General features: G+C 38.0%; 4 protein-coding genes and 1 long non-coding RNA gene across 7 annotated transcripts; 3 read left to right on the top strand and 2 right to left on the bottom strand.

The window, feature by feature from the left end:
• Positions 1-9793: 9793 nt before the first annotated feature.
• On the bottom strand, positions 9794-19449 carry rasip1 (Ras interacting protein 1). Of its 2 annotated transcripts, none has more exons than XM_056763346.1 (16): positions 19153-19449; positions 17980-18101; positions 17109-17560; positions 16645-16905; positions 16257-16486; positions 15947-16105; positions 15274-15478; positions 13562-13860; positions 13041-13202; positions 12444-12484; positions 11976-12130; positions 11521-11633; positions 11110-11398; positions 10796-10959; positions 10544-10685; positions 9794-10452 (listed from the first exon to the last, which is right to left on the bottom strand). In XM_056763346.1, exons 2-16 carry the CDS (start codon positions 18099-18101, stop codon positions 10274-10276), a joined length of 2973 nt encoding a protein of 990 aa, XP_056619324.1. In that variant the 5' UTR covers positions 19153-19449; the 3' UTR covers positions 9794-10273. The 2 variants fall into 2 exon arrangements, with proteins under 2 accessions (XP_056619324.1, XP_056619325.1); XM_056763347.1 differs by having other exon boundaries at positions 11976-12094.
• Positions 19450-20129: 680 nt separating this feature from the next.
• Positions 20130-21652, bottom strand: LOC130433532 (uncharacterized). The gene is made up of 3 exons (XR_008908594.1): positions 21454-21652; positions 21097-21203; positions 20130-20759 (listed from the first exon to the last, which is right to left on the bottom strand). It is a non-coding gene; the product is annotated as an uncharacterized LOC130433532 (long non-coding RNA).
• A 133-nt stretch (positions 21653-21785) lies between these two features.
• LOC130433526 (cytochrome c oxidase subunit 6B1) lies at positions 21786-24753 on the top strand. The gene is made up of 4 exons (XM_056763449.1): positions 21786-21871; positions 22451-22577; positions 23623-23723; positions 24481-24753. The coding sequence occupies exons 2-4, from the start codon at positions 22472-22474 to the stop codon at positions 24532-24534; spliced, it is 261 nt and encodes an 86-aa protein (XP_056619427.1). The 5' UTR covers positions 21786-21871; positions 22451-22471; the 3' UTR covers positions 24535-24753.
• A 1370-nt stretch (positions 24754-26123) lies between these two features.
• On the top strand, positions 26124-32917 carry slc2a3b (solute carrier family 2 member 3b). Of its 2 annotated transcripts, XM_056763385.1 has the most exons (12): positions 26124-26326; positions 26736-26870; positions 28252-28353; positions 28437-28597; positions 28679-28919; positions 29161-29323; positions 29436-29623; positions 29777-29881; positions 30636-30737; positions 30877-30948; positions 31041-31241; positions 31565-32917. In XM_056763385.1, the coding sequence occupies exons 2-12, from the start codon at positions 26844-26846 to the stop codon at positions 31826-31828; spliced, it is 1626 nt and encodes a 541-aa protein (XP_056619363.1). In that variant the 5' UTR covers positions 26124-26326; positions 26736-26843; the 3' UTR covers positions 31829-32917. The 2 variants fall into 2 exon arrangements, with proteins under 2 accessions (XP_056619363.1, XP_056619362.1); XM_056763384.1 differs by lacking the exon at positions 26124-26326 and having other exon boundaries at positions 26580-26870.
• A 993-nt stretch (positions 32918-33910) lies between these two features.
• ephb6 (eph receptor B6) lies at positions 33911-68522 on the top strand. Its single transcript, XM_056763345.1, has 19 exons — positions 33911-34039; positions 43736-43800; positions 44579-44851; positions 48993-49156; positions 49416-49711; positions 59877-60032; positions 60591-60862; positions 61501-61582; positions 62395-62519; positions 63069-63231; positions 63844-63958; positions 64092-64147; positions 64585-64701; positions 64817-65064; positions 65185-65403; positions 65624-65773; positions 66060-66244; positions 66315-66470; positions 66567-68522. Exons 1-19 carry the CDS (start codon positions 33976-33978, stop codon positions 66670-66672), a joined length of 3012 nt encoding a protein of 1003 aa, XP_056619323.1. The 5' UTR covers positions 33911-33975; the 3' UTR covers positions 66673-68522.
• The last annotated feature ends 403 nt before the right edge of the window (positions 68523-68925 follow it).

Raw genomic sequence — 68925 nt, 5'->3', positions numbered from 1 at the left:
AATCTCATCAGTGGTACATTTACCACAGTCTTCAAAAAGGCCCGTATTATCCCGCTACTGAAGAAACCCACTCTTAATCCTGCACTGTTAAGAGACAGTGGAGTGGTGCTACAATGGTTCAGGTCTTACCCCACAGGTAGGTCATTTAGAGTATCCTGGAGAGGTGAGGTCTCTGAGACCCAACATCTCGACACAGGGGTTCCTCAGGGCTCGGTGCTTGGTCCGTTGCTATTTTCTATAAGCATGACATCCCTAAGCTCTATCATTCGGAAAAATTGTTTTTCCTATCACTGCTATGCGGATGATACACAACTTCACCTGTCATTTCAGCCTGATGATCCGACGGTTTCTGCACACATTTCAGCATGCCTAGCCGACATTTCGCTCTGGATGAACGACCATCATCTGCAGCTGAACCTTGCAAAAAACAGAATTGCTGAGCTCATCAACCATCACATCTTCCAGAACAGCCAGAAACCTGGGATAGGTGATTAGCTAAACCTTACTGATCATGTTGCCAGCACCACCCAGTCCTGTAGATTGGTCCTCTACAATATTAGGAAAAGAATGCAGCGGCAAGAGTGGTTTTCAATTAACCAAAGAGAGCGCACGTAATTGCTCTATTCATTAAGTTACATTGGCTCCCTATAGTCGCTCTAATCAAATTCAAGACTCTCCTCCTAGCCTTCAAGACCCCCGTTGATTTGGCACCCCCTTATCTTCACTCTCTACTGCAGACTTATATACCTGCCAGATCCCTACGCTCTGCAAACGAACGACATCTTGTGGTGCCATCCCAAAAAGGTAAAAAATCTCTCTCACGTACCTTCTCGGGATCGGTTCCACATTTATGGAATGATCTGCCCGCTGCTACAAGATCAGCAGATAATGTAGTTATCTTTAAGAATCGTCTGAAAACACATCTCTTCCGTAAACACCTGACTGATCAGTCCTGACTTCTACTCTTTTCTGCGCTGTAAACTGTGGTAGGCTATATGGGACCAGTTTTCCTTCATTGCACTTATGCTTTTTGTTGGCCTTATGTAGTTCCAATAACTTCCATTGTTTCCCTCATGTGTAAGTTGTTTTAGATAAAAGCGTCTGGTAAATGACTAAATGGAAATGTAAGTGTCCTTACTGGACTGTTATGGACCTATTGTTTGCCCCTTCATGTTTTGCCAGCTGTAATCTATGATCTGATGCCCACCGTCAGGGTGGTGATGACTCTTTGCCTGCGAAGGATGTATATCATTCTTATAAAGTGACCGAAAGAGTTAAACATACAAGTAAATAAGTAAATACACACCTTACTATTTTAGCTGCCCTAGAAAAACAATATAATTACCTAAAGGTCAGTTTCACGTAACAGGAAGTCACAGTTTACCGTATGAACAATCAGTTTCACATTCCGAAGAAACAATCCCACTCCATCTTACTCATTCACTTTCTCTCCCTATTCCAGTCTCATAAATGTGCCATATGTCATAATGACTGCTCTAAATTTATGCATCTGTATGTAACTGGTCTATATTTATTTGTGTGTTTACATGACCAATTAACTTCCTACGGTCAGGAGATCAATGAAGCACAACTGCCTCGTGCTAAAAACTCTGGTGTCTATCATTTACTAATACCACCTACTCAGCGCCTTTTTATCACTCGCTCCATTAAACTCTTTCATACACACACCCGCACATTCAATCGTTTTATCCTTGTATAGGTATGAAAGGAATGTGAGGAATGACAGAGTCATCGATTGAGGGAATTTCCCTGAAGGACAGCAGACATGTAACTAAGAAAAAACATAAAGGGGGTGGATGGAGAAATGATGGATGAGAGGAAGGGCATGGGGTTAGGAGTACTATAATCCAAGGAAAAAGAGTTAAATCTTTGATGAAATTCCATTGTACAGTAGGGCAACATTACTCAAACGCCTATGAATAGATCAGTCACACCAACCTAAGCATGACTCAACTTGAACTAATCCCAGATCAGTGACAACACATTCTGTATGTCCGTCACCAAAGCTGCGAAAGATCTGAGATCAGAGACGTTACCTGTTGGCTTTCACTGTAAACTCTCAAACCCACAGCAGGTGACTAGTGGTTCACATATGACCCTGAATTCACCCGGGAATTACATTAATGAATTTACAAAACATGGACAAGTACAAGAATGAGAGCGACAACAACAAAAAAGAGGGATTGAATTACAAGACCGCCGGGGTTGATGTTCGCCTGTTTCCTGATGTTACGTCATCATCTGAACTGTGCCGGGCCTTAGGCAAGCTCATGCCATATGCCTCCCACCCAGAACACACACAGTTTTGACAGAAGAGCCATTAGTCTTTCTATATTTGGGCCTAATGTGCATAGATCAGTTCTGAGACAAATCTGGGAAAGGACAGAAACTCCAACACCGGCTGCTGTGTAACTATGGTTTATCTAATGTGAGAAAGAATGAGTAAGAAACAGACGTCAATTTCCATGCCCTTTTTAGATAATGTTATATTGTTAAACAGAACGGGAGGAATGAGCGTCTATGTCATCTCCTGTTTAGATTGAAAGGATGAAAGCGAGAATAAAAGATGTCTAATGTTTTCTTTACCCTAGCAGCAACTGATGTGGAGAGAAAGCTGTCATCTGGCTCTGGTTCAAGCCACGCCCATTCAATGATTTACAAACGGCACGTTGTAATTTACTTGAATGAGAAAGCATCACTGAATTTAAAATGTCAAAGGGATTTCCAAGATATCACACCGAGATGTTGAATTTACACACACCTACAGCATGCCTCCATTCACAAAGGGCCCTATTGAAGAGATTTAAGAAAAATGATAAAACAATGCTATAAAATGAAAAATACACACACCCGTATTGTTTGCGTGTATTAGCTCACACAGTGATTACAGTATACGAAGTACATCCGCTTTACTGCTTATGGGATCATTGTAATTTCAAGTAGGGTTTAAAAAGAAAACATTGTGAAATGTTATGACTGTAATAAAGTTAAGATTGTTTTGTTTTGTTTTTCCCTGCTATCACCTGAGTGACTGGTGCCACCTATCATTTTACCTTTGCCTTTCACTGTCATCTACACATTAACTTCAATAAAAAGATAAAAACTAAATTACAATAAAAAAACATTTTTAGCTAGTTATTTAAATATCATTCAAATATTTGTATCAGTTATTTACTCACCCTCCTATGATTCAAACCCCCAATGGTTATAATTGTTTAAGAAACACAGATTTTTAAAAAGATATGTTCTGCTTTTTCTGCTTAGAATGTGAGATGTGCATATCTCATGCCTGAACTGTGTCATTGATGCCAGATCTTCAACATATCTAAGTCAACAAGTAACGTGAAGAGGTGTTCACAATCCACTCCTTTGTAAACAGAGAACACAAAACAACACACAAAGAAATCGGTGTTTTGATGACAAAGAACAAAGAAGGTCATCAACAACATGACAGTAAGTGAATAAACAACAAAAAATGTCCTTTCTTCGCTATATCTAACAGTTGACAGCTAACATGCCTCTCCCCTGTACTTATAATTGGTCAAATCATGAAGTCTTACTGAACAGAAGAAAATTCTTCATTACTTATATTATCATAATTATACGTATTTTAGAAAATATAAAAAACATTATTTATAATGTTAATCATTTATATTTAGCTTTTTGTAAATCTTTCGCTACAGTATATTTGTTTTTTTATTTGTATTTATATAACTTTATTTAATTGAGAACTACATACATTATTTTCTTATATAAACATTATTTGCACTACTTGTACGTACCCCAGCGGCAAATGCTTTGGCAGTACAAGTGTACAGTTTTTGTAATGCCATACTTAAAAGCATGCTTAACTTGTGAATTGTAAACTTGAGTCTAAAGAGAAGAGAGAGGCAAAGCGTCTGAGACAGTGAGTGATGCCATGAGTTTCAAACATAGTGAAGAGGTTAAGTACCTATTATGGGATTGTGGAGGCGTAATAAGGGTTGATGGAGTAGACACAGGGTTGCCACCAAAGCCGAAGCCAAGAGATCCCCATACTCTCTCCAGAGGGAGAGCTAGAGAGAGAAAAAGGGAGAGAGCTCCCCTTCTGTACCCTTTCTCCCCTCTCTGACACTAATATGGAAAAAAACATGTTTTGAGTGAATACGAATGCAAATATTATTCTTCCTGACTATTACCGCTGCAAGCACCTCTGAGCGGGCAGCCAAAGCGCTGGACAAAAAGCCCAAAGACTTTCTCAGCGCCTTCAAAGCGAGCCTACATAAAATAAACACAGCCATCAGATTACAGCCGCTAACATGGCTCAGTGTTAGGCTGAGCCTGGGCTCGCGACTGCCCGGTAAGTGTGGGGTCCGCTCAGTCAACATGATGACGCAGAATGGAACAAAAGCGCGACAGAAAAAGCAGGTCTGTAGGAACACAGCCCCAACCCGCAGCACCGCTGACCCTGCTGCCCAGACCCGAGAGAAAGACGGAGGGATGTGAGAGAGACGATGCAGGACAGCAAAGAGGGGTCGAGTGAAAGACTCGGGGTGTGGTGTGCGTTTTGGACGATACCCCTAAACCCAAGACCAGAGCAGAGACTCCCAGGGAAGGCCAAACTAAAAGAGAGCAAATATAAAATCAAGGGAGGGGCGAGGAAAGGTGGGGAGAGAAAAGCAGAGCAAAGGTTAGGGTGGAGTGAGACAAACTAGATGAGAGATGGAGGGAGAGGGAGGAAAAGGTAGGGAGGAGAGCAAGAGGTAAAAGGGAATCTGAACGGGCATCGATATTTAGAATTTAAAGAGCAGACAGCGCACGAAAAAGAGAGACGGACAAACTGAATGTGAGCGAGTACATGTGTGTGCGTAACCTCCGCCACCAGTGGATAACCTCTCTTTATGACATCACAGGGCTCTTCTAATATGGTGGGTAGCGATGACGCAACCAGCCTGGCAACAGGAGAAAGTGAATCTGTCCCAGAGGAGAGCTTGGGTGTTTCACTCGTCCCGAGTCTAACCTCAAACCTACACATGCGGACACAGGAGCACAGATCCTCTCTCTCTTTTTCCCATGCACGCACACAAACTGACCACGCAAACACACTCCGTTCCACATTTCCCTAATACACACAGAGGCTAGGAAGGATTTGGTGCTCTAAGAATGTAAATTCAAACTGACACAGTTAACTCCCCCTCCGCTCGTGGATAGAAATACACAGGCAAATATGCATGGATAGATTCTCTTTCTCACACACACATATACTTTGAACTAGCAGGGTAGGAAACTCAGGGCAGCTCAACCTCATTGACCGCACTGGCTGTAGACAGCACTACTGCGCAAACACGTCTCCATTTATACATTTGTCTTATGCTGCTAACATAATATAAAATAGTTTAGTGCATACTCTGTATTAGACATTTTGACTACTACAGTAAGATAAATGGCTTTATACAATTTTTCGTTCTGTTGAACACAAATTAAGATATTTAGAAGAATGTAGGAAAGCAAAAGTTCTAGGATACTTTTGACCACGATTGCAATTTTTTTCTACTATGGTAGTCAATGGCCAAGAACTGTTTGGTTACAAGCATTCTTCCAAATATCCTTCTCTGTGTTCAACAGAACAAAGAAATTTATACAGATTTGGAACAACTCGATGGGGAGTAAATGATGACAGAATTGTTATTATGGGGTGAAGTGTTCCTTTAAATCTGTAGCACATCTTTTAATCTCTTAACAAAATTAGTGCAAGGTATAATCTAATGTCAAATATAAACTCACAGGTCATGATAAATGCAATAGTTTAAATAAAAAAAAGTTTTATTATTAAAATATTATCCAAGACTTTCTCCATCATCATATTTATACATTCATGCTTTTTAAATCATTTCTGGTTAAAAAAAGGCACAATTATAAAACTTGGACTTTGGTGCAAAGACCAGCAATACTGGCCATCAGCACATGTCGGATAGTGTCCCCACCTGAAAGTTTTAAGGGCTATCAATAGATTTAAAAAATAAATGAATTAACTGCGATTAATCGCACATGTATAGAGAATTTAAACATACACTTTTTCTTTTGTTTAACATGTCTATTTATTTTATTAAAAACTATTCTATACTAATAAACTAATTACGAACAGCTTTTATATTTTTAAATATACTTTTACATTCTAATAATTTCCAATTCTAAATTAATGTAGAAACAACACATTTCTTTGACAGCATCATTGTTTTAATGAAAGCCAACATTATATTATTGTTGGCTTTGCAACTGATGTCTTTATTAAATAACATATTATTTTCTACCAATCAAACCCATTATAATAAGCGTGTCGTTCCTATCGGTCTAACAGGTAGGAAATATACAGAAAATAAATAAAGTTCCCCCAGCACAATTGTTTGTAATCAGTGCCCACAGGCAGCGCAATACACGTGAATTTGTTGACTAAACAGAAACCGCTATTACATAATGTCACTTAAACTGTGCATGTATTAAAGCAATCTTTTGGCTCCTGCGGGGTATACTACTGGGCAATACTAATAGCTCAAACTAGATTCTGAGGTAGCAGCTGGTTGTTAGGCGTTAGTTAATAGTGTGCTAGCTACATAGCAGCTAACAGGCTAACGTTGGCTACAAAGCACTTTTGCAGTCCCCCAAAACATAACGCATGGACGTAAATGTGTTTAGTAACCAAAGAGAATAATTTTCTAGTTATATTTTCGGAAAAACACTTAGCGACAGGCGTTGTGCTTTGTGCAATAAAAGCAATCACTAACTTACACTCAACTCGCTATGGGAATAGTAACATAAGAACACATTTACGTATAAGACTTTCAAATCCAGTAGCAGGACGGCTAAGTTAGGCCTTAAACTGTTTTGCGACACGTTGCCTCTTGCTACTCGCGCCACCGAGTGTAAATCAGTCAGATATTGATCCGTGTTCAGGCTCGTCTCCGTTCACTTTCTCTTTTGATGTCTCTAACATGGTGATGGTTTGGAGACTTGCGATTAGATCTAGAACTAAAAAAAATTGTTTTATTGTTAGCTGTTGGCTAACTTCACCGAGGCTATGAGTAAAACGTGACGTATTCCGTAAAGAAGGTGATGGTGTGGACCTACCCGCACACCAAAGTTACAACTGTGATATCAGCCGAAAGAGGGCGGCTTCTGTAGAAGCGGCAGTAAAATTCGTCCAGTTAAGAGTTGTCCTACCACTAAAATAATTTCAGAGAGATTATTTTAAAGTCGCAAACTCCGTAGTGTCGCTTTAATACTGGTGCGCTTTCTGACTAATTCTGACGCAGCCTTTAGCCCATGTGTCAGACGGGACCTGTCGCGTTGAGTCAATCCATCCTGGACGTGTCAATACTGCCATTTCAAATCACGCCTGAACAGTTTCAAGGCATTTATATGAATAAAAGTGTGATTAAGATGAAAGAAAAAACGGATGTTAAGTTCATGGCGTTAAATATTTGTAACGCGTTAATCTGAAAAAAATAATCACATGCGTTATAACGTTGACAAGCCCTTGTTTTACATTTACGCATTTGGCAGATGCTTTTATCCAAAATGACTTACATTAAATTATACTATACATTAACTTGTTTCTATATGCAATCCTTGGGATCGTACCCCATGACCTTGGCATTGATAGCCCCATGCTCTAACCACTGAGTTACAGGAGAGCATGTAGACATTTTAATTAGTTTACCAACAAGTCTTTTACCGGCATTACCAGAAAAATTCACACTGCTTGAAAAATCAACTACGTTTTGATGGTGAACATGCATGCCAGCACTGGTCCAACTGGATTCAGTTTCACTGTTATGTTTTGTTGCCCTTGAACAGTAGATAAGATATTGCACACTGTCATATTACAGTGGCTGAGCAGCTGTTTGTCTGAAGGATCAGGTGATTTGGGTCATAGCCTGGAAAGCCCCATTGTGTAATAAAGACAGACCTCCAGAAGGCCAAAATCAACACGTGAGAACATTAAAAGAAGTTGCTATTTACAATGCTCAAAAATAGGCCGAATCCTGCTTTGTTTAAATCTAATAATGTCAACGTTTCTGTGAAAGTCTTTGACAACTTCATGGGGTCCTTACCAATAAGTGTCCTTACGAACTGTGATAAACATAAACACACCAATACACACAAAACATGTGCGTACAATTAGACAAGCTTTTATATGCAGGAAAAGACCCAGTTTGAGTTTGGTTCTCCAGAGTGAACACACACATACAGAGACCCTCCCGTTCTCTCCTAACTGACTCAGCAGTTTTGCAGGAAACCTGTGCGCTTTGAAGAGTCAAGAATCTATCATTACACGAGAGATGGAGTAAAAGAAAGGAAAGAGAGAATAAGTGCACCATTGTATGTTCCGTCACCCCTCCGCCTCCGAAAAATAATTGTGTCGTCCTAATTACAGAGAGGAACTTGTACAGGTGCGGGAAGCTGCACCTGGAGGAATGGGTGTAGTGCACTGGCCCAGTGAGCAATATACAGACACACACGTAAAGGGGAAGACAGTGACACAGAATCAGAATGGGAAGATTGACGCAGACAACGCCACTGACCCCTAACTGTATGACCACTTGCCTGAAAAACATCTTTAACACAAATAATCGTCAATTTATTCCATGATGAATACATGACCAGTTCAAAATAGCCCGTGGACAGTCTCGCTCACAAACCACACAGATTTGCAAATCAGAAGTCGTATAGTAACCTAATTGATTAAAGTTAGACCGCAGAGAGGCAGAACGTGACTCACACCAATATGCCACCGTCTTGAGACTATGACACGGCGCGGATGGAGGTTTCGAGACAAATTGGGACTGGTGCCACTGACTGGACGAATTGAAAATCCGGAGTGATGTAAACAGCTCTCACGGGATCGCATTCTTACCGTAAAAATGCCGCAATTGACCGGAAGGGACGGGGATCTGGCACACAGTGAGACACAATGTGGAAAGGATAACAAGCTCTTGCAATAAATGTGGATTAAAGACGTGATATGACGTCAGCGCGAGTCTTGGGAATTTTCTTTCTTATCCTGAAAACCTGTTTGTTTGAACGTCATTCCGTCAGGGAAGGTTTTGTTAATCAGAATTATGAAATACAACATACAGTAGCCTGTGGACTGTGCTTTATCCGTCACAACACTGGAGTTTTCTTACTTAAACGTCTGTGGTAAAAGACAACAACAAGGAAAGTCAATATACACTAGCACTGTTACAAAGAAGTACCATGGCAAACCACAGATTATACAATGTTGTTATTATAACAAACTGTAAAAAAACAGCCTCCTATTAAATAATTCTAACTTTCAAAGACAAAGAAATTCCGTATTTCTCTATTGTGAAAGCACATGTTTATTTATCGTATTTTTGTAGCTAGGCTAAGGTTATTAGTTAAGACTATAGGCCTAACGTTACCATGTTAAATGTTGTTCAAGGTAAGCTATTTTTTGAGGGTACACTTTTACTGCCACTGCCTATTGTAAGTCTTATACTACAGTTTTAAACTCAAAACACTTGACAGAAATCCTCAACAAATTTCAGGACATTGTTGTACTTTACCTTGCTAGTGATTTTGGCAATTGATCAGTGTCGTTTCTCACTTATCGTTGAGTCACTGCGATCACGCCACCCAGCGGTGATTAATAAAACAGCATGCGGACGCTGCTTGACTTGTTTTCATACTGTTTACAGTTATCTTTCTGTCATTATTTAAAAATTAAATCTAATATTGAGATAACATTATTAAAAAATCATGACAGTACATGTAGGTTTTATGTATTTATTACAGACATGTGAAAAGTCATTATGTGTAAAGTAGGTTGATACAACTGATTCCTGATCATAAGATTAAACTGTTTACAGTAGTGTTATATTTAGATACATTTCAATCTGTGAATTAATGAAACGCCTTCTTTACCAGCACAAAAAAAACATTTTTTTTCATTGCAACCAGGCAATGAATCTCAACTTTCATCATTTTTGTTTTATAGAATTGCTTAACTCTTTATTTGAGAATATCTTTTTAAAGGCCATCAAAACACACTTCTGTTTTTCTCTCACTTCCCAAGCAATTTTAAAATGATAATGTAATCAATATAATGCATTCAAATCTAACTCATGTGCTTGTCAGACAAATGCAGTTCTAGTATTTCTGCATGAACTGGCTCTAATGTAGCTTACATGTATTACAAACAGATAATTTCTCTAATTTGTATTGGTGTCATCATTTCACAACTGGATGGAAGTTAAAGCCGAGTCCGCTGATTAGCCGGTAGTTCATCCTGGTTGAGCCCCCACAGGAACGTTCGCAGACGTGTCACTTCCTTTTGTAACTCAGTTCCCGGGATTGGCTGGGTGAGGTCCAGGCGAGGTGTCTCATTAGGCAGAATAAGAGGAGGATGGTCCAAGAAACTCTCAAAAATATCTTGAATAACATTATGAACAAAAAATCGCTGATGTTAAGAACAGGAAGAGATTTTTTTATGATGAAAAAACAAGCAGTCAGTATTACTCACCACCACTTAATTCAGTACCAGGAGGTGGAGCCCAAGAAGATGGTGAGGCTCTCGCTGGTCCAAGCTTATAATGATTGAGAAGATGGTGAAGCTGAGCAGGACTCAGCAAGGAATGTTCTTCCTGTAAACTGGACCATGACGACTAGCAGACAAAGTGAAAGATGTTTATTGAAATTTAATTTATGACTTAATTATGGATTTATGTATCTTTACAGTCAAAAGGTCAAGTCTTCAAAGAGGTCAAACTCTCACCTGAATGAGACGGGTTTTGGGTATGCACAGGAAGTTGACAGTAACTGATAGCTTCTTTAAAAACTCAGAAGCAATGTCTCCAAGGCCTGCACCTTGAAGCCAGTCTAAAACCAGGTCCAGATTAGTTCGAATTTGAACAGCCCGTGACCACGAGAACAGACTATCTGCACGAGCAAAGACAAACAAATAATTTTCAACAACACCAAACATCAACTTTTTGCCATCGTGTCCTGTTTGAGTCAGAATGGTCAACTGTTGTCATCACGGCTCCAAACAAGCACAAACAGTGTTTATGAAAGACTGTTCATTCTCACCTCTCTCCAAAAGTGTGTTGAGAAGAGACGTGTTTGTGAAGAAGAAGAGGTAGCCAAATGTTTGAGAAGTGAGAGGCGGAGAGAGGCAAGCTTCTCGTGAAAGCTGCAGAGAGCACCGATACACTTCCACCAGTCCTGCTACGGTGGGAGGTAAAGTGGAGACATCTTCTTCCTCGTCTCCCTCTCCTCCACCACCTGCTCTGTCTTTCGCTTCTGCTTTTCCTCTCTTTTTCTCTTCGGTGGAGAATGGGTTAGTGTCTAACAATGCTGGGAGCAGAGAGTATAAAGTCTGGAAAAGAGATACGACGGGAAGATATCCAAATATTGTGTTGTTTGCAACAAATACGTACGAATATATACAGTATGAAGGATTTATGCATATTCATGTAAGAGTGATGCATATTTCCTCACCTTGGTCAGATGGTAAACACACTGCTGAAACGTGTGCATAATGACATCATCTAGCTGTGCAAGCGCTTCTGAACAGGTGTCCATGTCAGCTGAGAGAACAGGGTCACCTGGGGCTACAGGTTGCAAAACATAACTGTTTGTTTTCGTCATAAGAATATGCTAAACAATAAATGATAAATAAGTTGACATAATGACGACAGTGTGGAATCCATGAACTGAACTACTTGTATTCGAGATATCTGCTCCGAAATGTAATTTTTTGCTGAAAATAACGTTGAAGGAATGTTTGCTTAGACTAGAAGGTTCACCAAAAGGGACACGATGGCATAGTAAGCAATGAGATGAAACTGATTTAGGTGAACATAAGACACAACACGTCTAAAACAGAAGATTGCAACGATGCATGTGCTTTTTATTTTGAGAAAACATACTGTAATTGCTGATATCATTCTCACCTTCAAATTCCCATTCTTTTTCCATGGCTTCAACTTTGACCTGAAAGAAGTTGAGAAGCTCAGTGGCATTGGACATCCAGAACATGAGGGGTTGAAGGTCAGAGGAGAGCTTTTGGGTACTTGGTGGAGGAAGTTCAACCTCAGCATCTGCTGAGCTGAGAACACATAAAAACTGTTGAACCTCAGCATGGCGTAGTACGTACAGATTGAAACATCGAGTCTTTATCATGGGATCAAATGTAAAATTGGACTCAAATGGATACAAGTCACAGCTAAAAACTTCAGAACCTTTTCTGCATGTTCCAGACAAGTATTTTTTTTTTTTTACATAAAATGTAAAATTGCAATGATACAAGCTCAATGCAGGGCAAGGGGAGAGGATTTGTTGTTTACAGCCCATAACATCACTTAGCAACAGATTTACAACAGCGTATACAGATGAAGATGAGAGGTAGTGCAGGTTCTTACTTTTGTGTTGGATGTTTGTCACCAAACTCTTTAATTTTGTCCTGAAAGATGAATAATGGAAGAGAGAGAGAGAGATTAAAGCAGACTCGGATGAATGCATGGGCGGGAGTGTTTGGCTGATGTGTCCGGACAATGACAGCACATTTTCCAAACGGGTGGAAATGACATCAGTCAACCTCTGTTTACAAACTACGGCAAAATTCCAGTGAAAGCCCATCTGTGTCTGCAGCTGTGGCTCCTCAACCACAACTTCACAGCACACAGAGAGAAAGAGAAATTCCATCTTAAAGCACTCTTGCACAACCTCGACATCCAGCGCACAAACACTCTCAGCAGATTAACTCTATTACATAGTAAGTGTTTGTTGCGTTTCTGGTCTAAGTGCAATAACCGACCAACGGGAGCCAAAGAAAGCAAAAAAGGTTTCACATACAGTCATGGGTTGTTCAAAGCCATGTCATGTTCAATATTGCGTTTACCCTGCAATGGCTGTCACAACACTGTTATATAACAGCGCAAGCTAATGCTTTACAGACTGTGGTTTTATGCTTTATAATATCATGATGTTTTGTGTCATTTAGACTTTCGGCTACTCACCCAAACAATCCCTTTGATCTGATTGGCTGCCTTTAATAGCAGCTGCGGTATTAATTCAGGATCCAGATGTTTAGACGCATAGTCGATCATGAGCGAGAGAAGATAGGCAGGTGCTAAAGCCCCACCCCCTGAATCTGGGCTGGAGTTCTTTGAGATAATTTCCTAAAAGAAGAACAAAGGTAAACGAATTATATAAATAAACGAGAAGAATCCACTGCAGATTTAAACCTACCGCAGTATTTGTTTCACAACAGTTTAGCGGTTATAACATTTTCCCTAAATGATGTTCCATTGCAGCATTTACGAAGTATGTGCCACTTGCAAGCTATAATATAAACATTCAGACATGAAAGATTTTTTGGCATCTGTGGTTAAACTTCGGTTGCTCTCAGATTTTTTAAATTGCTGCAGACTACTGTTTGGTAGCTGCAGTATGTCATTGTGATAAAATTCCCTCTGTCTCTGTTTACATGCACTTGTGTTTGTTTACGCCAGATATATCAGATTATATCAGTGTTTACCTGCAGCAGGGCATCCGCATGTTTGGCCTGGAATTTCAGGAGTGATTCTGTGGACCCCAGATACAGCCGGAGCATTTCCTGTCTATCTGTCACGTTGCCAGGGCCGTAGGAAGGCGACATGTCACCTTGCCATGGTGGGGGTAAAGCCAGAGGCACGGCGGGGGTCACTCGGGGGTCGCGATAAAGAAAGAGGAAGTGGCTGCCAAGACCCAGCAAGTCTCCTGGCTTCAGGACTGATTCCCTGTAAAGTGGCGCTCCGTTTAGAGTGACTGGTCCTCCTCTGAATGGACGTACCAATGCTAGAAAAGATTGGGAAGTATAAGTGTAGTTATGATGCCAATGCTGTACTTCAGAAATTGGCATTTCATGCAATATTGAAAGGTTTAAATACCCATGTTAAAGTTTTTAAAGTTTCTAAAGCATAGTTTTCCATAGTAATATAAGTTAATTAGTGAATAAGTGTCACATCCATAACAGTACATATATTCCTAATAAATGGGAACATGAAAATTTAAATATAGTAACTATTTTATGTCCTCCTACATTTTATGTCCTTTTCCATGTATAATCTTGCTTCTGGTTTGTTCATTTCTATTCACAGAAATGCTACAAAGTATGTTGTCTCTCAAAAACTGTTCTTTTTTGTCACATCTATAACGCATGAATAATTTAAAATAAAAAAACTTGTGCATAGGCTGATATTTTTCTGATGTCTTGAATCTATCAATATTACTAATACATTGGTTCATATATTCGATTTTAAATTTAAGTTTTGACTGAAAATGTCACCATCAAAATGCTGGAATTGCACAAAACAAAACATGAACACATAAGTCATGTTATTTGGTTTTGGACGAATTTGATAAGAAATGTTTGAATACATATTGATCCTATATGAATTCAAACATGAATTTATGAACTCACATTAATAATCTTTGCCTGCTTTTGTGTCTGAGCAAATATGATTACAGTCTGGCGTTTTGTTAAAATCTCTTTTAAAACATTAGAGGAGACACCTTTTAAGATTTTAGAATAAAGAAATCAGGCAGGACACTCCACGAGCCCTCCATCTAATTCTATTGCTGTCGGGAATAAACAATTTAAATATTAAAAAGATTTCATTTGTATTTTATTTCCTTACCATAATCCAGCCAAACTAAAAACCATTCTGTCATGAATTGGATAGTTCGCCCAGAAATAAAAATCTTGTTCTCATTTACTCACCCTCAAATTGTTCCAAATCTTTTTTTGTTCTGATAAACAGAGAAAGATATTAGAAGAATGCTTACAACCAAACAGTTCTTGGGCACCATTGACTACCATAATAGGAAAAATAACTTCTGTTGAACACAAAAGGAGATATTTTGAAGAATGTAGAACAGGAAACAGTTCTGGGGCGCTTGTAACTACCATTGTATCTTTTCCTACTATGGTAGTCAATATGGTCCAAGAACTGTTTGGATACAAGCATTCTTCCAAAAATCCTTCTTTGTGTTCAACCAAAAAAAGACATTTATACCGGCTTGGAACACCTAGAGAGTGAGTAACTCATTACAGAATTTTCATTTTTGGGTGAACTAAACCTTTAACGATGTACCACATTCTCAATGCACTTGAAATTCAGTGAAAAGGAATATCAGCACACTGTAAAACATCTGTTTTGTGCTGTTGAAGTTTATTTTTTTTACATTGTGGTCGTATGGTCAGGGTACCTTGACCGCGGGGTTGCCCAGGGACAGCTGCGTCTCTCCTGATCATGAGGTGTCGGACTAGCAGGTCAGGAGCCGAGAGGAAAGTGTCCACTTTTAGAGGCCTCTTCCCCTTCCTCTCTCTCTCCCTGTCCATCTCACGCTCACGGAATGTTGGCTTCCGCCCAAAAACATGTGTGTGACCCGCCATGATGTACAGCACAAAGTCCTGAAGAAATAACAGCGAAACAAGCAAGACAGTGAGGCGTGTAGAGTAAGAACGAGGGGGTGATAGAGAGACATAAAAAGACAAAGAAGAAAATGGAGAGAGAGTGAGCAAGAGTGGAAAAAAGCTGTTATCATCGTCATTGTGGTCTTTTACTACAATCTGTGGGATCTCCTATCTTAAGTTGCAGAAATACATGGATGATAAGGAATGAAGAGTGTTACAGTTTTCAACAATGCACGCTTGTGTGAGGTCATTGTTCAAAGATGTAGATGTAGACACAGCATGTTTGTGTTGCTATTGTCCGGCCCGCGTGTGTTTATAGAGCCTCTGTATGGCTGTTTTGTGCCGCGCATTCAATGGCTATTCCACTCAAAGGTATGAAAGCGGTGATGGAATGTTGCGATTAGAGGAATATAGGTATGATGTCATGAGGTAGCTGTAAGATAAGTGAGATGATGCATGTCTAGCCTTGCTCTGGTCATAGCCTTGCAGTAACAGGAAGTATGGACGATCCGTTGGCGGAAGGATCAGACTTTGCGACATCACTTCCAGGTCACAGGTGTCCATCTCTTCCTCTGCTGCACGAGTGCATCTGTCTGCCTCGCCGCCACCTCTTGAACCAGGGGTCTTAAAAGTGAGGGATATATATGGTTATTGCGTGGCTTTATTTAAATTGCATGCTAACCCATTCTTGAACTAACTCATGCTAGCACACTCCAATACTTGAATTAAAGCATCTGCCAAATGTATAAATGCATGCATCCTTTTTAATTTTTACCTCTCCTGGCTCAGTTGCTATCATGCTCACTATGTTCTTCCTGTCCTGTTCATTGTTTGGGACCTTGCTAGTACGCCTGGGGTCATTGGCAGAGTTGATGCCCTGGCGACGTCTCAGACTCAGGTTCATATCACTAATGCTCCTTCTAAGTTCACTGTTCCGTCCCCGGTGACCTCTTTCTTCCTCTGGACCGCCTCCAGATGCCATGCGACTCCGCCTCCATCGTACTCCTGTTGCCATCAGAATTATTTCCCACTAATTAAATTTCACTTCTAAATACAAAATTATATTACATTACAAAATTACAATTACATTCATGCGGGCCAGCAGGTGCCCCGGGTCACCATGTTGAAGACCACTGTTTAGGTGTTCTGCAAGTCATTCTAACCTTGATAACTCTCCCCATCTCTCTCTCGCTCTTTCTCCTTTTCTTTCTCCTCCCTCTCATATTCATCAAGGCGGGAGATCTCAAACCGTCGCTCGAAACCATCCTTGGGTCTCCACATGTCCACTAGCTGTAAGGGGCATTCCCAGGCGGCCACGCCTCTTCTGCACTCTGTTTGCCATTTAATGGCTCCATCTGGCTGGTGAATGGGCTTTCCAATGACATCACATAACAGGAATTCCTCGGGGTAATATTTCTGAAGAGCTGACCAGGTGAACAGGAAGTTGATATGTTTAGAATGGAATGATATAATGAGCGGGTAAAGTCTAATTTCCTACATCTAATCTGTGATGTCTTAAGGCTCTACAATTTGATGCTTTGTCTTTCATAAATTTGGGGTTGATTTTAGTGCAAAATTACGTATGATTTATACAATTCTTGCTCTATCACTACAACTACTGACATACCTGTGTCTTCACACTCGTTCTCTCTCTCCCTCTCAGTGTAGCGGGTGATGACCTGCTGAATGAGCTGGCGAGCGGTGGAGTGCATATTCGCGAGCAAGCTCCGATAGTTTGCCCCGCTGGACAGGGCATCTCCATAGATCTTGACCAGGCCAGGGGCATTTGACGAAGCAGGAGGCAGGTAGTGATGTGATGAGGGCGTGGCAGAATGCGCCCATACCTCCCTCTCACGTTCTCCAATGCCGCGGTCTCTGTCGCTGTTGGACCGACCTCTCAGGAAGAGGTGGGAGATCCGCTTGGCACGAGATTGCTGATTGGCTGGACGAGGCCGTAGAAAGGCTGGAGATTGGGATGGAGAGGGCGGGGCAAGAGAAGGGGTGGAGTGAGAGAGGGAGGAGGAAGGGGCTGATGATGGAGCTTCGTGCAGTGAGGCAGCATCTGAACTGGTTGTGGACCTAATGAAAATGAAAAAAAAGGTAGTATACAATACACAAATCATGCTAATCATAATCTCAGTTAGTCAAAAGCACAGCAAAACAGTAACCAAGTGTCAAAAAGTGACTATAAGTCACTTCTAAAATATAGAAGCTGTCACGGAAGTATAGGTAAAGCCCTATAGAGACTGTATTTAGAGGGATAGTTCACCCGAAGACTTATTTGACCTTCTTTCTTCTGCAGAACACAAAAGAAGATATTTTGAAGAACGTTGATAACCAAACAACACTGGCCCCAATTGACTTCCATTGTATGGACACAAAACCACATTTCACAAAAGGTCTTCATTTTAAAGACATGAGGGTGAATAAATCACATAATTTTTATTTTTGGGTGAACCATCCCTTTAATAAAGCAAAGCAAAGTTCACAACACTAACTTGACTGATGCCGCACTGGGCCAACGGGCTCCCAGCTTCGCAAAGTGTTTTCGTGGAGAATTGATCCACAAGCCCACTGGGAAATGGAGCTTCCTAAATCGGGGACTACCAGACTCCTCCATCTGAGAAGGAAAGAAAGAGGGTGGAGAGGATTGAATGAGACAGGTAGGAATGTGGAGACTGGAAAGTTTAAACGACCAAAAAAATTGTCAAAGGAAAACCAAAAATTTAAATGTCCTACAAAAACAGACGGAGAAAGAACGGAAAGAAAAGGAGAATGTTGACATAAGGTAACAATATTAGGCATCTTGCAACACTTTGAAGAAAGTTTCTTCTTTTGTGTCATTTAAAGTTTTATAATTTCCAAAATCAGTTGAGTGAATGACACTCTATGACCTCAGCAGACAAACGGCAGGAAAAGCTTTTGTAGTTCAACAATCGGGACATGCAATGTCATACATTCTTCAATAAACCAAAGGTCTATGAGTAACGCAGTATTAACGCAGCAAGCCAAAGTTGACAGGGCAGGAAGTGAACAGCTACGGCTCGTAGAATCAGATTTATTTTACAGCCATGTCTACATCTCTAATGAATAACAGAGGTTTGGCACTGTCGCTCCTGAGCTAGGCAAACTTGTGGAAGTCAAGTAAGAGTCAAGTGGCTTCGCCAAGAGGCCACAACGAGGATATCAACCGTCACAAAACTATCGCTCCTGAAGTTCAGACGTGTAGCCAAACCACATTCTATGAATATCATTTTTGTACTTTCATTAGAAATCTTGAAGGTTGGTTATATGTAATAACATACATTTTTGTCCTCCACCCTGACTGTGGGCTTCACCTCCGTGCATCCTCTCAGGCTGATGGGGAAAACCCATGAACAGACCCCCTAAGGGTCTTCAGCCCTCATTCCTCAAAAGTGCTAGAAGTTCACTCCAGGCTTATTTTACCAGTGTACTCTGCACTATTTATTGTCTCTTTGACCATAATTGATTTCTTCACATTCTACAAAGTAAATGGTGGATGTAGAATAACCAAGAAACAAAATTTACAACATTCGGTTGGGGAAATGCTCTCGATATATTGCTGACTACAGCTCAAAAGGTCCAAATCTGACAATTTGAGTTTGGTGAAATGGCTTTTCTCAGAACCAGATGATTTGAATGTGACTTACCCACTGTGATTGGCTTTGGCTTATCCCGGGATAAATCTTCTGAACTGCTGTTGTTGTTTGTAAAAAGTATTCAGATAATATTGAAAAAATACTAGTGGATGTCCAACGTATGTCACCTTATTCCAGAACGATTAGGCTTAAATAGTCCATTTTCTGACGTTACATGACCAGATGTTTAGTTTCACCTACTTTCTCATTTTTTAACCAAAATTGTCTCCCTGTTCTCCAGGAGGGTCTTAGCGTGTATTCTTGACTTCCATTTCTCTCTCTTTCTCCTTCTCGCTTTTTCAGTGCCTATTGATAGAGAAGCAGGGCCCATTGTTCTAAATGACAGAATTTCCTTCCTTCACATTGGACAACACCTATATCCTGAGAGAGCATGAGAGAGAGGGATTATGAAGCATACACACAGTTCTATTAATGTATGAGTGACACATAACTATTCTGTAAAGTTTAATATTCTAAGGCAAACTTTTGAGCTGAGCCAATCGTACAATCACATCAGAGAAATGCAGTACATAATTTATTATTTCCTATCACTTTTTTATCAATTTATGATTTGGGTACAGTGGAAAAAATGTAAGCAGTATATATGTTTATTACCCAAAGAATAGAACTAGCACTTATATCAGCATCTTTTATCCTTATTACTTAGTTCTTCGATTTTTGTTGTGGGGTTTTTGCAGAGAGGAAGCAGGAGAGCTGGGACAGGATGTCAAAGTCAGAGAGGCACATGTAACCTCTGACCTTGTCAACAACAGAATGATGGTGTCAAGGAAGATGAACTGAGTATATCTGTCTATGTGTATGTGTGTATATCTTTAGAGCTTTTGTGTCTTTGTTTTTTTTATTAGATTTTATGTTGTAAATGTTAACATTACACACCAATAGAACCATGTTCTGACTCTAAAAGAGAAAGAGAGAGAGATAAAACCCTGATAAAAACACCTATCTCTAAATAACTTACAAGATTTAAATAAATTATAAAGCTTTTACTTCTTATTTAAAAAAAGAAAAACATTGAATTTAAAGGGATTTGTGCTTCACATTATGACAAAAGCAAACCACATCTGCAATTATGCTTCAAAACAGTGTAATGGCTTCATGGTCACAATTCTATCAAGAACCTTGGCAAAATGGGGAGATTTTTCTATTGTCTTAATATTGAGATTATTCAAATAACTATAGACTTATATCAACCCACACCCTGACCCTAAAAGAAAACATTTTGTAGTTTTTGGTGAAAAATGTATATTTACTATACCATTTTTACAAATGAGGTCATTCCTAATGTGCCCAAAAGAAAGGATTTAGCTCAGTATTAGCTTTGAGCTCAGTTGGACTGTAAAACAGGAAGCACTGACAGCAGACTGTGAATGCTCCTGTGCGTCATTCAAACTTGTTCGTCCATGTTTGTTTTTAGCATGTTAGTGAAAGCTCTTCCTGGCTCTTGCTCAGAGGTAACGTGGATGAAATGAATAAGTGTGCATTCAGTGTGCCTTGGTAAACTTCTGAAAGTTCAATCTCTGTATATCTCAGACTTCAGCTCCAACTGTTGCTTTATGTCTAACTGGGGAAGACATGAAGGTTTGGTAGTCAGCAGTGCCCTGCAAAGGCAAAGGACAGTCATTGCACTATATGCTTAGTCCAACTCCAAGTTTTGGTTCTATCCAAAAGAATTACATCAACCACCTATCAAAATAGTTTAGTATGTTCTTATTGTAATGACTGTGGTATACAGGAATAATACTACAAATTATTAAAAAATTAACTGAGACATGAAGTTTGGATTATTGTCATCCTATTGTCATACAGGTGTAGCAAAAATAAAACAATAGATTGTCTATTAACAATAGAGGAAACAAAAGATGCAAAATAGTGAATTACCTGCTTCAGACAATGGATGCTTTGCAAAAACATTATTGCAAAAAAGTGAAAACATACCTTTGTGTATGTTATGTATTAAGATTCCTCTTAATGCATAGGCTTTCCCATTGCTCTTGATAGCCAGAACTGTGGGTGGAGGACCATAGAGACATGGAACCTGACGTCTGTTAACAATGTGGAAACCCTACTTAGTGAAGTTTATTTATAGTTTAAGCACATACTGTACATCATTTCATGTTTCATATTTTGCTTTCTAGTGATTAGTCCGCCTTCTATACTGGTAAATGTCAATATTTTTTTTTTTAATTAATACCCCATTACCAGGGGGAAAAAAGTACATACTTCAGCAAAAACAGCATGTCACAAGATAAGAAAGTCAAAGTCTAACATGTCAAGACAAGCACAAAAACTTACCAAAAGAGCACTTACGTGCAATTGTTTAAAACAAACAACTACAATGTATTATTTTTAAATATTATGATTATAAAAATGTTTTAGTCCTCGCAGCACACTCAACACTAATACGTTTGTCAGTGTAAAAATGTAAACAAGGGGTGAATGTATAGCGGAAGCTGGTTAAGAGTAATGTCTTCCCTCCTCAGAAAATGAAGAGAATATAAAAGATAATACACAATAAACACAATAGGACAGCATATACACATGTACTGTATGAAAAAAATGATTTTAGCATTGCATTTGCAAGCGCATTTCTAAACCCCTCCTCTCTTCATCCGGTTGCTCAGCCCACAATAATTTCTCTTCCCATGATTCCGTGCGCTCTGGACTGAAGACTTCCGAGGACGTTAGTGCGTTACCATAAGGGCACAGTTAGGTAGGCCAGGCCTTAGCTTTAATATTTGTATAGCTCAAGTTGTTGTGAAATTGTTTGTCTGTTGTATGGTTTATTTGAACGTTTAATGTGTACTCTAATGTGAAATGTACCCGGTAACAGTGTTTATGTTACGATAGAAGGTTCATTTAAACTGGTTAGCTACCGAGCTAGCAAACAAGCTATGTTAACCGGCTACATCAAGGTTATGTTACTAAATCCGACATGACATTCATATTAAACATAAAATAACGTTGTTTTTCACGAACACGCATCACTAAAACCTAAATTTACCGGAAGTTTAACAAATATCGCATTTTGGGAGATAACAGTTAACGTTAGCATTTTCAGTTTAACATTATTTGGTACTCGTATGATGAGGAAGGTTCTGACCGGCATCAAGCCCAAACTAATGAGACTGTGAGAGATTTGTGTTACTTTGAGGGCTCTGTTTTATTTTGATGGTTAACTTTAACTGTAATGTCAAAGACACCCGTGGCAGTAATAGCACGACTGCGTTATTATAGTGCTCGTTAGACGTCTCTGTTTTTGATGTGTTATTGTTTAATCTATGATGTGCAGACCCATTACAAAGGACTGAAGATGGCTGATGTTATTGAGGAGAAGATCAAGAACTACAAAACGGCTCCATTTGATGCCCGTTTTCCAAATACCAACCAGACACGAAACTGTTTCCAGAATTACGTTGGTAAGTAAAGTGAAAGTAAGATATATGACCATATCTTAACACAGAATTGTGACAACGATTAAACTTGTATAATCCCTAAAGTAGTTTTGTTAGGCTGCTTATCCATAGGCAAATATAATGAGATGTAGAGCCGTGTGAGTGTTTTATATGGAGGACAGGACAAAATATGTTCAGCAGATGTTTTTCAAGAAAAAGGGAAAAATGTATATACAGATTCACAATAAAGTTCCCTTGAAAGAAGACCCTAGGTTTGCTTGAAGGTCAAAACAGCAGTGTAGCAGGGTTGTATTTGTAGTTAATGTCGGGTGCTCTGTGGCAAGAAACCCTCTGCATCAATGATGCCTGTGTCATACTGTAGTTTTTGTTTTGTTTCTAAAACCCTATTTGCATGGGATTAGAATTTACAGGGGAACTCTAGTCATTTGTGTTAATTGCAGAGGTTGTCTGCGATCTAAATCTTGTGTGAATCAGCCATGTCTGTAATTTGTAAAGTTAAAATTCCCTCGCAAATAACCTATCATTTTTTGGCATACATCAAGGTCCTGTGATAATATTAGTGCTGTGCGAATCGGCATCTCTGTGATTTGGCAGGCTCATATATAATTTTCAAAGTTTTATCCACCGGTTGCGGATAATGGAGGCTGTGTGGAAGTGTTTTGATATTATTTCGGGTGCTGGGTCATATCCATACCTGCCAACACAGTCGTTTTGGCTGGGAGTCTCCAGTTTTGTTATTTCTCATCGAAACTCTCGTAACATTTGAGACCCGCTATCGTGGTGATCTGTCCGGTTTGCGATCGTGGGTCTCAAATGCTGATAGGTACGATCATATATTTACTAAACGCTATACACACTATACGCTAAGCCTTGCCATCATATCCGGGAAAGAAGTCTGTAAATTTGAGAAATCACAGGCTTCCCTTATCCTGTGCGAATGTGCCACCCGAAATACAAATGTGTGGAGGTAATTTCTAATTCCCATGAAGTCCCAAAATAATACTAATCCTGTACGAATAGGTTTTAAATCACTGTTTCTCTTTCTCAGACTTTCACAGGTGTAATAAGGCTCTGTCAAGCAAAGGGCAGGAAATCACTCCCTGTGAATGGTATCAAAGAGTCTACAAGAGTCTGTGCCCTATGAGCTGGGTAAGACTGTTGTTGTCATGTATTTGTCTGAGACGTATTTAATCGTTAAAATTGCAACATGCAATCTTTAATGCACATGTCCGTTACCTGTAAGACCATCCAAATGGAAGTGCATCTGGTATTTTATAGAGCCTTACTAGAACAAATCACAAATTTACTTTGTCTGTGATGCGCATTCCCGTTTCCTGTTGACTATAAATGCAGGCATTAGCTCATCCGTCCATAACTGTAAGCAAACATTAGGACTCATCAACATCCTCTCAGATGACAATGGGCCTCTATAGTGGCCCCTGGATCTTTAAAAATGAGCAAAAGTTACTTTTTACTCTCTGATTCTGTCTTTAGTTAAATGTGTCATCCGAGCTGGGGACAATTTGTGCTTGAATTACATTGCGGACTATGCCCAATGTTTTTTTATTGCACATTCTTTTTTATTGTCACCCAAGCAGCATGTTGCCAGACGCAAGTATCACATTTCTGACCTGAAATCTGTCATTAAAGATGTTCTCATTGATGGTGTCACAAAACCTGATCTTTAGATGTTTAGTAACCTAGTAATCCAAAATGTATTTTCATTTGTGCAATTTATTATGTATAACAATTTTGACCAGCAGAGGTCTTCAACTGTATCCCAATGACTTCTCTTTAAATTCCAATTTAGACACAATCATCTAATCTTGTCATCTTATGATGAATAGAAAGGTGAAGGTTTGTTGGAATATGTCTAACATGTATTTTCTCCGCTCCTTTTTTTCAGGTTGAGAAATGGGATACACAGATTGAGGAAGGAAGCTTTGCTGGAAAGATCTAAATGATCGCTGTAATCCACAACCCATGAACCCTCTGTTTTGTAGAGTACCACATAATATATTATTCCGTCTTGATGTCTTAGTTATTGGTCTGCAGTCTGAAGAATAAAAGGTCATTCAGAGTGGCATATGACCTCCTAAACTTTGAGGTCATAACATGTTCTGTGTCACTCTACATCTAACATTTTTGCAGTGTGCAAAATAAAGACTCTCAATTTCAACTAATGTTGTTTTTTTGGTGTATGATTAAAACATATGCTGGTTTTACGGCCGTTTATCAGGTAAACTCTACTAGAATTCAAGGACATGTACTTTTTTCTTTTTCTTTGTGGAGAACAGCAGCTATAGGGTTGTTTATGCGTGTGAGGTTTAATGTTTTTTGGGGGGGGGGTAGATGTGCCTCGATGAGTGACCTCACAGTGGCCAATTGATTATGCTGTTGACCATAGTGCTTTACAGACAGCAGATGGCAGTAAAGTAAAATCAGTAGGATTACAGTAGGGGAAAGGCAGTTGCCCAATGGAACCTATACGTTTATTTTCTATATCATTTATCTTATGCAAAACCTGAGTGAGAAAGTTCAGATTTTTTTGTTCGGGTCATTCAACATTCTGCAGTAAAGTGTCTCAACCAAAGGAACTGTGATAATCAGGATGTGTATGGATTAAAGCGCAGTTGTTGTCATTGACGATGTAGTGACACTAATCTGATGTGCAGAAAGACTTCGTTTTGTTACTCTAACATAGTTACGTTTAAACACCTATTGAAGTACTGCTAACCAAAACAGAAAAAAATAAACTACAAAATTTCTATAAATAAGTATTATCAGTTTGGTTGAACACTGTTACACTTATGAGTGGCATTCTGTGAAAGTATGTGGTAATTCCCAGTTTTTTATTCTTGTAAGAAGTGAAATGGTTACGCAATTGCCAAAAGTAAGACTCCAAAAAGGCAGATAGCTCATCTTTGTCTCAGAATGTGTTTTGTTCATCTGAGTTCCTGTTGCCTGTGTGCATGAGTTTAAATAAAGCAAGAACACAAACGCAGTTATAAAACCAATTTCAATATATGATATGAACCATGGTCAGATTGTGATGCACTTACAAATATCGTCTGCCTGTGCTCATCATGTTTCATATATCCAAATCAGTTGGGCCTATTTGTGATTATAGATGTGTCCATTAAGCTTGTGATTTAGTTTGTAATACACCATTCACACATGTTTGTGACATTTTTGTTTTATCAGTAGATCTCAAGAACCAGCAAACCCCGCAAATAGTCCAAGGTCGAAAGAGAGGGCTACTTGTTTACAAACAAAAAGACGTCAGACTCTCACAGAAACACTCACATGACAACAATAACACATTCCAATGTATCAAAGAGGGGACTCGGCCTTTGGATGCCGCTAAATCCGGTGGGATGCAGAGTGAGAGGAACAATGCACGATTCTTTGATCCTATCTTCTATGGTGAAGAACGCCAAACAAGTTTACAAAGAATCTTTAATGTGTCTCATTTCGCAACGGTTTGATACTCGGGCAACAATCACGAGAGAGTTCTAGCGAATGCCTAAAATGAACTTCTCTTTACGCATCCTGTGATGCAGATTTCGCTGAAATTAGAGAGAAATACAATGTGACGAAAGACAAGTGGAACGTGCTTTTGCTCGTGTCCCAATCTCTTATAAAACAACGAATGAGGAGGTCCGAGTTTTAATATAAGTTTTCACCACACATTAAGGGATCATATAAGTGCTGCACGTCTGCTCGAAAAAGCGCAGTCTGTCACCCTGAACGTAAATATATATTTTTATTGGACAATTTATAGCTACATATATATTAATAATGTGTTAAATATATGCAATAATGAATAAACATATAGCTGTAGATAATCATTCTCTATAATAATTAAAACGTTGTTTTGTTTAATAAAATATTATATTAATAAGTTATTAGGAGAGCAATACGAAGCTGAACAAGCTTGATTGACAGATATTGAGAGGGAGGGTCTTACAGCGATGGAGCTCTGTCACTTGTGTGTTGACTTCCACGTTCACTCTGCAGTTTGCTTTGCAAAATATTGATGCTTAACTGACATCTCAACCAGACAGACATCCGTTGCAGGAAATTCACATTTTGTGGTTGTTTTTTTCTGAAGAAGTAAGTGTCTTTTCATCAGAATATAGCTTTTCATCCTTTTTATAGACATTTCCAAATTTGGATTGGCGAATTTTGTTCGAACTGAAGAAGAGGAAGAGCAAAGGACAGCTGGCAGAGATCGCAACTTAAGTTGCTTTTGCAACATAAAGCAAGATGGAAAAGATGAAAGACGGTAATAAGGTATGTATCTTTTCCATTTTATACAAAGCAAGTGATGACCTTTAACTTGCTCTCATATTAAAAAAGGCTTACATTCTGTACCAAGAGATGCATGAAATTACAACACGGACATTCTCAAGTTTATTTTCTATAACACTTACTTATAGAAAGACAGTTGTGGGTCTTGTTTCAAACATGTTTGGGCAACTGGTTTTCATACAAATAGCATTGAATTGATCTGTTTTTACTTGTGGTGGTTATTACGGTGTTACTAAAAAATATAGGTTAAATACTGAAGCTTAAGGCCAATGTGTGCACACCTGAAGTTATATATAAAAAATGTTTTTAATTGTTTTGCATTAACACACTCAGCATCTGTCTATCTTAACTTGTGTCTGTTTATGCCATTAAAGTTCAATTGAGTTAATTCGATACTGAAATGCGCATGAAGTTGAGAGAAGCGAATGTTTAGAACAGGGTTCATGTCCAAACTTGAGCATAATATGAAAAGCATCCTAACCAGTTGTTACTTGTTTGGGGAATTGACTAAATAAAATTCCCAATTCAAGTGTGCCAAATATGTTATATACATTTATATTATGAAGATTAAAAAAACACTACATGTGAATTAAATACATTACTGTGGTTATTGAACATGTGTTGAATGACAAATGTCACAGCTGGGGGTAAAATACAGTGATGGATCAATGTTAAAAATATTTTTCATATTTCAAACATTTTAGTCCACACACACATCCATATACTTGGCCACTCCTCTACCCATCAGTATCTGTGTCTTGTGTGCGTACGTGAATATTTGTGGGTTTGTTTTTTTACAACATCCGACCTGTCTATACACGCAGAACTTCAAAGTGATGTGTGGCTTTTGTATTTACTTTGCCAAATGTTAAATGTTAGAGAGAACTGACCTAAAATGTGGTTTTCTGTTTAACCTTTCTCGATACGTTTCCTAGTATAGCAAAGATTTACCTAATTAACCCACAACTAACAATAAGTTTAACCAACTTTTTGGTAGTTTAACACAAAACCCAGGAGAGGAACGGATAATATGATGCAAGCAATCAGACAGTTTCAATACTTCTTTTGGGGAAAATATACACCGGGAAAAACACCATTGTGAAATATTTTGTTAATATGAAACATACTGCATAAAAGAAGAGGAAATGTGTCTGATTGTGTAATCCTCATTACATACGACAGACGGTATGTTTTAACATGTTGTGTGTTCCATCGCTAGAAATCAACCTTGTGACATTGTTAGCATCATGCTCTGTTACAGAAACACTGTAACTCATTTGTGTACTGTGTACTTAAAATAGTTTCACTGATATTTCTGCATGTCTCAGTATTGCTATGTATGTGTGTTTCTTCCTGTTTTTAGGGGAAGCAGGTTACGTGTTTCCTAGTGTACTGTGTGTCAACAGCTGTCATCGGCTCGCTGCAGTTTGGTTACAACACAGGAGTCATCAATGCACCTGATGAGGTAGGCTAAATGCTTTATGCAGAAGAAACACAATAACTTTTTAACACTTCATCTAATATTTACGTTTGTCTTTCTCTCCCTAGAAAGTAAAGAACTTCTTCAGAAACGTGACTCTGGTTCGTACCGGAGAGCCCATGCATGCCTCTACCGTCACAACAGTGTGGAGTATTGCCGTGTCTATCTTTAGCGTCGGAGGCATGGTCGGCTCTCTCTGTGTTGGTGCTCTGGTTAACAAGCTTGGGAGGTGAGAAAATCTTTGTTATTTGAAGAACAGAAAAAAGAAGTCAATTTAAATTTTATTCGTTTTATTTTCATCTCTTTACAGGCGGAAGTCCATGCTGGTGTCCAACATCCTGGCTGTGATTGGTGGAGGGCTGATGGGATTTTCCAACATGTGCAACTCCCATGAGATGATGATATTGGGCCGTCTGGTGATCGGTGTGTTCTGTGGTCTGTGTACAGGGTTGACGCCTATGTACGTGGGTGAAATTGCTCCAACAGCACTGCGAGGGGCCTTTGGTACCCTTCACCAGCTTGGGGTGGTCATCGGCATCTTGGTGGCACAGGTTGGTTTAAAATATCATTTGTAATCTGTATTTTAGTTCAATTCGAGAAATGCATGAATCACTTTCTTTAGTGGTGTTACACTGTGTTATGTACAGTATAATGCTTTCAGTTCATTTGACATTATAAAATGTAAATTTATGTTCCATGTGACATTTAAATAAATGTTGTCAATTGTGTAAAACACAAAACACTCATACTTAAGTTGTTGTTAATAAGTATTTTTTGTGTATTATACTGTAGATCTTTGGTTTGGAGTCATTGCTGGGGTCTCAGGATATGTGGCCATTGCTGCTGGCTTTGACCACCTTACCGGCAGTGCTACAAAGTGTTCTGCTGATTTTCTGTCCAGAAAGCCCTCGCTACCTGCTTATCAATTTGAATAAAGAGGAAGAGGCCCGCCAGGGTGAGCCCTTATTGGTTTGCTAAGCAATGATTTCTAGAAAGATAACAAAAAAAAAGAAAAAGCACCTACGTTTAGTTTTTTAAACTGACCACTCTTTCTTGGTCTTTCTCAGTGCTGACACATCTATGTGGGCATTCAGATGTGGAGGATGATATTCGGGAGATGAAGGAAGAGGCCATGAAGATGGCCATGGAGAAGAAGGTGTCGATTCCAGAGCTGTTTCGCAACGCCGCCTACCGACAACCCATCATCATTGCCATAATCCTGCAGCTATCCCAGCAGCTGTCCGGTATCAACGCTGTGAGTCTTACAATTCACATTTCCCACAATTCCCCACGCCAGTGGCTAAAAAACATGAACTCTGATTTACACACTGCTTCATGTGTCATTCATCAGAGTTCATAAACATCCATGAATAATCTAAATACTGATGTGTTTTGTGTCTTTTTTCAGGTGTTTTATTATTCAACAGCAATCTTTAGGAGTGCAGGTATCACTGGGCCTGTCTTTGTCACTATTGGGGCAGGAGCAGTCAACACTGTCTTCACCGTAGTATCTGTGAGTGTCAAACTGCTTTCTTATGTAGATTTTAAATAATAGTTTACCCAGATATTTAAAACCTCAATTGTTCAGAAACCATATCATTTTCTTTCTTTATCTGGATATATAAGTGGATAACAATGACAATGAATGATAACCAGGAGCTGTCAACCTTGATGTGAGGCTGTCACCCAAAAATGAACATTCTGTCATTTTTCTCATTTCAAACCTATATTACTGTCATAAGCTTCAAAAAAAGGAAAGAGGCGAACATTTAATTAAAGTTTGTAATAAAATAAACAAACAAAAACACGGAAGTAAAAGGCCAGCAGCCACCTCATGGTTGACTGCCGGTCACAATAACATAAATACAAACTTGAACATGTCCGGGTCCCGTCCTCTCTCGCCGGCAGTCCCTTTGATCCGTCCTTTTATGCTCCCGAACTCCTCCGTGGGAGATGCGGGACCGGTGCGCGCACAGCTGATTTCCACTATCACTCAAGCCACCGGCCCCGCCCCACGGCTCCCGTCCCGCCTTCCTCGCTACAATGACTTTCTTTCTTCTGAACACAAAAGAAGATATTTTGAACAATGTTGGTAAACGAACAGCAGCGGTACCCATTCACTTCTATTGTAAAGACACAAAACCAATGCAACCAATGAGTATCACTGTTGTTAAATAAAACTGATCCATGCTACTCAGATGTCATATTCTAAGTTCATATTGAAAGATATACAATTGTTTTGATATTCCTGTTAATTAAATCACCAGCTCTTTCTGGTGGAGCGAGCGGGTAGAAGAACCCTTCATATGATTGGACTGGCTGGAATGGCCTTCTGCGCTCTTCTCATGACCATCTCTCTTGGACTAGTGGTAGGTTTGGTGGTACTTTTCATTTGCCAGTCTTCTACACATTGTAAATGCTTCAAGATACATATGATATATTCCATAAATAGGGCTGCATTTCAAACTACAGATCTTTTTAATAAAACAGTTATATATTGCTTATTAGAACCCTGCTAGACCAGCGGTGGAGGGCGGACTGTTTCCGAATAGCACCGCCATACCAACATTACCTGAAGGAGTAAGTGTTCAATCTGACTGAAGCACAACTTACATTGAAGTGAGTGCTCCTTTACTTAACCGTTTCTCTGAATTTCCTCAAATGACTTACAGGGAACATCATTAGTCAGCATTTTGGCCATTGCAGCAGTGTTTGGATTTGTGGCTAGTTTTGAAATGGGACCTGGACCAATCCCATGGTTCATAGTTGCAGAGTTATTTGCCCAGGGTCCACGTCCGGCAGCCATCGCTGTGGCTGGATGCTCCAACTGGACTGCCAACTTCCTTGTTGGACTTCTGTTCCCACAACTATTGGTAGGACCTTGTTTCACAGAAACAGCACCAGAGAACACAACACCTTCCTCACTTAAAATAAAATATAGTACTCTGTTTTCTTAAATACGAATTGCAAATGGAGACTTAGTTTCTTCTTTCTCAGATTTGTCTTTTTTAAAGAATTCAATGTCTAATCGTTTGCCCAATATATAGTCATATCTGTTATGAATGTCAATATAAACTTTTTTTTCCTTCTTTTTTTTATTAATTATACTCTATCATATTGTAAATAATTGTCTCAATTGTGTCTGTTTTTGAACCTAGCATCTGACCAATACAATTTTCCTCTGCTTGCTTTGCAGGAACTGTGTGGTCCGTATGTGTTCATCATATTTTTCGTTCTCCTCATCTTTTTCTTCATCTTCACCTACTTCCGAGTTCCTGAGACCAAGGGACGGACCTTTGAAGACATTGCCAGTGGATTTGTCAATACTGCAGGTCCAAATGCTGTGAACTATTCCTCTCCAGAGGGTGTATTACCTCTACCTGTATCCCCATCATCAGAGAAGATCCAGATGACTGAATTGAGTGGACAGGAGACAGTAAAAAGTGGGATAAATCTATAGAAATTCCTAGGTGAAATAAACATGTATGACACTGTTAATGGTCGAACATGACTTACAGCAGTTAATTTCAAAACCGAGACAGTGGATTAAAGCCCATATTTGCAGATGAAATAGCACAGAGTAGGAACATTGGGTACAGTATATGGTATTTACTATGTGATGATGTTTCAGGGGTTGAAATTGATCTCATTTCTGCTCATTATTACTGTATCTGTTTGATAAATTATAGATTGATATTTGCACTGTTTTTAAACTGATATATATATATTTTTTAAATTAATGTTACATACAAGCATTACAGATAGCAGCCATAAATCAAATTACCCCAATAAATATTTTCCTATCAGCGTTTTAGAATTCAGAAAGACGACGAGCTCAAGAGATCCTCAACAAATTGAGGTTCTTTCACTTGGATTTTGTCATTCCAGTTTATGTAGTTAATAAGTGTTGCAGACGTCCAGTTGAATGAAGTATGTGTTTAAATGGTATTGTTCATCTCTAAAATAATTCGCATGATATGCTATCATTCAGCATCATTGAAAAAACACTACTGATGCAGGAACACATGACAGCCCAGTGATCGAATGCATTTATAATAAGTATTTAACATGTTCATCCTCATTAGTTTGCTTATCAGGGTGGTTAAGATCATCAGTTTTTATGTTTGCTACTGATTATAATACTGTACTGTATTACTACATTATGTTACAGTGTTTTCTTGTATGTATTTAACATATTTATACTGTATATCTTTGTTATATTTAGAGCTTTCGTGATTTTGTTACCCATTTCAGAAGTGCTTAACATGTATTAAAAACCATGACCTGAATGTATGTGTAATGATGAAATGAGCATTTCCTTTTAATTTTTGGGAGAGAGAATGATTGATAAAGAACACATCCATTCCATTAGTCATAATGTGATGTCACATCATGTGTTTGTGACTGTGTGCATCATAGGACCTCTGTGGATATGTTGATATAACTCTGACTTCAGTATCAAAACTTCCTGAGATTTATGGTCTACCCAATACATCATCCAACAATTATTGCTTTGAAATAAATTCACAATAATGTGTTTTCAAATTTTCTTACTATTCCCATTATTCTCACCGTTTATTTTATTTCTGGTGATCGTTTTTAACATGAAGAGTTAATTTGCAAAAATAATAATTCCAAGCAATATCAATCAAAATGCAGCTCGGTGGTTTTGATAAAGTAGAAATAACTAAAATAAACATGATTTTTGAAAATTCATAAAGACATAGTTTGTTTATAACCGTGAATGATTTAAAAAAAATGTTTGTGAAATTAGTTTCATTCTTTCCTAATATTGTGCAATTTCTGTGTACATATTATCATATGATGTTATAACCATTACACTAAATCTTATTCAAAACGTGACATTGTATTTTGTTTTGCAGTGGTTAGTCACTTTGCATCCAGCAGATGGCAGAATTTTCAAAGCGATAGTTGCAACTGGAACACTTTGGAGAATGGCAGCCTCCACATGCTGTCTATCTTGGAAGACCATTGCATGTGTGTGTGGTTGAGAGAGATATATATATTATAAATAGGCGGTGACCAAGGCCAAGGGAAAAACATTCAAAGTATGTTTATACAAAACAAACTACTGCTGAAATGGAGAGCAAAAATGAAATCACAGAAGCAATCTTCCAAGCTTCTTTTACTGAGTGATGCATATTTCCAATCTGACTTGCTTTGCCTTTTTGGAACGCCAAACCAGAGCATTCAGAGTGTGACTTTGACTGTAAGAAAGTCTGTCTCCTGCATGTCTAGACACTTTTTTGGCAAAGTAGCCAAACTCGTTCTATGCTTTCCATCACGTTGCCCCTTTCTAGTGTCTCGAATGCACTATGAATCCACCTCTCTCTCATTCCCTCTCTCTCATTTACTCTTATTCTTTTCGTTCTGTGCTCACTGACTTTCAGTCGTAATCATCATCATAAATAAATACTCCTCCCCCCTTAATCTGAGATAAAAAAGAGCAGACAGACTCCTCCTCCCTTCTCTCTCTCTCTCTCTCTCTCTCTCTCTCTCTCTCTCTCTCTCGCTCTCTCGCTCTCTTTCTCTCTCGTCCTGTCTCCTGTATTCTTCCTTTCTGGACTTCTCTTCTATGTTGCTCTGATGGATATGTCGAGGATCTTTCTGTTTCTTTCTCTTGTGGTCCAGCAGAGTTCAGCTGAAGAAGGTATGAAACTTCATTCTGTCACCTGTGTGTGTGTGTGCGTGTGTGTATATCTGTGTTTGGATGGTTCTCTGTTGGTTCATTCCGTCCCGTTCAGTTTGGCATTGTGTTGCCTCATTAGTATATGTCAACATGAAAGTCTGATGGTTCTTATATTTCCATACTCTACACAATGAGTTTGCACGTCTGTTTGTGTTTATGATATGGTTATTATACCATCTTCTTAACATCCGCACACACGTGAAAGTGGTGCAAGTGTGTGTACTCGTATCAGAGGCAGGGGACTTGAACAGTCCCTCATACTGTATAATTAGCGCATGTGTTTATGAGTTGTTACTGTGAATTCAAGAGCTCTCTATGGATCCTGCCAAGCTGAGTTTACTCCTAACAAAAGAGCCAGCGGAAGGATGAATAATTTGTTGTGTAACCTTTGTCTCTCTCTGACCCAAGCGACCCCCCCACCCAACTCTCTGCTCCCTTTTTCTGATATTATAACTGTTATAATGGCCCTCCTCCCCAAGGGCCATTCAGCCCCGCAACAATACAGACACCCCGCTCACTTCACTGTACATCTTTCTATCCTTTCATCGCTTCTTTTCACTTTCTCTCGCTCTCATGTTTCATTTTTCTATTAGTCAAGTGGAGCTTTCAGTCAAATGTGTTGCAGACATCAGACAAGAGCAGTTTAAAAGACCAGATTGATGAAGTTGGCATCTCATAGTGAGCTCTTGTGAAAAATCTAAGCTATGTGACTCATTTTGTGTGTGTGTGTGTGTGTGTGTGAGAGAGAGAGAGAGAGAGAGAGAGAGAGAGATTTTGAATGCCAGAGTCTGTTGGGAACATGGTTTCTCACAGAAGCTTGTATGTGCTACAGTTATTTACTTATTCATTCAACTCTGATCCAGATCTGCCATTGTGCATCTGCATTTCTCTTTTTATAAAACAACTTGTGTATTTGTGCGCACGAATGATCAACACTGTCAAAATGTTTCATGCAAAAACCAAAGCAATTGTGGAAATGTTCACTGCTTGCATTCACGTCAAAAGTGTTATTTCATTTTACTGAATTGATCTGACTTCCATTTATTTCCGTCTTTTGGGAATGTTTATAATATGAGATTATGCACTGGGGCTATAAAGGATAAGCAATATAAAATATGGAAGGATCAATGGATTATGTAGGTGTGTGTGGTTTTCTAAATCTGTACATAAAGTACATTTTGGTTTAAGGCTAGCAAGGTAAAAAGTGTGCGTGTAGGTGGCACATAAAACTTCCTACATCTAAAAAGATGTGTTTACTAAAACACAGAACAGCCGCTTCCTGCAGAAAAAGACTATAACCTGTCCGAGTGCTTTGTGCTTTTTATCCCTTACATAGCACTTATATTAAAATAACCATATAATCATTCAAGGCAAGTATAATAGTTCCCTCAAGCCCATAACTCTAAACTAATTTGACAAACACTTTTTCCTGCTTTCCCATAGCACAACCTCATACCTTTCATCACATTTAATAGTCCAAGAATCATTCCCCTTGTGGCCATTAGGTCTAAACGAAAGCAGCAAACATCTATCTGGCCGACTATAGTAAAAGCTCTGCACCCTTCATCACCTTTAATGAACACAACAGTCATTCACTTACTTTACATGCCATTTCACATAGTGCTCTGAGTTTAGTGTTTGTGTCAGCTTGCAAGTGAAGGCATGTTCTCATCAGATATTATAAACAGTCTGTTTAATTAACAATTTGTTGCTTATTTTATCATCTTGGACTTTGGACAGCTTTGGACAATATTATTGTTTAGAGGTTGAATTGGAGTCTCAAATGTTTCATTTGAGTTCAAACTTGGACCTTATATTGCAATTTTTGAATAAGAGTATAGAAAATACTGTATATGTAAAAAATAAAGTGTACTGTAAATTTAATTTGGATTCTTAATCATCGAGCTTTTTAGTAATATTGATTTGCATTTGCAGACAAATCTGAGCTCAGTTTGTGACATTGCTGAGATCTGATCTTAAACATATTGAGACAGACAGATTTCTGGGGGGGTTTTCCCACCTTAAAAAAAATATTCTCAACTCAGTGTTCTTCATGAAGGGAAAACCCAGCTGTTGGGTTGAATCAACCCAGAAAATGTTTATATTTGACTCAGCAATTAAAACACATTGGCCCTTAGTTTAAGATGGACAGGGTTTAGCGTAAGGCAGGACTCGCGCTTAGTTAAATTAGGATTTTTTATTACTTTTATAAAATTGTCCTAGTAAAAATGACACTGACATATTTTAAGATGTTTTAGGGTGAGGTATATTAAGTTAAGACATTCAAACATTCATTTTAGTCTGAGACTGGCCTTAAGCTTTGTCTGGGAAACCGGGCAATTCATACTTAAGCACAAGTTTCCATTTAATCTCATTTTAAAATCACTGATGTCTAGGTAGGAGAAATAATAATAAAGTATCTAATTAATAAATAGATATTAAAGTGACCTAATCTGGGATTTTTCTTATGGGTACCAACACCTAAACTTTTCAGTACTGATGCGATAATAAAATATTCACAATTAATTTAATACAAAATGAGACAATATTTGTAGTGATCATGTGATCTCAATATGGCAGCCCCCATGAGTGGATCTGCTCCGTGCAAATTTTAGTTTAAAGCATTTTTAAAAACGTGCACCTTTAACTTCCACTTTATTTAGTTGTCATTAATATTACAAATGAGATGAATACAATGAAGTATTTTTAATACATATGTGATAAAAAAACATAAATTAGGCATCATTGCTTTACTGTAGAGACCATTCAGACGCGCTCAAAACACAATTCTTCCCCAGAAAGACACACAGTCCTCTGGCCTGAAGACAACACCATAAGGTCAAACCCTGAGGTCCGTTAAAAAAAATCTACTGTTCTCTCCATTAGTGGTAATAAGGCACCACTTGACTCTTCACGGTTGTTGTGTGTAAATGTGTGTGTGTATGAGGAAAGAGGGCGAGTGTGAACACACACAGCAGGGTGTTCTATACCTGAAAGAAACAGAATGGTTTAAAAGCCCCACGTTCTGTAAAAAGCAGCTTTAACACCCACACCCGTGTAAAAAGTGGGAGATGTGAGGAAGGTGAGGAGGACGGAGAGGTGCTATAAGAGAGGCGGAGAGCAAGGTTTATGTCATCATGTCTCACACAGGGCCATGAAAAGGTCCCTCAAGACAGCACAGCTTGGGCATCACTGGGTTATTTTTTCTCTCGTCTGTTTCATGCCTGGGTCTTATCAGGTTGGATTTATGTGTGTGTATTAATTGTGGCTGCATGTGGGAATACATGTTATTTTTTGGTGAGGTTCCTGGTGTCACTGAGTTTGAGTGCCTGGATGAGAGATCTGCACCCAGACAGGCCCAAACAGTTGCCCCAGGCGAAACTCCCTCATTTGGTTCTCTCCTCCATCTCCAGCTGCCAGTCAGACACTACTAAACTATCAATCCTCAACGTCAAAAAAAAAAATACTTTTAACTTGTTTCGTAAAAAGCACCCTTAAATTATTGCTGCTGTCCTTCTGAAACCTTGTATCTCCATATCTTGTGATTTCAATTTTTTGCCATAAGTCATTATTATTAGTCACCCTTTATGTTTGTCACTGGGCTTTGCAAATATTTTTTGGCCGTTGTAAGTGCATGGTGTGCAATCCTACTGACATTGTTAAGGAGGATTAGAAATAAGCAGAAAAAGAGAAACAGGGTTGCCCAGGTCAAGCCACCGATGAGTTCAAGCAGAAAAATACAGCATACCCCTAGAGTCCAGGTCCAGAGCTCCCGGCTAGAGGAAAATAAGAGAGCTGCTAGTGCCCTGGTGTGTCAAAGCCGTGTTTTGTGGGCGGAGGCAGACCATAGAAACGTTTCAATTCAAGCTAAACCCATAATGAGGTGTTCTGATAACATTCACTGACGTGCGTGAGTTTAAATCTGGATTGTGCTAATCCCTGTCTCTCTCTTCCCATCCCTCTCTGTGGTTTGGAGGTAATGAGGGAGGGATGTGTCCTAGGGTAAATGTCTGTACACAGAGACATCTGGAGCATGTTAAAGAGATGCTGCACACACAAAAACACAAAGTGCAAATTTTGTATGTAATTACACACGTTTGCAATATCACAGCCATTGACTTTGACCGTGCTGGACTTCTTTTGTGTGGAAGAGTTTGTCAATACACGTGTTTGTATACATGTGTATTAAGGCTGAAACAGCGAATCAATATTAATCAATAAAGACAAAAATGTACAACGAGGTTACAGAAAGGGCAAGCAAAGTACTTCTTCGCTGTAAAAAAACGATAATTTTCCTGTTTTTTTGTATTTTTGAAATACAGTAAAAAATAATTACAGGGTTGTAAAATTACATTAAATATTTTTGTGCCCCAGCTGTTTTTAAACAGTAATTTTTTAAGGATTTATTTTACATACTTTTTTAGTCAAGAATTTCGAGTGGTCAGGCAGGTGTTCAGGGGCCAGATTCACAAAACATTCTTAAGAAGAAATTTGTTCTTAACTGCCATATTTTTCTAAGTAGCAATGTTTTGTATTCCCAAAATATTTTCTTAAGTCAGTACTTACATTCAAGATTGATTTACAAAGCATTTCATTTTTTTCTCATGTAAAAATGAAGACATTTATAAGAAAATATTTGAGAACTTCTTTAGAAGGAACATTCTTACAAACTCTGAACTCTTCAGAACAGTTTTGAGATTCCATCCCAAGGTTTTTTAGATTTTACTCTTATGGCCAATGAGAGAACTTCATCTTGGGACCCCAGCTAGTCCAAACAGCAAGTAAATAAATGTCGCTTTGCATGTCAGTCAATGCTGGTAACAGAAAATAACGTTTTTCAGTCAGGCAAAGCAAATAAGAAAACTATTTTATATTACTGAAACACTAATTAAATATTCCCATATCATTAATTCATAGGAAGGAAAATTATAGGAAATCTTAGTACAGTAGCATTTCGCGCATGTGGTGGTCTGAATGTATGTGCTTTAAAGTGATAATTCACCCAAAAATGAAAATTCTGTCATCATTTACTTCCTTTCTTCTGCAGAACACAGAGGATGATATTTTGGTAGTGTGGGTAATCAAACAACGGCAGTATAGACCCACACATTCACTTCTACTGTATACAGGCACAAAACCAAGTCAATGGGTACCTGCAGTTTTCTGCAGAATAGAGTCAGTCATACAGGTTTGAAATGACACAAGTGCGTGTGTAAATGACAGAATTTTTATTTTTGGGTGAACTATCTCTCCAAAAAACGTTCTGAATTCTTCATAAAATGCGTATTTTTGATCGCACCTTGTGTGTGTGCAAGAGTGAGAGGTACTTCTGCAAAGGTTTTGAAATGGCCTCACACTTCAGTACAGCAGGAGTAACATTGTAAAGAGTTGTTTTCAAGCCGGAAGGACTAATCATGCATGAACTGTGGCAAGGTCGCTTTTACACGTGACAACCAAGAAAGGCACAAAAGCAGACCTTTTCCCTATAAAGGACAAAAAAGCATTAGTCTTTCATAACCAAACACACACCCCAGAACAAAAGTGTCAGCACTCGAATGAACTAAAACACCACTGCTAATGTAGGACACCCACACATCATGTTAATACCATGAACTGAAAAAGAATAATAATGAGTGAAATCCATTATTAATATGCCTGCTTCTCACAATGCTTAGAGAATTTGAGACAAAGGGACTTTAAAAGAAACATTGGATTAAAATCAATGCCTCTTATCTTTCCTGTCACCATATCTATCATTTTTAGTGCCCCCTTGTCACAGCTTTTCAAACAAACATTGTCTCTCTCTCCCGCTCTCTCTCACATCAATAATGTAACTAAATGTATCTGTGTGTTTAAGTCCTGACAGGACTCTTCTGTCACTTTCCTGTTTAATAATAAACACAAAAAGAGGGGGGACACGGTGAGAGTAAAGGGGACTGCGTGTGTGTACGACACTGAAATGAGAATGATAGATCAGTGGAGTGCATTACTTTTGCACTTACTGACTTGGTTTGGCCCACACAGCAGTTTTTACTTCCATCAGTGTGCAAACAGTCCCATCTTTCCTGGATCACAATGGTGCCGTTGAGTGCAACGCGGCACTTCATACGTGTCCACGTTCGGGGTCACCGGCTACCTGAGATTCTATTTACGAGTTGAGGTCATACAGTTTTAATTACGGTGAAGAAACTTGGATAAGTGGAATTTAGAGGCACATTGTGTTGAATGTTAGCATGGTCATGGTTTGGTCCAGGGCTGCAGGTCATCACAGCTGATAGTCTTGAAGAGTGTGTTATTGCTAAAAACAAACTTTGCAAAAAAGTTAAAACAAAACAAGATATTTTGAAGAATGTGGGCAACCAAACAACAGAAGTGCCCATTACTATTGTATAGACACAAAACCAATGCAATTCTACCACCACTGTTTTGTTACCAACATTCTTCAAAATATCTTATTTTGTGTTCTGCAGAAGCAACAAAGCAAAACAGGTTTAAAATGAAAAGAGGGTGACTAAATAATGACAGAATTTTCATTTTTCTATACATTAACCAAAGTTAACAAATATAAATTATTTTAAAGTGATGCCCAACAAAATTATTAAATACCATAAATACCAGCAAGATTGGAGTAAATACAGACAAGAGAATTAAATTAAACTGTTGTTTTGTTCCTGCATAATATCAGGCCTCTGGGAACACAATTGACTGAATAGAAGACCACAACTGCTATATTAGGAAATAATAGAGATCATGTTAATCCACTGCTGAAAATAATTTCAGTATATTGATCAAATAATCCCTATATGAACCATGGCCTGTAAAACTGCTTTAAATTGAGGACATTACAATTTTTATTCAGATTTTTAAATTCTCTCAAGAAAAGTAAAGGAACATGCAGTGTATTGGAGCTCTGGGCACAGTTGGACTCAAAGTCTGAATCAGCTCTCTATTGCTTTCCAGACAGAGAGACCATATTTTACCAACTGAGGCACCTCAAGCTGTCCTCATGCTGTTATCTGTGTTTGTGTGAACATGGAAAAACTTTAGAGCTTTAAATTAATTTAGACCTAAAAAACTGATTCTCTGAAGAATAATCTGCAGTCATCAGAGGAATAGTTTATTGGACGTTATACATGTTAGATATTGTACAGCTTTATGTGGATATTAAAAATACTTTATTACTGTATACATTTTAAATGGCAAAGTTTATTGTTTAACATGTGTGACCCAGTCTGTGAAAACAAGCCTAATTCTGAGATAACGGGCATCAAAGTTTGATTTCAATCAATATTCAAGCAATAAGGTCACTATTAATGTACCTGATTTTTCTGTTTTCCTTACTGAGTCAATTTTCAAGATTTCAGTGAATACATGATGATATGCAAAATGTTCTTTACATTATGTAGTGTGATGTTAAAACAGTAACTCACAAAATCTACTGTGTCAAATTTCTTAAAAAAATCAACATTGTTTGCCAAATTCAAAATAATATTTTATATCTTCTAATAGATATATTAGACATGGCTAATGTCATGCTACTACCACTTGAGTGCTGATATTCACAGTATTTTTAACAAACTGTTTTACAAGAGATTTATATCATAGTGGGGTATTGTTTCACTGATCCAGTATTTTAAATGAAGATCTCATTCAAGTCTTGTGTGTGTATTTGACTTACACTACTGCATACAAGGAGTGGGATTTATATAATAAAAATACTGTCCAATGTAATGAGGTCAGAAGGTAGATAGACTCCCTGCAGAGAGAATATTAAATACAGTGTATGAATGTGGGTGTGTGCACACTGAAATGTGTGTCAAAGAAAAATGATATCTACAGAGAAATATTATTGAGAAAGAGAAAGATATTGTTTTTTAGTGTATGCATGTGTTTCTTTAAAGGAAAATAATTGAAGATCCTAATGTATTCTGCCAAATGGCTCCCTCAGTTTTCCTCAGAGTTTACATTGCCACAGCAGCTGGTAAAGGGCACGAGGACTCAGGTCGGCATAAAGTATTTCATTTTGAGATATGAATTTCTAATCATAAACACCAAATTTAGTCAGCAAATTGCAAATTGCAACTTTCATTAATTGTGTTTAAAAGAATCCCTAAAATTGTCCTAAATAAAATGCTGTGTAAAGCCAGTGAGCTACAACATGCTGATGTGCTAACTACTTAATGAACAGGAACACCATAAACAAGCTTGAATCAGCATGGAGTGCACAGTATTGTATTTAGGAACACTGTCTTCTAAATATTAAAGCTGTCCCCTTTTACAAAAAATAGAGACTTTTTGCTTGCTTGCTTTTTCAAGTTCAAGTTTTATTCGAGACATCTGCGATACAGACACATGCCCTCTATCCTGTCTGAAGCCTAAACTATGTCTTATATTAAGAGAATAATCCTTTAAAGCAGAACACTGCCAAACACGCAGTTATTAAAGTGTCCTCTTTTCACATTGCTGTCTCCCAAAGGCAAAACCACTAAAGCTCTCACAAATCCCAACCCTGCAAACTCCAGGACATCAATGTCTTCAGGAGGAAAAGAAGCAATGGATGAGAACCAAACAGAGAGAAACAAACAGGAGGGCAAATGATGGATTGGTGGAGAGATTTGCAGGGTCCCCATCTGTGAACATAATCTAAAAAAATCTGTTTACGCACAACACAAGAGAGAGAGAGAGAGATTTAGGCTGAGCCACAGAATAATATCAGTTTCATGGTTTTAAAGGCAAATACTGAAGGGAGGGGGGTGCAGAATTAAAAACACTCATCCTCAGTGTAAGTGCCAGCTGAGATTGTGTGTATGTGATTTCTGTCTTCTGTGTGCTATATGAATGCTCTTATGTCGTGTTTGCTCGGATTGCTTTGAGTAATTTAAGAGACTTTAAATTCTTTAGATGAGGCTTTGGCTCTTTCCGTGCAGCCCGGAAAGAGACACGGTACAAACTCTTGTGTGGAGTAATATATGGCATTTACGATAGATAAAACCTTTTAGCAACATGTAAACCGTACGGTTCTTTTTCCATTGTATATAATAAACAGTTTGTTGGATGAATGTCAGTGAAAGCATGATGTAATAAGAAAGGACAATCTGACTGTTTGATTCTGGTCATTTCAACCTTTAACGCATACTATATTTTGACATACATTATGCCTGAGGTGAGCATTTGTCATGTGGCAAAGTGACAGATGCATCCCAGTGCTATGTGTTTAGCAATGTTCTTGAGGACAACAATTTTGGTAAATAACTCATTCTGGGCGTAATGTGTGCTCTCCAAAAGCCTGTGCGCCTTTGAAAATGCTTCTATTCCCATTTCTCATTAAAATATTACGATAAAAATGTAAATCTGAATTGAATGATTTATAATAATTCGAGGATTACAATTTTGTTATTGATTTTATATTTTTTTATATTTTTTATATTTTCATGTATTTTTATTCAAATATTACTAAATGTAAAAATAAATGATCAATTATGAATTACTCACATAAATATAATTAAAACAAAATAATAATACATATTCAAATGTAATTTTAATGTCACATTTAAAAATGGTCTCAGGCTTTGAACACCGTGTATCTAATATAATACCGAATATAAATAATGATAAAAATAACCAACACTCTTACTCTTCTCTCTTCGTCTTTCTCAGTTATGCTGCTGGATACTACAGAGTCCACTGCTGAACTAGGCTGGACTACGTATCCTGATACAGGGGTAAGATTCAGTTGTAGATTTGTGTAATAAAGGCTTGGATTCACTACACTTCAAATACATCTGACAATGAGAAAACAAACGTTAGATCATCCTGATACGATGGACTACAGGTTTGTCTTGTTTAGCGAGTTAGGGATTCGACTGGTTTGTGGACTTCCTGTTTTGACCCCAACTCTTCAAAGGACCGAAAATGGAGCATATTAAACCATCCCTCTCGCAATTCCATCATCCTTTCATGTGTGTATTTCATGTCAGTTCAACCATACTAAATCTGCCATCTCTATTGCCCCGAGCAGCTCGAAGCCGCTGAACTATTGAGAATTACTGAACTCAGTTTTCTTTTTCCTGTCCTTGCTCCACTTCATCTCCCCTGCACCTACTGTAGTCTCTTTATCATTTTCTGTCAGTTGGCCTGCCTACATATCTTTGTTAATCTATCCATCTGTTGTTTCTGAATTCATCCCCCTCTCGTTCTGTCCGTCTCATCACGTCTTCCTCCCTTTCAAGATCTCTAAATAAATGTTTTCCTTCCCCATGCAGTTTCCTATCCTACATGAGTTCATTTGCCCTGTGATTTTTCCTTCAATTGTTCGGTTTCTGTAAAAGAAACCCACTCCATTCACTGTCAAGTGTGCAAAAGTCAGGATATTATTTCTTGCTTTTGATTTAAAAATACATTTTCAAGAGTGTTTCAGAAGAACTATGGTAATACAGTGTTCACGCCTCGGGCTCATCTTCATGTCTGATTTTTATTCTCCAACATTCTTCCACCTTTCAGTGGGATGAGGTGAGCGTGTTAGATGACAAGGGGAAACTCATGCGCACCTTTGAAGTCTGCAACGTCAATCAGAACCCCCGTCTCCAAGACAACTGGCTGGCCACGCCCTTTCTGTACCGACAGTCGGCTCCGAGGATCTTCGTGACGCTTCGCTTCTCGGTTCGCGACTGCGCCAGTTTACGTTCGCCCTCCCCGACATGCAGAGAGACGCTGACACTCTACTACAAACAGGCCGACTCTCAGAGAGAGCTGGAGCGAACATGGGTAGCTGAAGTGAGTGACAAGGGATTATTTCACTTTCAAGATCCGAATGGTGGAAAGTCAATTTTAATCGGATTAAAGTCAGAATGAAGCGTGTGATGGCATTAATAACACACAGGTACAAGAGAAACGTTTGTGTATAACATGACACGAGGTCATGAAAGGTTTTTAAAAGTGATTAGTATTTCGCAAAACCGCAGACAATGAACGAAATTCGTTCAACGAAACACAGAACAGTTGATTTATTAAATAGTACACACACATCTCCCAAACACATTTATAATCTTCGCCATGTTTCTTAATATGACAATTTAAACCAGATGATCAGCGTTTTTTCGGATGCACGAGCCTGGCCCGAAGTTAACTTTCGGACTGTGTTTAAATCAACTTATTTTAAATGTAATCATACTTACGTTAATATTAATTCAAATTAATATTTTTTTGTATATTAATAGCATTACATCACATTAAAACTACTCGACAGTAAAAAAATCGTTTGTTTTCTGTTGCCGCTGTATGTGTTTTCACGAAGCGTCATCAATCCGGAAGTCGGCTATATTGGAGGCATGATAGGGATGGGCGATACCACCTTTTTTGATGCGATACGATACCGATACTTTTTCTTGAAATTTTATCGATACCGATATCGATACTGATGATGGAGATTATTTTATATTATATTATATTTAAAATAAAAATATAATTACAATTAAAGAGAAATTACATACTTGTACTGGCTATTAATAACAAATTTACTAAAAAAGTAATTTAAACAATTAAATACAATGTTTTAACAACCTTCTTACAAAAATATTGATTAAATAACATAAATCTTAATCAAATAAACAAAAATACCACCAACATAAAAATTGCATGTTTTCACTGCCGTCTTATTTTTAAACAGGACATTTTTCTTAAGCTTTAACATTTTGTTTGTACTGTAATATACTGTATTTTGAAGGAAAAATATTGATTAACTAACAAAAATCTTAATACAATTAATACAATTACAAACAATATAAACTGTGCATACATTAACTTAACTTTAACGCTTCCTCTAAGCCATCTTACAATTCTCTCCTCTGTTTAATGCGGAGGTGTGCAATGCATGCGTGTGTATGTGTAAGTTACGTAGCTGAATAGCATGTCCATGTGACCGCGCTGCTCAGCCGGAGACCGATCCGTGTGTGACGTCAAACTGTCGCGAGAGCTAGTACTTTCATAACATAGTTTCACTGATCGGCATGCACAGAGCTAACAACATTTAGTTACGCTGAAACTATTAATGTAATTAACCAGATAATCGATACTTTTGTGAAAATATCGATACCTAAATAGCATCTTTTGAGTATCGATATATCGATACTGCAGCATCGATGTGCACATCCCTAGCATTGAACGTAAACGAGACGTAAGCCAGATAGATTGTGCTATCTGGGACACATTCATGGGTAGAGAATAACTGTAACATTACACAGTTAAGAGACACACTCTTTTTACTGTGAAAATAAAGCTCATTCATTTAAGTGGATCACACCCGATATAATCACAAACATCACATACATATAGAAGGACTAACAACCCGATTTCCATATATTACTCATCCCAAAGTAGTGAACTACTTATTTTATTTGCCAGCCAAGCCCTATCCCTAAACCTTAACCTAAAAGAAAATATTTGGCTTTTTTATCACAATTGAATAACGCAAACACTGTCTGGACCCTTTTAACTAAATTGCCTCTAAAAGAGTAGTTCGCCTTCAAAATGAAAATTCTGTCATAATTTACTCACCCTCTTGTCATTTCAGACCTGAATGACTTTCTTCCGCAGAACACAAAATAAGTTTTGAAGAATGTTGTTAACATTCACTTGCATTGGTTACAACAGCTGTGCTGTTACCAAGATTTTTGGCATAAGAAAGAGAGGCATACAGTTTTGAAATGACAAGAGGGCGTGTAAATGATGACAGAATTTTCATTTTGAAGGTGAACTACTCCTTTAACTCTTTCACCGCCATTGACAAGTTATATGTCATTTAAATAAAACGGTTCCCTGCCAAAGACGAGTTATTACGGCAATCAGTGTTTGTATTGTTGTACAGCAGGTGGCGCTGTTAAACACCTTTGGGAAAAAGTACAGAATCCCAGAACCTAGAACGTAAATATTGTATCGGTTTCTAATGATTATTCTGAGTGTAATCCTGGCAAAAACGTTAATTATCTCAGCATGTTTAATCAAAGTGATGCATTTTCGAAGAAACCTACCCACATCTACGGAGTGATAAAAAACGAACAAATGAAGATAGAAGAATACGGTTTCTTTTGTTTAAAAGATAAGGCTCTGTTTTTTCATCGGACATATTGTTTTTCCATATATACTTTACAGAAAATGTACTGTGAGCCACTCAAATTTGGTGAAAATGTAAGAAAACGCTGGCGTAGGCTGGCAACTTTTTTTTAAAAGGCTGGCGGGTGTCTTTTAACTGTGTTACAATATATATTTACCCATGAATGTGTGTGTCTACATCCATGTAGAATAGGTTTAAACTACATACAGTAAATACTGCGGATCCGTGCATGAAGTTCAGAGTAGAAAATAATTAATTATACTGCACGTGATGTTACAGTAAATGGCCCTAGCGATTCTCATGTGTGATCAACTTGCATTAAAGAGCTTTAGTTTCACAGTTATTTATAGAAGTATTATTGTTTTTTGCCAGCAAAATGTGCAATTTCCATTCGATTCAATAGCATTGTTTAAATTCAGTACCTCAAACATGGCTGACATCCGGATTGGTGAAGTGTCTTGAAAACACTCTATATCGACTTCAACCGTCTATGCCTAAACTTCAGTCACCCAAACTTCTAGATTTCTGATTCTCTATTTCTGAAGAAGAGCATTAGCATCACTAAACTATCAAGACCACGCTAGTCTTTTTCTTAAAGCGACGGTTTGTCTGATATCTTGTCCTACACCCACACACAAGCTTCATATTTAAATCCTGCCAGCTTTCTGTCTTGTTTCGTTCAGTTTTCTTTGACTGACTGAGACATACTTTGAACCTTTGTTACGTAGCAGCCTGAGGATCCACGGGATTCGTTTTCAAAGGAAATAAGAGCATGCTCTTTGAACGCCTGTATATTGTATGAATTACATTTCCCCATGATACATCACTGGGGGGGTAAAGCAAGCTGAAACCTCATGACACAGCTGACATAAGCCTTGAGGCTTTGAATGTAAAATATAGCTGTGTAAAATATTAAGGCTAGAAATGTATTTTCAGATGCATTCAGTGTAATGTCAAATCAAATGTTTTAATTTAACATCATACGGTTAACCCAGAGGTTCAAAGTGCTTTGGTTCCTGTCACGTTTCGTGGATGCTGTTAAAACGAATCAGGTGTAAGAGACACTCACAAAATGAGACTAACAAATCCCCTGGTTCTCGTTCAAGAACCACTGAATAAACCTCTCCAGTTAACTCATTTCTTTTGACCGCATAAATCGTGATATCTTAAATATTTTATATTATTAATAATTTAAATGTTTAAGCATTAGCTGATGAAACACCTTGCGGTTTAATATCTAGAAATATGCAGGTCGTGTTTGTTAGGAAGAAAACACAGTGTGGTTTTAAAGGGATACCCCCCCATGTTGTTTCAAACCTACATTTCTTTGTCCTCTTAAAAATATCTTTCTTTGTGTTCATCAGAACAAACAATTTATACAGATTTGAACAACTTGAGGGTGAGTAAATGATAACAGAATTTTCATATTTGGGTGGTGTATCCCTTTAAGGAACTGTCATGAAGAGTATCAGAAATGTGTGTGGCTTATTAATGATCTTCTCAGGGAGACATTGCTAAAACAGAAAATAAAAACTTGATGAAACAAGTGAGGTTCCGAGATGTGTTTAAATCCAGTCAGCCCTGTTGGAAAAAGATGTGACCCATTGTGTAAATCAAACATTGTTTACTCTCTACTAGTTTGGCATCATCTCTGTTACGCAACTCTCTCGTCACCTCTTCGTTTTTGACTTCAGAGCATTTAAAATTTCTATTAATCTTTTAAACACTCTAAAAATACCTATGCAACATGATTGACAGTGCCTTAAGTATTTTGCCTCACTCTATGTCTGTCTCCCACCGTTCCAGCCTTCAAGTGGAGAAACGAGAGAGGGCTGGGTGAAGGTCGACACCATCGCAGCGGACAAGAGCTTCAGCCGCGTGGAGCCGAGTCTACCTCACCAGTACAAATCTGAAAGCGCACGGCGGATCAACGTGAAAACCCGGAGCTTTGCTCCTCTTACACGCAAAGGGTACGATTACCTTTTGTCTGTCTCACGAATGGTGGTCACTGTGCACAGATAAAATGAGGTTCCTTCTGAGTGTGGCCACTCGGGATCAAGCAATTCGACTGAGTAAATATCAGCCCGTGTTAATATTTGCCTCGATATGGTTTGAATATGAAAACAAACAACAGTTATGAGAATGTCTGAGTCTCAAGCTTGTCACCTATAATCTTTTAGCACCTTTTTAACCGTTACATCACTTCCTTCCTTCTCCCATCTCTTTTAGGTTTGTGTTATCAATAGTAGATAGCGGAGCGTGTGTATCGCTCATGGGTGTGTCAATATTTTATCGCCGCTGCCCAGCAACCAGTCGATACCTGGCCTTCTACCCAGCCACGCCCTCGGGGGCGGAGCCCACTTCTCTGGTTCCGGTGACCGGGGCATGTGTACCTCATAGCCAATCGCAAGCTGGGACGCCACCAAGAATGCACTGTAACACGGAGGGTGAATGGCTGGTGCCTGTCGGAGGATGCACGTGTGATGCGGGATACGAGCCCAACTTTAATGGCTCAGCCTGTTTGGGTAAGTCAAAAAAACACCAAGACATATTTTCTGCACATTGACATTGTACTCAACCCAAAATTACATGATTACAAAATAATACTCACCATAAAGTGTCTTTATCCATTGACTGCCATTCAAGAGAAATCATGTATTGTATTCTGACAAAATGTGTTTCGCAAGCAACCTTAAATCCCGGATATTCCATTCTACTAAAACAGATTTCTTAAATGCCTGATTTGTTATTGTAGGGCTTGCAAAAGCATGAAATAGATTTATATTTTGCCTTCTGCTGCCTCCGATGTCAGCTTAGGTTAGTCACAAGTGAAGAGCTTAGGACCAAACATGCTCACAGATCCCTGCGGTGGAATCCAAAGCAAACCTTAAATATTTTAAGGCAAAGTCTTAGACAAGACTCCGATTAAAAGACCAAATTTAATTTCAAGTCTTTTAAAGCAATTCTCTACTGGGACGCTATTCGTGCGGACCATGATAAAACGATGCGTATGGAGAAGAACAAAGCCGTGTTTGATGCGATGCTGTGCAGACCGATCGACATGTGCCATCAAAGTCCCGTGACAGCGATTTAAACTGATATCTAGATCTCAAGTTATAATTACAAGTTATTTTTCAATTATTATCCAAAAGAGTTTTTAACTTTTAAAGACTGAATAACTTTACATGTCTACTTGTCGTAAGTATCTGGAGACCATCACTGCAAGAAATTAATTTCTTGCTAAGCATTTTTGTTTTGATATCAAGTAAAATTCTTATATCAAGATATATTTACTTGACAAATTCTTGAAGATAATTTTTCTTACCCCATTGGCAGATTTCTTTGCTTGGTTTGAACAATAAATGACTTACTTCTTAAAGTTTCTTATCTTGAAGAATTTTCTGATATTTTTGCTAGAAAACAAGACAAAAATACTTTGTGAGAAATTCGTTTTTGCAGTGATCGATTGTAAACTATTAAAACTGTCAAACTTTATTTCTACAATACACAACCAAAGCAAAAACACAGCTTGCTTGAGCAATCGCTGCAAACATTCAAAAGCACATGTGGTGTCTATGTCTGTGGACTCAGATGATGAGGGAAAAACAGTTCAATTTGGCTGCTGTGCTGAGCAAAGATGGCAGATTTCATATTGTGTATTTCTGGTGGATTGCACGAGATGAGCAACTGCCCTTGAGATCAATAGTAATCCTGGTGGGAATGCTTGATCTTTTCCGATATTCTAGACCTCTTTGCCTGTGTGAGTTATCTCTGGATCAGTACACTGAAGGCTTCCTGTCATTGTGATTATGAGCAAAGCTTGATGGACAGAAAATGACACATGGATGTATTTGGGCATATGCCAATAAACAAAGATCTAATTAAAGACACAAAAGACGCGCTTTGCATTGTTCAGTGCACTGTGTACGTACGTTTGCCCATTTATACCTGAGCATTTGAGTTTTTTCTTGCAACTTCGTCAGCATAAAACGCATCTCTAGGAATATGTGTTTGGCATGTCTTCTCTGTATTGTTTTATTGTGCGTGTTGCCTGTCAGCCAATCAACGCATGAGAAACCGAGCGAGCGAAAGCGCGAGAGCAAGGTTCCACTTTTATAAGACATAAATCGAGTTAATGCTTCAGAATCAACAAGTTCATCCTCCCTTTCCTTAGGCAATGGAGAAATGAGGTCAGAGTGCAAGAGAGAAAGAAAAACTAAAAGAGAGATGCAGTAGAAGTGAAAGAGAGCTGAAAGACAGTAAGGGGTTAAATTCTGGGGTCAATATGAGCAAACCAGAAAAGAGGTTTTGGGATATCTTGAAGATTAAAGTAGAGTGACGGGGGGACTGAGAGAGGAAAACGAGAGGGAAGTGACACATTTAGGTCACAGTGATGTAATGGCCATTCAGCTGCACAAGTGACAGAAACCACAGGGAAGAGCAGATCGGGATATACTGTAGTAGTGGACACGGGTTAAAGAGGAGAGGATTGAGCAGATAAAAGAAAATATTGGATAGAAAATAGACAGAAGGTGATGGAAAATGTGTGGTTTTATTCTGTGTGGTTATAACATTAATGCTTTGTTAAATATGTTTTTTGGGCTAGTTTTGTAAGCCCAGATGTTTCATGTTATATTTATAATATGGTTATGATGCAATATACATTTTTCAGCAGTTAACTGATTTGAACTTTTATTTTGTTTCCACTTATTCTTAAAGGTCATTGAATTTTTTTTGACCTTGGGAAATAAAATAGATTGTTCCTCTAAGATACTAAGACTGCTCATATGGCATATGACAAACTCTTGATTCCTGTCTTTTAGTTATTGAGGTATGCAATGGTATTTTTAATTAAAATCAGTACAATTCTACATAATTCTCTTAACTGTTGGAAATCTTAATGCACCTAATGACAAAAAAAATGTATAGCTACCTGATAGCATTACATTGATGTACAGTATAGCCTCAATCTATAAGTACGGTTCTCTTGTTAAAGGGACACTTCAGCCAAGAAACTAAATTTTCCCATGTTTTACTCTCCCTCAAGGATCCTAACTGAATATGACTTTCTTCTTGTAGAATAATGCAGTCAGAGTTATAATACCACGCATCGTTTTTCTTCCAATTGGTAGAATGGGAGTGAATGGGGGACATTTTTTTGAAATCTCCAAAAAATGCCTCACTGTAAAAATTAAAACATGCTATTTACTTAAAAAAATTTAGGTAACATTATTACACTTATTTTTTTTTAGTAGTTTTTTCTTTTTTTTCTTTTTGTGGAATTTACCTTAATAAATAAAGTAAAATTCTCTTGACTATTCAATCAACGGCAAATGATGACTTTGTATCATTTAAGCAATGTACTTTATTTATTTAAGTTGTCTCACAAATTTTTTTACTAAAATTCCCTTAACTTTTCAATAAACGGCACATGATGACTTTCTATAATTTAAGCAATGTGCTTCATTTATTTAAGTTGTGTCACAAAAAAATGTAGTAAAATTCCCTTAACTTTTCAATAAACGGCACATGATGACTTTCTATAATTTAAGCAATGTGCTTCATTTATTTAAGTTGTGTCACAAAAAAATGTAGTAAAATTCCCTTAACTTTTCAATAAACGGCACATGATGACTTTATATCATTTAAGCAATGTGCTTTATTTATTTAAGTTGTCTCACAAAAAAAATTAGTAAAATACCCTTAACTTTTCAATAAACGACACATGATGACTTTATTTCATTTAAGGAATCTGCTTTATTTATTTGAGTTGTCTCAGAAAAAAATGTACTTAAATTCCCCTAACTTTTCAATCAACGGCACATAATGACTTTCTATCATTTAAGCAATGTGCTTTATTTATTTGTCTCACAAGTAAAATTTCCTCATTTGTATTGATGAAAATGACTTGAAAATAAAATGTACTATCAAGTCATCAATTTATTCAGGCTAATTTATTCAGAACTGTTTGCAACAGGTTAGGAATCTCGTCATCTGGAACCTGATCATCACTTTCTCCAGCGCTTTCTGAATCCTCACAGTGTGGATCAACAGCAACTGAATGCTGCCTGGTCTTGCTCATCACATCAGCCTTGAAATCATTAGGAGAATGAGGATTGTGTTTTCTGCTTTTGTGCATCACAAAAAGTCCCATAAAAGTTTGTCTTAAAATCACACCCATAAAATACACATTCTACAGTTTCGTGACCTCTGAGTTGTTTACACAAATGTTGAAAATAGTCATTTTCAGAAGAATATTGTGTATTACAAATGTTACAGTTAAAGGAAAACACTGCCTCTGGTTCCAAAGTGTCCTCAATTAAATGATATAGTCAAATGTGTGTGAAGAGCACCGTCTGTTTTGAAAAAGCATGGACAGTTGTAATGTGGGCATGCAAGGTATAGTATGGCTATGTGTAAATGGTCAATGTTTTAGTCTGTAGTGCCCCAAAAGAGCTCCCTTTGAAGATGATGTCAACTGGCAAACTTTGCACTTCCACACCATGATTTCATGCTACATTGTCAAAGTCCTAAATGCAGGTTATTTAAACTGACAATATAAGAAGCCTGCATAAATGCTAACAGAGATGCTGCAACAAGGAGCCTCACAAAGATCTGTAAACAAAAAAAGTTACATATTAGAAATTGTACAACCTAGCTTGAAGAGGTGGACACACCTCTTAAATATAAAGATGTCACAATTTTAACGTTTTTGTACAATTATAAGCATATAAACCTAAATATGGCTTACCTCTTTATGTGATTATCCACCGCTCTGACAAAACGCCACTGCTCACATGCAATTTACATCTTCTTCATCTTGTCTTGTTTAATGTCCTCAGTACCGTTCAGTCCTTAGTACCGCCACCTACTGTATAGCTTACTTCCATGGGTGATGGATCCGCTGTTTATTAGCCCGGTGGGCTCTCGCTAAATCCTTGGTGTTTCGAGTATGATGTCATCACCCAAACGTGTTTTTCGTCAATTTAACAATCATAGGTAGTTTAGATGGTAAGAGTAAGGTTGGGGTTAGGGTAAAGTTTTCGTGAGAATTGAAACACCAAAGATTTAGTTAAGATTTAGTTTTCTGTGGCTCAGTGGTATGAGCATTGCGTTAGCAAGGCAAGGCTGTGGGTTCGATACCAGAGGTGATTTGTTGTATATGCCTGTTCGATGCTCTTTTAGATCTGTGTAGGACAAGTTATAAATTAAAACCCATCGTGATTTGAAGGATACGAAGTCACTTAAGAGTTAACTCACCATAGAGTGACTGACTTGTCATGCGATCGCTTTTCTCTGACACATACACAATATAAACATATTACACGATGTCTATGTAATTGTATCTGTTTTTTTTTCAGAATATAATTATGACAGTGGGTTTCAGAAAATACAATGACAGCTTAATACGATCGTTTCCACCTCCTTCATTTGCAATATAAGCATAAAATCTAAGATGATACATTCTGGGTATTTGGAAACCATCGGGATCGAACACACAACCTTGCGCTCTTCACGCAATGCTCTTACCACTGAGCTACAGGAAAGCTTTAAACATAGGCCTACTTGTATTGTAATCCCTTTAAATGTGCCATTGTGGTTTTGGCCAAAATAACTCCTGGCAATAGTGTTTTTGAAACTCATGGCGACTGTTAAAAACACAATGTCGCTTTAATTGAGCGTTAGCAGCGCAGCAAAACTCTGCGCCAAAATGATCGCTGCACTGCTGTTCTGCTCCGCGAACACGCGCTGCCTACGCGTGCGGTATGAAACGGGAGAGAACGGTTCATGATGCGCCACTCTGCTTTCACACACTTGTTTGTTTCGCACTAGGGATCCGCGTGTGTCTTCTGACTAAATAAACAAACCTGGGTCACATTTCTTAATAAATATATAAATAAACATCCAACTGAACATCTTGAACTTCCATGGTGTATCCAGATTAAAAAACAAGACTTTGAATTAAGTGTGGGACAACACAGAAATACAATTATAAACCTTTTCAGGACTAAACACAATAACTGAAAAGAACAAACTATTGATATTGTATCAGTAGTTTTGATGTAAGGATGGTAGCCTACATCAAAACACTTGACACTGGGCTCCTCAACCTGCTATGCCGTTCAATTTCAAAAGGTGTCCAAATAAATAACTAATTGAACAAGTTCTCTTAAAATAAATATGTATCTTATTTCAGCTTTATTTTGTTCCTCAAAACAAGTTACAAAATTGAGGACATTTCCTTAAATTAAAAAGAGAAAATAATATCTTGGTTTTATTAGTGAAATCTCCTCAATATTATTTATAAAACACTAAACCACAGTTTCATTAATGAAATATACACACTATTTTTAATCATCACATTAATTTTTTTAATGGAATTTACAAGACCCATGATTCATTTTTTACAGTGCTCCATTGATCAAAGAACAGCTCAACACAGCTCCGGGGTCTTAACAATGGTCCTCTGAAGCGACTCCATGCGTTTGTTTAAGATAAATATCCATATTGACAGCGCCATTAACGATAATGTTTAGCTTCTGTTATCCCTCTGCTGTGCGTGAACCAAAGGCTTGTTTTTCCTGCAAATGACGCAGGTGTAAGTTCCGGTGACAAACGTAGCATTTTTCGTTTGGTTCCACCGCCTCCTCTGTGAAGAAGCATTCGTCACAGTCATTTGCTGGAAATTTTAAATCCGGCGGTCTATAGTGCACTTAATATTGTTATCAGGTATCAAATAATATGTTGTATTACAAGTAGGGGTGTCGAACTACCGGTATTGACAATGACCGTGATATTAAAACCCAAGAATTAACTATTCAGCATCCATTAAAAATATTACAGTGGTCCCAAACTCTCTCTCTCTCTGCTTCTTTCTCGCTCACTCTCTCTTTCTCTGATTTGTATTATGAGTGTGATTTGTTGACCAAATAAAAGACAAGACACAAAATAGACAAAATGAAAGATGAATTTCAATGGTCACATTATTTCTTGGCATCCAATAAATACATCAGTCATAATGTCACAGGTTATTTGTTTGGGCACGATAACGGTGCAGTGAATAAAATCTAACATGGTAACTGACAGCCCAAATACAAGTGATTTATTATATTTTCTTAAGGACATTTACATATACATTTAGCAAACACTTTTATTCAAAGTCTATGAGGCATGTCAGTAAGCGCATATTTTTACGTACGTATTTAGAGACGGTGTATGAATCTGTGCGTTTGTGTGTTTGCATTTGTGCATCTGTGTGCTTTAGTCAGAGCGCTGCAAGCCAAATAAAGAGAATGAGAGCAGCCACAAGAGGAAGAGAGAGAGAAAAACGAGAGAGAAAATGGGTCAGGGATCTAAATACCAAGTACGATGTCAACGGCAAATTATACACTTCAGTGAGGTCTCTCGCTCTCTTTCTCTCTCTGCCTGTTTGCTTTTACAGTTTCCGTTCATCTGCATCTTTTTCAGTGTTTTTTTTTCTACTTCTGTGATTACAACACAGTTCCTATTTTCCATCTCGTTTTGATTTTATTTGAGGTGCGCTCTCTTTATCCGTGAGCAACCCAACCCCCTTCAATGCCTTCTGTTTAATTCTCCCTTGATTGGACAAACAAACACACGAACCGCCGTGCAACAACATGCACTTTCAATAAAATCACTTTGACAGTACAGGATTTCATGTTGGCCATATTCTGAAATATTATTTTATTGGTTCGAGTCAGAAATAAAATAATTCACAAGGCACAACATTCAACCAGAAAGGAAATCTATATAATATTAAATCATATGAAATATTTATTGAAATCACTTCACATAATTTATATTAATGATAAAAGGGTGAACCTTTATTTCCTCATTAGAATTAAAATCCGGAAATTTCTGGGGCGCCAGAAACATGCCATAAAATAACCATATTCCCTGTTAAATTGCATGCTGTACTCTGTTTTTCTTTAGAATTTGCTTTTTTATTTTTGTAATTTGATGGTTTTAACCCTATTTCAAAAATAGACTGTAAAAAATTAATGTTAGAAAAACAGAATTTTTCTGCAGCGGTGGTGTCAGTAAAATACCTTAAAACTACGTGTTTTTCTAGTAAATTTACTGTATTTTTCTGAATATTAACATTTTTGACACTATCCAAAATGTGGTGGAAAATCTGAAAACGGTAAAATCTTTTGAAATTACTGTTTTTTAGACTTTATAAATGAAAAATATGTAGAAAGAATAACAGTAATATTCTGTAAAAAAATATTTTTTACAAAGGTGTTTCCTGTCCCTCAGCTATCTGGATTGACTTCAAATTACTTTTTAAAGTATTGAATTCATTCAGTTGTTGTAAACAATTTGTAATTCTTTAATAATTTGTATCCATCTTGAAGTCCTAACCATCATCTCAATGTCAACGTGTCCCAATCTGTCTAAAATCATTTTACTGTAATTCCAGATATGCCACATGATATATCTGTAAAATCCTTCTTTAGCATATCTAACTCTGTGCAATCCCATTTATTAAAAAATCTGGGTCAATTAATATTGGCCCTAAAAAAAACCTTTTTATGAGAAAGCTTGATGCCTAGTAGCCAAAAAGTGCCCACGAGAGAGGAATGACCGACTGTGATTGGCTGATAAGTGGGAAGTGCGAATAGGAGGGAGAGATGTTGAAAGATGTAGGAGATGTCTGAGACGTGTGACAATTTTGTAGCTAAACCGTGTCGTTTGTCACAGCTATAGGACAACACACTGGGTAATATAATCCAGCTCTATGAAAAATACATGGCAAATGTCTCTCAGCGTGTCTATCTTTCTGTCTTTCACACTTCTCATGCTCTTACTTTGGAATGAATATCAAATCTGATGGGCCAGTCAGAACACCAAAATCCTTTTAGCTTTGTGGAAATGTTAATCTCTCTCCCTCTCTGTTCTGCGTTTCTTCATTTTTCCTTCCTTTGCCATCTGTTTATGGAAGTTTAAACGTGTTACATTTGTATGGCCTGTCTCTTCATATGAGAGCAGGAGACTTGTAAGCAATTCGGGGTTGACAGAAATGAAAGAGTAACGGTATCTTTGTAATTATGAGTCATAGCCTTTCTATGACAAAGCATCTCAATGCTCATCTGCAGTCTAACCGGGGTCAGCGTCACTAGTGTCACATCATGTCGGTTCTGCTTAATATGAGCGTGATGAGATCATTAGGTCTGAAAACTTTTCAATGGGAATAATGTAAACATATTGATTCACACATGCGCCTCCTCTTTATATAAAGAACATTGTGTATGCTGTGAGTTTTTGTGTGGACACAGTTGAAAGGGTGCTTAATGAAGCCCTCCTTTGTTTCTGGGCTTCATTATGGGTCACTATTGATCTTCAATGAACAATCACATGTTTCACTGCAACTGAGCGTATCATTATATAGCCAAACAACTATCTATAGGAAGCAACCAATGAAGTGCCGCAGCTGAAGCGACTCAATTTAAAGGCACAGTTCACCCCCAAATCTATTTTTGTCATCATTTATTCACCCTTGAGTTGTTCCAAATATGTCCACATTTTTTGTTCTGATGAACACAGAGAAAGATATTTCGAAGAATGCTTGTAACCAAACAGTTCTTGGCCACTATTGACTACCATAGTAGGAATGGTAATCAAAAGTGCTCCAGAACTGTTTGCTTTCCTAAATTCTTTAGAATATCTCAAAGAAATTTACAAAGCAATTTTTACTACTATGGTGGCCAAGAACTGTTTGTTTGGTTGCAAGATCTTCGAATCTCTCTGTGTTCATCAGAACAATGACATTTATACTGATTAAGAACAACTTGAGAGTGAGTAAATTGAGACAGAATTTTCATTTTTGGGTGAACTTTTCCTTTAACAGCCAATTAGCCGTTACCATGTCACAGCAATTATATCATTGGTCTTTCTGAAATAGACTGGTCAACGGTCCCATTCTACAGATGTGTTTCATCGTTGCTGTCCTTTTGAAAATTCAGCTGTCCTAATTTACACATTTAAGAGATGGAAGTGTACTTTTTTAAATGATAAAATAATCTTTAAATTAAATAATGATTAAAGACCTTTTTAATACATTAATACTATATTTGCAAAACCCAGTGCCAAACATAAAGGGTGACATATAATAATGATTTGACAAACAAATAAACATCATGAAATATGGAGATAAGAGGTTTCTGAAGGACAGCAGCAATATATATAATGGTTCTTTTCTTTTCTTTTGAATTGCATTTAGTCAGAAAAAAAATGATCTGGTTCTCTGATTTCCCTCCAACAATGTTTTCACTCTTTGATTTCTCTCTAATTATACATCTGACTATATAAATACAATCTATTTAGTTTGTTTGGAGGATGCTTCATTCATGCTTTATTTTTCCCTGGTAATTTAAAAGGATGAAAGATGCATTTTAACTCAAGTGCCTGAGAGAACAATAAAACACTCATTGTAAATTTGCACATATTAAAACAAATTGTTATTCCGATGCTTTTTGTAACATTTACATTTCATTTGGCGCTCACTGAATCCAATTGGATAATTATACAGCTCTTTGTACATGATTCATCTGATCAGCTTCCAGTTCTGGTGTAACTGACATCATTCCAAAGTAGGAATCTGACACTTTCCAAACAGCTTGAGTCTTTCTCGTGCCATAATTGAAATCCTTTTTCACTTTCCAACAGCATGTCCAATTGGGTCCTATAAAGCGCTTGCAGGCTCTGTCTCCTGTACAGAGTGCCCGGCTAACAGTAGAACCAGTTCTGAGGGCTCTAAGCTTTGCGAGTGTCGAAGTGGGTTCTACCGCGGGCCCACCGATGCTAATACCACAGCCTGTACAAGTAAGAGATCAACCAACTATATCCATGTTGATTTACATTTACAGTTATATAATTGTCAGATGCTATTATCCAAAGCAACTTACATTGAATTATAATACATTTGTTTCTAATTATGTGCAATCCCTCCCGAACCTGTATACATGTATTTTTTTCTGCCAAACACAAAGGAAGATATTTGGAAGAATGTGAGTAACCCAACAAATCTCATCCCCCATTGACTCCCATAGTATTTATATTCCCTACTATGGCAATAAATGGGGAAGGAGATCTGTTTGGTTACTCACATTCTTCCAAATATCTTCCTTTGTGTTCAGCAGAACAAAGACATTTATAAAGATTTGAAACAACCTGAGGATGAGTAACGATGACAGAATTTTCATTTTTGGGTGAAATATCCCTTTAAGTCAATGAATGAACAATCCAGATACATATTAACCTTGAAAGTTTGAAGTGTTTGATCACTATAGTCTACATAGAGGGTAATCATTAGACAATGCAGGAGGTGATGAACACTGATGAGCACTTGTTTGTGTATAACCTGAGGTTTTTCTCTCCCAGGTCCTCCATCAGCACCCGTATCAGTGTCCTGGGAGTATGAGAGCTCCGAGGGTGGGGTGTCGCTGCGCTGGAGACCACCCTCGAACATGGGGGGTCGGAGTGAAGTGTGGTACGGGGTGGTGTGTCGAATTTGCCCATCTGCCACTAACACCCCACCCAGCATGTGCTCGTGGTGTGGAGAGACGGTCACCTTTTCACCCTTTAAAACCGGCCTAAAACAGACTAGGGTCACCCTCAAAAACCTGCTCACTAGAGTCACCTATCTCATACAGGTACAGACAATGAACAGTACGACCAGAGAGAGAGTCTGCAATATTAACATTGTTACTTTACATATTGTCACATGAAATAATGTCACATGGGGCATGTTGTTGCAAGGGATATATTTCAGAATGGTTATTCTTAAAATCAGTAGTTGCTTCTTTTTAGTATCAGTAACTTTTTCATTACCACAATTAGAATAAAAAATATTTTTTCATAGTTATAATAAAATGGCTTTATTGCCAAGAAATGGTATGAGATATGTGTGCATCCCCAGTCTCCCCATACAACAAATTATGGATGGTTTCTATTGCCTTAAGGGAATAGTTCACCCAAAAATGTATTGACTTTTTCATCAGTTATTCACCCTAATAGCCTTCCAAACCTGTATGATTTTCTTTATCCTGTAGAACACAAAAGAAGAACGTTGGTAACCAAACAACATTGGCCCCCATTGAATTCCATTGTATGGATACAAAACCACTGAAACATTTCTCAAAATATCTTCTTTTGTGTTCATGAGGGTGGATAAATGATAACTATATTTTAAATTTTTATACATTTTTAATATGTGGTAAACTATGCCTTTAATGCACTATATGTGCATTAAAAAGTTCAGATGAAATGCAAGTTGCGTTTGATTTGACAGGTTCAAGCAATGAATGAAGTATCGGCACTGAGTCCCTTTCCACCTCAGTTTGCAAGCATCAACTTCACCACCAGCCAATCAGGTGAGAGGAAAGAAAATGTACGCTGTAAACATCTGTGCTGATGACGATAAATGTGAACATCAGAGGTCTGTTTCCGTGCCTTTACCCTGCCATCTTTGTCTAGACGTGCTCCACCTTTCTCTCTCTTTTTCTTTTCTCTCCCATGGTCCCTTATTTCCGTCCATCTGTCATTTCTCCTCATCATTTTTCGTTGTGGACCCAGGTGGCTTGAGGTCACGATATGCTGTCGACTCATATAATTGTCAGGATATCAGGCAAAGACAGAAAGAGAAGAAAAACGTGGAGAGGATAATCAATGTGGCAGTCCGCAGAAACTTCAGAGACATGCGCAATTCACATGGTTCTGTTTAACCGTCTCTCTTCCTCTCCCTTCTCCTATATTATCGGCATCTCTACCTAAACCAGTCGAATTAACACAACTTAAAGATGAATGATATTTAGCAAGACTGAGGCATTTAGCCATGCTTTTCCACATGAATGATTAACCGACGAAGACATAAGGCTGAGATGAAGGGTCAGGGGCCTGGGAAGAGGGCGAGAATGGAGAATGGATAACTCATGACCTCATTAGCACGAAAAAAGCTTCAGCCATGTATAACTAACCGTCAGACATGCATCAAAACATGATGTAAATAGCTTAATGCATTTGGGGCTATATTTGCATGTGAATTCATGATGTATATATTACACATATTAAACCATTCATAGGGAACTATGGGATAGGCAAAGCATTAAGTATAGTTGGAAACAGAGGCCACCTTGTGGTGACTGTTGTAATTACTTGTGTTTTCATGTTGTGATGTTTTACCTAGTGCCTTCTGAGGTTCCAATGCTGCACCAGTTGAGCAGAGTTCAAGACTCCATCACACTGTCATGGCCTCAACCTGACCGGCCAAATGGCGACATCCTGGAATACCAGCTTCGATACTACGACAAGGTTATTTACTTTACTTTAGGATTAAGATAGATGACCCATTTTTTATTTCTTCATGATTTACTCTCGTTTCTTTCCAAATCTGTCTCTTGTCAGTGGAGCACAAAAAGAGGATTTTGAAGAATTTGGTAACTGCAATGAATGGGTTAAAAGCCTCTCATAAAATTATGTAATATTCCAAACCTTTTGAAACCGTACGATAACTTTGTGTGCAAAATGTTTTTATTTACTAAATTCTTTAATGAGACTTTAGGATGGTTTTGAGTCCTTTTGAAAGCTTGGAACTCTATATGCATTGTAATTTTATGGAACATTGCTAAGTAAATATTTCTTCGTGTTCCAAAGAAGCCAGAAAGTCAAACAGGTTCAGGAACAACAAGGGGGAATAAATAAGTGCATTTTCATTTTGGGTGAATGCTTTTAAATTGACATAAAAATTCCGTGTCACCTTTCATCAATTAGATACATTCTATATACTATGAATAATGATGTATGCATTTCCGAATAATATGCATGGTATTTTCTACAAATGGTGGACTTTCTCTTTGGCAGGGTTCTGATGAGGACAGTGCTGTGAGTGTGTTCAGTGAAACTAACACTGTGACTGTTGGAGGTTTGATTCCCGGCTCTATCTACGCCTTCCAGATACGTGCTAGAAATGAGAGAGGCTATGGGCCCTACAGTAATACCATTTACTTCAGCACATTAGCAGTGGGTGAGACACAATGATACTGTATATTATTAAATAGCACACATTATTTGGCAATCTTGCTATGACTGTGAACATATGATTATGCAAACATTTAACATGTTTAACATGGCAGTGAGGTTATATTGTTTCTTCATTGGCTTAGTGCTGCAATCTACTGCCTTTAAAACTGCTTGGTTCTATTGGACTGATAAATATTGCAGCTACCATGATGATAACCGATCAGACCATTACATGAATTTTACAATGATTCTTTACATTTTTTAATAAAAAATTATGCATACACCCGGTTCCAACGTCTAATATCTGTAGGACAATCAAGTCTGGCTTTGACGACACAATTTTATGCAAATCTCATGATTTGTGTTAACTCAGCATGATGTGAGAATGTTCCAGACCGCATCTTGTAAAGCATGAAAATTTGAGCTTTTGTGAAAGTTATCATTGCTATTGCCACATAACTTTGGAAAACTGGAAATTGTAGAATTGAAACATATTTTGTGTCCAAGTTAAAATAAAAATAGCCTAAATTTCATAGACTTTTAGATGTTCAAAAAATGTTATTTCTTATGCTTTAACAGTTATGTTTTGCACCTAGTAATCCCATTTACTTTTTAGAGGAGCAATCCAAACAAATTCAGAACCGCCTGCCTCTTATGGTTGGATCAGTGATGGGTGGAGCGGCATTTCTTTTAGTTGTAACAGCAATCATCATCGTGTTTGTGTTTAGAAGGTATGACAATCAAAACACTTCACTTCAGATAAAAACTAGTTTTTTTTCGGATACTATATAAAAATAAACAAAGGATCACAACTGTTGATGAGTATTTGTAGTTCAACTTTGATTTTGTATATTTTTCCATTAGCAAAAGGAGAGAGAGCCCTTATAGTGACAGACTGCAGAGATACATCAGTAACAGAGGTGAATGGAGTTTTTACTGTATCAATAAATCAAATAAATAGAATATGTTGTCTAATGTTGGAAACTACATCATGTACGTCATGTATAAAACAGCCCAGAGCTGACTAGAGAGAAAAACCACAATGTTTTCACTTTTTTCTCAGTTCACTCAATTATGTAAAGTACTCTGTATTCAGACTAGTGTGTAATTATAGCTATAATATAATAACCATGTTTTTGTGAAACACTGCGTCTACACCACAACCAAAAGTGGTTTGTGAGAGGTTTGCTGTTGTGACAACAGGCGATGAATCTTCTGTTGTGTCAGAAGTTTTGACATATTTGTGGTAGAACTTGACCTGAAAACTCGAGCGCCCTGACAGCATGTCTGTGATAAAACCAATTATTATTTGCTCACTGGATGAAGTTTAATATGGATGATGGTGTAATTCATTCAGGTGGAGTGAAATATTACGTGGATCCCTCTACTTACGAGGACCCCAGTGAGGCGGTCAAAGAATTTGCACGAGAAATCGACCCCGCTCACCTAAAGATTGAAGAGGTCATTGGTGCTGGTAGGTACACGGTATAAATAGCTTTTCTAGAGGCAAGAAGCCGTTCTTATAGCTGTGTTAATTCTTGAGTTTTTGTTGACATACAGAATCTCTAATTATTCGTTTCTTATTCTAGCTCAGTTTGGCGAGGTGTCCCGCGGTCGGTACAGACCACTGGGACGTAGAGAGGTGTTGGTTGCTCTTAAGACTTTACGTTGGGGGGTGACAGACCGTGAAAAGAACGTGTTTCTCAGCGAGGCAGGCGTCCTGGGCCAGTTTGACCACCCCAACGTACTGAAGCTGGAGGGGGTGATAACTCGCGCCCCACCTGAACGTATCATCACGGAGTTTATGGAGAATGGGCCACTTGATGCTTTTCTGAGGGTGGGACTGCTGCATTTTCCATCAAAATATTTGCTTTATTCTCTGTTACTCTGTCTTTTTCATTGTCTTTTAATGTTTCCTGCTCTCAACTGCCACACTGATTTTTATTACATTTTTAAGGAAAATGAAGATCAGTTCAGCGTGTTGCAGCTGGTAGGAATGCTGAGAGGTGTTGGGGCTGGGATGCGTTATCTTTCAGAGAGGAATTTTGTTCATCGTGACCTCGCAGCACGAAACGTTCTGGTGAATTCCAACCTGGTGTGTAAGGTGTCTGACTTCGGCCTGTCACGTTTAATGAGGGGTCTGGACCACAACATGCCCACCTACACTGCTTCGCTGGTGTGTTATGGGACAGTTTCTGGATGTCAATGTTCAAATGAAGATGTCCTTTCCAAATCCTAGCATCCCAATGTGCATTGATATTCATCCAATTCTACCCAACCCATTATATTTATCTCCTAAGATTAAATAGTCTGCCATGGTGTTTAAATGAACATTGTCCTTTGTTACTTTGTGTTGTCATTGCGTTTAATCAAATTACTCTCTTTGTCTGTCTCAGGGCAGTAAGATCCCTGTACGGTGGACCGCACCTGAAGCTTTCCAGCACCGTAAGTTCAGTTCAGCCAGTGACATCTGGAGCTTTGGAATACTCATGTGGGAAGTCATGTCATACGGGGAACGTCCATACTGGGACATGAGCAACCAAGAGGTTAGGATTCTAGCATCTGACTGTCTCCCCTGCTGTTGAAATTGCAGTGTTGTGAACCGCCTTTCATGCATTTCACTGCAGTTCACTAGAGGGAGCTACTGGACTATTACATGATGTATAAATTTATCTGCGTTTCAGTGTTAGAATATCTGACAGCTTTTTATAAATACAAGGTCTTTTACTATGTATTTTTCAGTTCTTCACATTTCATGTCCACCTCTGCTTCACTGTATTTCTCTGCGCCTAATACTGTAAAAGTGTCATGTCTCTCCCTGTCTCTCTCTAGGTAATGAAGGCTGTTGTGGATCAGTACCGCTTGCCTGCTCCAAACGGTTGTCCCCCTGCTCTTCACGCTCTGATGCTTCAGTGCTGGCAGGCAGACAGACAGGACCGGCCAGGCTTTGATTCTCTTCTGTCATCTCTTGATCGTCTCATACGGCACCCCGCCTCCCTAAAAGCTGACCACATCCGGTGAGTTACAACTACATTTTCTACATTTTTATAAAATCATCCTCTTTTGATATATTCTTCTCTTTTTTAGTCCCACCCAGCCACTGCTAAGCCCCACCCCTACTGACCTGTCATCAGTGGTAACGGTCGGTGATTGGCTGACGGCTCTAAAGATGGATCGGTATAAGGATGTGTTCGAGAGAGCACAGTTTCATAGTTTGGAAAGAGTGAGCACGCTCGCAATGGAGTAAGTTTAGCAATTTGGAACTAAAGGAACATGTTTCAGAACAAATGTCTGTAAATTGTTAGGTAATTTATACTGTTTGTCTGTTTTTGTTCTTAGGGATGTTCAGGCTATAGGTGTAAATCTAATTGGACATCAGCGGAAGATCGTAAATGCTGCTAAACAGCTCAGGACACACCTCACTCAGGGACACGTGGAAGTCTAGGGCTTCCCACTTTGTTTTGACTGAACAATGCACGATGGGGATGGAGTCCACACAGCCTGTCAGCCCACAACAACACTTGAATAGAGAGTGACTGAAGGAGAGGGGTGTTTTAGTACTACTTATTCACTCATCTGTCCTTCCTTACTTGCTCAACTGTCTTCCATATTCTTACACTTTTTCCCTCTTTTAACGTTGCACTACCTCCCACGTTGTCACGTATTGGTCCATTACTTGATGGCATTCAGTATGAACTTACGCCTTAAATACACAAAGAAGACTTCTTTCACAATCAATTGCATAGACAATCAGAGATTTTTAACGTTATAGATATGTCTTTGATGGGACTTTTGGTCAATGTTTCATTTGTAACTACACAGTTTTTTATTGTTCAATATGTCGTCCTGTTTTACAATGCAAATATATGAACGGCTTTGAATAACAAACTGGAATTTTGAAAACATCAGAATGGTAACACTTTACTATAAGTTTGTATTTCTTAACATTAGTCAATGCATTAGTTAACATGAACTTCATTTCTAATCTTATTTTGTGTTCATTTCAGCAATTACTAATATATTTTAAGAGTTTGCTTGCAAAAAAAGATAACTCCATATTTTTTTTCTTTTAAAAATCATGTTTTTTTGTTATGTTATCATTTTTTTATTGTGTTAGTTAGATGTATATAAGTTTTTACTTATTTAAAACAACTCAACTGCAGTTTGATTGATATTAATTTGAATGCACAATAAATAATGGAAAGAGTATTTTTATCAAAAGCTGTAGCTGTTAACATTAGTAAATGCACAATGAACAAACATGAAAATTATATCACTTAAAATGCTGAAAAAATATTTGATTTCTGGTAGTTTATGTTAGCTAATGCATTTACTAATGTTAACAAAGACACCTTATTGTAAAGTGTCACATAATTGTTTCCAAGAATATGTCTTGAATAATTTTTTGCCCGGTTAGCAAATTTTTTTTAGTAAAAAATTTTTTTTAACTGAAACTTTTTAAGTAGTCCTTAGAACAAGAGAAACAATTGGAATAATCCCACTTTAATTCGAGATACATTAAAAAGAAGTGAAATTATCTTAACTACAAATTTAGCTTCACAAGTACATTTTAAATTAAAATCTTAAAGAAAATTGAACTCTTGTTTTAAGGCCTATTTTTAAGGATAGTTTTACTGAAAAATGTGGAGAAAACATTTTATTGCAGTGAAATCAATCAATACTTTATTTGTTTGCCTATAGCTGAAAACTCTGTGGCATAGACTGGTAAAAATAATATACAGGTGTGAAAAGATTCTCAGAGACAAGAAAGTTTTCGTTTTGTAAGTTAATTTCACGATATGACCTCGGTAGTTCCTTAGGTTTATCTGAGACCGATGACATCCATGATTTCACTCGTCTCGGTGACCAACACAAAACACACAAAGGCACAAGTCACAATCTATGCTGCTGTGTGCCCAGTCCTAAAAACATTTCCTATCACCAGCCCTGATCTTTTCCCAAGATATATTTAACACAACACATTATCTCACTTCTTAAATGATGTAGCATAAAGTATATGAGCATCCTTTGGTAGTTGTTGCAGTAAATGTGATTATTATGGCTGGTTGACATGAAAGTGAGATGTTGTGGATATTTTGTGTGTGTGTGACAGACTTTAGTGAATACATAAAAACGGGTGTTGTGCTGCTTAAATTATGTGAATGGATTCCTGTACATATGTTAAAAAGGGAGTGTATGATCAAGTGGATGTATATTTTGTTCTGTATGTACAGTTGTTCACCACGATTCCAACAGGCAAATTTGTAAAATATATATGCTTTTCTTTAACAATGACTCCTGTCTAGTATGTGTGGCACATTTCATTTTGTAATCATAAATTAATTTTTATAACACAGACTATGTACAATCTACCCTCACTTCATTTGGCATAATGTTTTATTTCTATCTCCCATGAAGTGCTGACAGTCATCAGAGTTCCTTGTATGAGACATAGATCAGTACATGTCAGCTTGTGTCCGGATGAGATTGTAATCTGCTAGGGGCCATGCAAACAGAATCCACACACTACAAATAAAACAACGCTTTTAGTTTATCTGATAGAGAAAACCTTAACAAAATGAGATGTTTGCAAATTCTGGCCTATTTGTGGAGGACATAACACCTCAAAATACAAAACAAGAGGCTTGTAAATCTAATAGGTTTAAGAGTAAAACCATGTATTATACTGTAAAGCTCC

The sequence above is a fragment of the Triplophysa dalaica genome, chromosome 12, assembly GCF_015846415.1.
Source record: "Triplophysa dalaica isolate WHDGS20190420 chromosome 12, ASM1584641v1, whole genome shotgun sequence".
NCBI classification, from domain to species: Eukaryota; Metazoa; Chordata; class Actinopteri; order Cypriniformes; family Nemacheilidae; genus Triplophysa; species Triplophysa dalaica.
Note: the sequence above shows the minus strand (reverse complement) of the source record. Positions and strands in the feature narration are given on the sequence as shown.

Excerpts from the sequence above, each read along its gene's own strand:
- rasip1 (XM_056763346.1), bottom strand. The coding sequence starts at position 18,101 with ATGGAGGAGTCTGGTAGTCCCCGATTTAGGAAGCTCCATTTCCCAGTG. Across the intron at positions 13,203-13,561 it reads ATGCGGATGCCCTGCTGCAG|GAAATTATCTCAAAGAACTC; the intron begins GTAAACACTGAT and ends TTCTTCTTTTAG. Across the intron at positions 12,131-12,443 it reads GACAAACATCCAACACAAAA|CTCAGCAGATGCTGAGGTTG; the intron begins GTAAGAACCTGC and ends ATGTGTTCTCAG.
- LOC130433526 (XM_056763449.1), top strand. The coding sequence starts at position 22,472 with ATGGCTGATGTTATTGAGGAGAAGATCAAGAACTACAAAACGGCTCCA. Across the intron at positions 22,578-23,622 it reads CTGTTTCCAGAATTACGTTG|ACTTTCACAGGTGTAATAAG; the intron begins GTAAGTAAAGTG and ends TCTCTTTCTCAG. Across the intron at positions 23,724-24,480 it reads GTCTGTGCCCTATGAGCTGG|GTTGAGAAATGGGATACACA; the intron begins GTAAGACTGTTG and ends CCTTTTTTTCAG.
- ephb6 (XM_056763345.1), top strand. The coding sequence starts at position 33,976 with ATGGATATGTCGAGGATCTTTCTGTTTCTTTCTCTTGTGGTCCAGCAG. Across the intron at positions 65,774-66,059 it reads GGGACATGAGCAACCAAGAG|GTAATGAAGGCTGTTGTGGA; the intron begins GTTAGGATTCTA and ends GTCTCTCTCTAG. Across the intron at positions 66,471-66,566 it reads GTGAGCACGCTCGCAATGGA|GGATGTTCAGGCTATAGGTG; the intron begins GTAAGTTTAGCA and ends TTTTGTTCTTAG.
- slc2a3b (XM_056763385.1), top strand. The coding sequence starts at position 26,844 with ATGGAAAAGATGAAAGACGGTAATAAG. Across the intron at positions 26,871-28,251 it reads AGATGAAAGACGGTAATAAG|GGGAAGCAGGTTACGTGTTT; the intron begins GTATGTATCTTT and ends TCCTGTTTTTAG. Across the intron at positions 28,354-28,436 it reads TCATCAATGCACCTGATGAG|AAAGTAAAGAACTTCTTCAG; the intron begins GTAGGCTAAATG and ends TTCTCTCCCTAG.